Source organism: Tripterygium wilfordii, chromosome 2 (assembly GCF_013401445.1).
Source record: "Tripterygium wilfordii isolate XIE 37 chromosome 2, ASM1340144v1, whole genome shotgun sequence".
Lineage (NCBI taxonomy): Eukaryota > Viridiplantae > Streptophyta > Magnoliopsida > Celastrales > Celastraceae > Tripterygium > Tripterygium wilfordii.
In genome coordinates, this window is record NC_052233.1 from 2,973,311 (window position 1) to 3,045,399 (window position 72,089).

The 72,089-nt window shown below is 37.2% G+C and overlaps 4 protein-coding genes, 1 long non-coding RNA gene and 1 other non-coding gene across 11 annotated transcripts; 4 read left to right on the forward strand and 2 right to left on the reverse strand.

Annotated features, from left to right (window-relative positions):
- Positions 1-603: 603 nt before the first annotated feature.
- On the reverse strand, positions 604-7,132 carry LOC119980501 (pentatricopeptide repeat-containing protein At4g19191, mitochondrial). Of its 5 annotated transcripts, none has more exons than XM_038823218.1 (9): positions 6,963-7,132; positions 6,296-6,349; positions 3,231-5,336; positions 2,921-3,070; positions 2,424-2,462; positions 1,960-2,022; positions 1,819-1,866; positions 1,599-1,727; positions 604-899 (listed from the first exon to the last, which is right to left on the reverse strand). In XM_038823218.1, exons 1-3 carry the CDS (start codon positions 7,103-7,105, stop codon positions 3,329-3,331), a joined length of 2,205 nt encoding a protein of 734 aa, XP_038679146.1. In that variant the 5' UTR covers positions 7,106-7,132; the 3' UTR covers positions 604-899; positions 1,599-1,727; positions 1,819-1,866; positions 1,960-2,022; positions 2,424-2,462; positions 2,921-3,070; positions 3,231-3,328. The 5 variants fall into 5 exon arrangements, 4 of the variants coding, with proteins under 4 accessions (XP_038679146.1, XP_038679162.1, XP_038679171.1 ...); XM_038823234.1 differs by having other exon boundaries at positions 6,296-6,379; positions 6,963-7,095; XM_038823243.1 differs by having other exon boundaries at positions 6,296-6,429; positions 6,963-7,095.
- A 1,227-nt stretch (positions 7,133-8,359) lies between these two features.
- LOC120009530 lies at positions 8,360-20,071 on the forward strand. The gene is made up of 8 exons (XM_038860154.1): positions 8,360-8,507; positions 8,616-8,774; positions 9,174-9,373; positions 16,233-16,349; positions 16,990-17,620; positions 18,231-18,425; positions 18,627-18,987; positions 19,234-20,071. Exons 1-8 carry the CDS (start codon positions 8,360-8,362, stop codon positions 20,069-20,071), a joined length of 2,649 nt encoding a protein of 882 aa, XP_038716082.1.
- LOC119983979 lies at positions 15,333-15,439 on the reverse strand. Its single transcript, XR_005464816.1, has one exon. It is a non-coding gene; the product is annotated as a small nucleolar RNA R71 (small nucleolar RNA).
- An 18,559-nt stretch (positions 20,072-38,630) lies between the features above and the next one.
- Positions 38,631-40,943, forward strand: LOC120012600 (protein indeterminate-domain 7-like). Its single transcript, XM_038864041.1, has 3 exons — positions 38,631-39,220; positions 39,306-39,705; positions 40,043-40,943. The coding sequence occupies exons 1-3, from the start codon at positions 39,049-39,051 to the stop codon at positions 40,821-40,823; spliced, it is 1,353 nt and encodes a 450-aa protein (XP_038719969.1). The 5' UTR covers positions 38,631-39,048; the 3' UTR covers positions 40,824-40,943.
- A 12,310-nt stretch (positions 40,944-53,253) lies between these two features.
- On the forward strand, positions 53,254-56,488 carry LOC120012577 (putative pentatricopeptide repeat-containing protein At1g17630). 2 transcript variants are annotated; one of them, XM_038864022.1, is made up of 3 exons: positions 53,254-55,651; positions 56,085-56,156; positions 56,269-56,488. In XM_038864022.1, the coding sequence occupies exon 1, from the start codon at positions 53,398-53,400 to the stop codon at positions 55,576-55,578; it is 2,181 nt and encodes a 726-aa protein (XP_038719950.1). In that variant the 5' UTR covers positions 53,254-53,397; the 3' UTR covers positions 55,579-55,651; positions 56,085-56,156; positions 56,269-56,488. The 2 variants fall into 2 exon arrangements, with proteins under 2 accessions (XP_038719950.1, XP_038719955.1); XM_038864027.1 differs by lacking the exons at positions 56,085-56,156; positions 56,269-56,488 and adding an exon at positions 56,157-56,242.
- A 209-nt stretch (positions 56,489-56,697) lies between these two features.
- On the forward strand, positions 56,698-59,046 carry LOC120012662. The gene is made up of 2 exons (XR_005471267.1): positions 56,698-58,560; positions 58,751-59,046. It is a non-coding gene; the product is annotated as an uncharacterized LOC120012662 (long non-coding RNA).
- Positions 59,047-72,089: the final 13,043 nt, after the last annotated feature.

Genomic DNA, 72,089 nt, shown 5'->3' on the forward strand with positions numbered 1-72,089 from the left:
CGATCCTAAGTATTTACTAGTCATATGTTAATTTATAGTCATTACTGGAGATTGAATAAAAGAAAGACTTTAGTGGATATTGATAAAAAAAAAAAAAACATTTCTATGCAAGTTTCTTACTTGATCGCATTGAGTTACTTCCGCAATTCGCAATGAGGAGTGGCTTGATCTGCCCTCGATTTATCCTTACGGGTTTTTGGCCTGGAAATCGAAGTAGGAGTTTGCCAGATTCTTAAGATATTTGGAGCAAATGTCTATCGTGTGGAGCTACCAAGTGAATTATCAAAGTCCAACTTTTAATGTTAGAGATTTCTATATGATGATGTCGTAAATAAGACCGACCCTACCAAATGAATCAGTTAGTCTGATCGAGCTGCAATTGCTGATATCCTTCTTGATTGGTAAGTGTTTTCCTTAAGCTATGGTAGGACCTCGAGGGTGTGTTCGGGAAAGCTCTCTTATGCTCAAATATTGCTATTCATTTGCCCTAACTTGAACTGGTCATACAAAAATTCGGGTTCTTTGATAAGAACACAAGTTTCTCAAGTGAATGATGAGATGAAGGGAACAGAGAGTCAGAGACCAATTCAAGCTACAAGAAAATTTGAGCACCTGAAGCTCGAAGGGATCACAGGCATAAATTTATTTAAGAGAAGGAATAATTAGACAAGCAATGAGTTCATCTAAATCTCATGAAACTGCATGTTTGCATCTTTCTCACCTTGACTGATCAAGGAAACATAAGTAGGGGGCAGCAGCAGCATGCCTTCTGAACAATTTTGTCATGTTTGATATACAAAGATGCCTAAAACCCTAAATCTATCCTATATCAACACAGTTCAATGAGCCCATCACAGGACCTCATGAGCCTTCCCATATTACCTGTTTATAAAGGGAGACTGCAAAACAAAAACAAAAAATAGCGAAAAGGGTTAACAAATTCCTTTTTTAAACAAGGGAAATGGACAAGGTAAATGCAATCCAAAATAGGTAATGGAATTACTATTACTTTGTCTCATGAGAGAGAAACAGCACAACTTTGCTAAAGTATTTTTAAGGTAAGTTCTTTTAATGAATGGGCTTTCAGCTAAATTACGAACGACTACCAAAAGCTAAGACAAATCAATTAGTTCAATAGAAATACTTAAATTAAATTAACCATTTTAAATCATTTATCATTCAGATCCTAAGAGTCAAAATAAGGACCAACAACTTTTAACCCATACTATGAAGCATCAAGTATCAAAACTATTTACCTCATAACAACCAATACAAGCCAACTAAGTTCATTGGAGGCTTTGACATCAAATCTAATTGATTTTTAAGTCTATTTTACTATCCATAAAAAAAAGTTCAAAACACCAACAAATTCGAAATCTGAAATGCTCTAACAGCATGAATACAAGACAGCACACAGAAACATTCAAAATTTAAATGCTAAACAACACAAGCTGAACTTCTGTCCGGAAAGTTTGCGCTACAGGTCAAAGTTAGCACTTTGCACAAAAACTATATGTATCCAACCAAAGATTAATTAGAAAATGATTTCCACGTAAGAGGTACAGAGATGGTCAATATTAATGCATCCAAGACAATACCTTAACCTTTGACACATTAGGTGAATCTGGAGTAGATACAGGATAGAACTTATTAAAACTCCTATTTTCAAATGCGGCCTTAGTTTCCTGACTCATTTTTTGAAGGGCTTTCTTCCTGGCCTCTCTTGCCTACAAAAACTGTATATTAGTAAAACTGCCCAAAATATCCAAGTTTGTGCATTCAAACCTAACATATATGTAAGTGTAACCACTAAAATACCTCTCGATTTGCTTTCTTTGCTTCACGAACTTTCTCTTTAACAAAATTCTGACAAAAGGAAAATAGCAAGTTCATTTAACAATTTGAAAAATGGCAAAACCAAATTCCCAAAATTACATACAGGTTTCCATTAAACATCACCTTAAAAGCATCTTTCTGATCTTCAGACAATTCCTCCTCCTTGATAAGATTATCAGTGAACTCCTACAAATTAACAGGGATATTTTACTATCAAATAGTCAAATTTGACAAAGTACAAGATAGGAAACTGAACCTATTCCACAACACTGAGTAGAAGCAACAACAATAAATTGAGACAATGATTACAAAATAATATTATGAGTCATGTCAGCAAACAAAAGGATGTTCAGGTGACAGCCTTTTTGAGTAGAAAAGACCATCTAATGATTGATAGAGTTCCAACAATAATAGTAACAACAATACCAAGTTATGACACACTAACGTTAACAGAAGGCTGTATTTTATAAAACTTATGAACAGCATGCAGAAAGATCAAACAACTGATTCGCATCGCTTAACCATTGCAGGAGATTTCTTCCACAGGTCATACAATCATATGAACTTAGAAAACGACATCTCTGTACCTCAAGTTCATCCAACTCCCAATCAAATTCACAGAAAACCTGCAAGGACCCAAAAGACAGCCAATTTAAATATCCGCAGTCTGCCTCAGTTACACTTGCGATAATTTGACCAGAGCATAACAGCCAAATTTGAATTTCTGAAGCCAGGCACAAAATTTAACTTTCTGAACCCAGCGCAAGTTTAGCACAAAATTTGAATTTCTGAAGTCACCGCTAGTTTAGCGGTCGTTAAAATACATTGTTATCCATATTTTTTTTTTCTCTCATCACAAAACAACTCTTACCGGTTCCGGCTCAGCTGGAAAAATGATTTAAAAACAGGACAGAGAGCACAAGTAATTGATAGATATACAAGTTTTGAGGCTCAACATAGAACACTGAGTAGAGGAATCTCTCATCCACCTTCCAGCATGTACCCATACAACAGGGAAAGAGAATTTCTGTGGCAAGCCTTCAAAAACCAAAAGCTTTTAAGTCTTCATGGATCAGAGATTTACCTTCTGAACAACAAGAGATTCAAGGATAGGTGAATTTTGAAGAAAGTCCTTCAGTACATCACTTGTCTCTCGTCACCATTGCATTCACTTCCAAAGAGGTCAGATAACCAAATTTAGGATCATCATCTCCTCCTCAATATCAAAGAGACACTTGGAACATGTAAACAAAATGAACTGTTAGTACTTCTGCAATCATGTTGCTTGCTAGTAGGTACTAAGAAAATTTTCCCAGCAACGAACATAAAAGAAAGAAGCAGGAGACGAATTGCATGTCAGAATGTTTATTAACAGCATTATAAAGAGGTTATACCTCTATGGTGTCATTATCAATTTTATTCGATTTGGCAAAATGAATTCCATTGTAGAAATTTCAAGTCCTGTAACTTTCACAAGCAAAACTCCATGACTTTATTCCAAGTCCTTCTCCGGCATTCCATCCATATAGAGTGGGGACCTTTTTTCTGATTGCAACTTTAGACTATCCAAAGCTTCATATATTTGTACAACATCAGGATGACTTCTTTCCTCAACCATAAAAGCATGAGATACACCATTCACCTGGACAACGCTTTGTCCAGGAGACTTCCTCATCTTATGAGATTTCATCATCATTCTTGTTCTTGCTACTCTATCCCACATTCCTGCTGATGCATATATGTTGGCCAACTCCACATATGGAGCAGCCTCATCTGGCTCCAACTCAAAAAGGTGTTGAGCAGCACACTCTCCGATCTCTACGTTGTGGTGAATCTTACAAGCACCAAGTAATGCACTCCACATGGCAGCATCAGGTTTGACCGGCATTTTCCGAAGAAACTCCAATGTGTCGTTCAGCTTTCCTTTACGTCCAAGTAGATCTGCCATACAAGAGTAATGGTCTAATCCAGGATTTATCATATAAATGCTACTCATCATGTTGAAAAACTCCCATCCTTTTTCCAGGAAACCTGCATGATTGCATGCTTGAAGGACATGAAGGAACGTTATGTGGTTTGGTTCTAATCCTGAAACCAGCATCACGTTAAAAAGGTCCAAAGCTTCTTCAAATTCTCCATTCATAGCACAAGCAGCAATCATAGATGTCCAAGATACAACAGTTCTATAGGACATGCCATTAAAGAGGCGTTGAGCATCATAAACACTCCCACATTTTGCATACATGTCTATCAGAGCATTGCAAACTACTATATTATCTTTCAGTCCATTAAAATTAGCATAATTTTCAATCAATTTTCCAAGGTCAAGTGCCACTGTTTGGCCACAACCTGAAATAAGAGAAAGCACAGTAACCAAATCAGGATGCTCACCAGCTGCTTCCATGGCATTAAACAATGTCAATGCTTCAGCCATATTCCCTTTCCCAGCATACCCACTAATCATAATAGTCCACGTAACACATGTCCTGTTCGATGTGCATTCAAATAAATACCTAGCTGAATCAATATCTCCACACTTACAATACATGGATATAAGAGTGTTAATCACAGATCTATCAGAATTGCAACCAAACTGGATTCCATGAGAATGAATCAAACTACCTTGGAGGAGGGCCTCAGGTTGCACACATGATGACAACAGGCTAAGAATGGTGCTTATATCAGGCCTAAATCCACCACACAGCATTGATTTGTAAAGCTTTAAAGTATTAAGGAAGTTACCAATGTTTGCATGCCCTTCAATCATAGAATTCCATGATATAACAGACCTCGATTCCTCTTTAATTCCATGAAACACTAATTCTGACAAGCTCAAGTCACCACATTTAGCATATGCAGCAATCCAAGTGTTAGAAATTGAAAGATCACCACTTATCCCAATCCGAATGCCAAAAGAATGAATGCTCTTCACCAAATTCAAGTCATCAGCACATGATACAGCCCGACTTACTTCAATAACTGTGAGCAAATCTGGCTGAATCCCCGAAAACCTCATGTCACGGAAAAAACCCAACACTCTGTCAAGCAAACCCAAATGGGCAAAACCCCCTAGCATCACGTTCCAAGATGCAACATCTCTTCTAGGCATTCTCTCAAACAAGTTGTGTGCATAGTCTAATCGCTGGCATTTGACATACATATCAACCATAGCTGTTTGTACAAATACATCTGGCCAAAATGGGGATTTTACGACATGAGTGTGGACCATTTGAGAGCATTTGAGATTGGAAAGCTTGGCACAGGCTTTGGATATGATGGGAAAGGTCAAGTTGTTTGGCAGAAAACTGCTTTGTTTCATTTGGCGAAAGAGGTGAAGGACTTCGTGGGCATGATTTTGGTTTACAGCCTCTCGTAACTGGAAGTTCCATTGATTAACAGTCCAAAATTTTGAAGAACAGTTGAGACGCAGAGGAATTGAAGCTATGGCCATTTTCCAGTTATAGTTTACTGTTGGGGTACTGATGTTATAGTTGATGCAACTGAAATACAAACATTTACAGGACATAAACACAATAAACAAGTTCATTAAAGAATGCACCTTTTTGTTTACTAACTATTACAGCTTCTCTGAGATATACATCAGTAAGAGTTCCATTAAATTCCGATATCAACAATAATGTCACGACTCATATACAAATATATGACAGTGTGAACAGTATTAAGAATGAGATGAATTAATACTAAAAATATCTGCACATCCGAAAATACTGAATATATGTTCGAAAGTTATATATAGGATTTAAGGCTTCATCACACATACATACTTGAAAAAAAAAATGCTTCAGTATCTATTGGTTGCAAGTCTTGCAACCTTAGTTCGCTATGCTTCGGTTGGTTTTTTAGTCGAATCATGACCTTTTACAAGATACATAAAATATATTTGGGGGCAAAAACAAATTTAAGGAAGTGGTCGGTTGCTGTTACTGCACTATATGGGGATTGGATGCTTATGGTGATGTGCTAATTATTAAAACTAAAAGGGGAAATTTGGATCCAAAATCATCATTCAAAACCCAATTATGACTTGGCCATAAAAAATTGATCCCAGCGTGGATCTTTTTTGAATGGAAAAGACAATTTTGCTGTGCGACACCAAGAACATGCCAAAAGTACACTATTTACATATTAAATCAATGACTGATTCACAATATATTAGTTAGTACAAACAACTCATGGGACTCTGAAAAATATTTCAAGTATTTATCTTTTGTAGTTAATCATTTTGGAATAAGCAAACATGTTGTCCCCAGATTGACCCAGTATCACAGCATCAAAAGAATAAGGTAAAAAGAGCAATGCAACTCAAGCATGGCATATGCGTGGACCAAAACGTATGGACACTGATAAGGACCAGTTAGAGAAATACAAATATAAGAACTCATTGAGAACATGAATCTTCACTAATCAGAAATACTGAACATGAAACTAAAAGATTTACTTGCAAGTGCTTGGCGGTAAGCTTGAAAAAGAGCCCTCCCAAAAATAGCAGATCCTGCCACAATTATGTTGGCAAGAATTTTAGCTGCCCGTTGAATAAAATGGATCGTCAGAAAATCCAAGATAAGTTGTTATCTGAAATAATAATAAGAAGAGAAAAGAGGCTAATGGTCTATACTCTATATAATGTAACATAAACATTGTCAACTCGCCCAGTTTCAACAGTTAGGGCTAGGGTTATTGGAGTTTCCATGACAAAGAGTTCCCCTTCCATGTAGTGACAGCATAATGCCATTATCCCAAAAACAGAAGGAAAGAAAGAGACAAAATTTTCTGCAGATTTATCATGACAAGTATTATATCAATTTAGTCATCACAAATTCAATCTCAACAAACATTAAGAACTACAAACTTCAAACCAAAAATAAAAGGGGGGAAAACACTCTCTGGAATGTCAAGGCGTAACCTGACAGACATTTGTGGATACCGGTAGTATTACACTAAAAAGTCAGATGAAAACAATAATAATTTCTTCTTTGTCCATTTATCTCCTCACAAAGCAAATAAAGAATCAACAAAGATGAAAACACCGAGAATTCACGCACAAAAGAAGATGTCAAAATTAATTCCAATCTAGTAGAAAAGATGAATAAGAAATATTGCAGTACCTTGTCGACGAACCAAATTGGATTTTGGAGGAGCCGCTCCTCTGTCCTTTCTGCCGAGGCTGGGGTTTTAGATGGTCTGGTTTAAGACCACGATTTGTTCCGGGGTCTCGTTTTGCCGGCTCCAGGGCAGTGGCATCAGTCATCTATTTGAAGAGAGTCCCATATCAACTTTGCTTTTTCCCCCTTTTCAGTCTTTTCCATGGGTTAAATATAACTTTTTGTCTTTCAATTATAGGGTTCTATTTTTTCCTCATGTTATTCCTCAACTATGGGAAAATACCCCATTCCCATTCGTTCTTCAAAAAATTTCGACAACAATAAAATCTCATGTGACATCTCACTTGATATAATTTGTACGTAGTAGACTATAAGTGGAATACACATTGGACATATTCAAAAGTTTTCACCCTTCAACTATACACGTGATTTCATTTTCTTCCTTAAATTATATTATTTTTTTTCTCAATTTTGTCCCTCAAAGATTTTATTTTTTTTTTCATTTTGAACAACAAAGATTTGTTGACACAAAAATGTTTCAACACCCAAAAACATGTCCAAATACTTTTGAGACAAGAAGAGGGGTTGTAGTAAATCAAGTAAATGACAACAAAGAAAAATGTCATAAAAGGGACCTTTAATTACATAATTACCTCTGAATTAATTTTGATTGTTGCATTTTATCTCTTAAAGTGATTTTAAGGACAAAATAATTACCTTTTGCACAGTTGAGGGATTAAAAATGTCAGACTTTTATAGTTTAGGAACATAACAATCAAATTTGTCAAAGTTTGTCATATAAAATTTTTTGATATGCCACGTAGGATTTTTATGGCCACTTTTTCACTTTAAGGATAAAATAGGTACTTTCACATAGTTGAATGACAAAATTAAGAGTAAAAATAGTTTAAAGATGAAAATGAAATCACGTGTATAGTTGAGGGATGAAAAATTATATTTAACCCTTTTCTGTAGGTTTTTTTTTTTTTCTAATGCTTTGTGACTTGTCATGTGTGGGTCCCATGACAAAATTTTGTCCTTTTATTATACTTTACGTCTTTTGCATGTTTTTTTGTCAATTCTTTCGCTAATTAAATCTTAAAATTAGTATTTTTAAAAAAATTCTAATTCTTTTTATGGACCTTTTTATAACTAATTTCAAGATTACTATTATATTTTGAGATATATTATTATAATTTTTCTTCTCTTAAATTATTTAGTTATTTTTGTTCATCTATTTGTTATTTGGTATAAAAGTAACACAATATACGATTAATTCAAGATTTCTATTTATTATACTATTATTATTATTTATAAATAAATTATATAAAAATAAGCGATTCAACCCTTGACCCTTCGAGCCAACCGGTTGAACCTTCTAAACTTATTATAGTGGATCGATGCGCGGGTCGGTTCTGATAACACTGCTCCAGGGAATGCTTTGCTTTCCAAAGTTCCTTTGTTTTGATGGTTTGCTCAAAGATTATGAACCCTGTCCGGGGCAGTGTGTTGGGGGCTGTTTTGGGGTTTCTTGTGCTATCCTGTCTTGTTAGTTTGGTTTTGGTCTGCATGAGTTGCCTTATCTTAACTGAGGAGTTCGGTTTTGGGCCTCGAGGTTTTCATGACTGCTTGGGCCTTCAGACTTGGATTTTCCAGCATGTTTTGGCTGCTCTGGTGGAGATGGACTTCTGATAAGGGGCAATTTTAGTTTTGTTCCGTCCCGATTGATTGTTGGTGTTGGCCGCAAAGACCACCTGTCGAAGTGGGGTTGTCAGGAGTATGGTATTGGGCCTCTGGTATTGGATGGGAGTCATGGTAAAGTTATAAGCAGGGTCGGCCCTGCCCTTTTGGTGGCCCTGGGCATATAATTATTTGGAGGCCCTTTATTTGGAGCTCCTCTCTGCTGATGCAACAGTTAATAAAAAAACAAAAAACAAAAAAGTTCATCCTCAAGTGGGGAAAAGAACAATATATTTTTTAGTTAAAAAAAGTAGAAAAAAAGAAGGTGGCCAGCACAATTTTAGATAAAAAGTCGATCAATAAAGACAAAAGCTGGCAGTGGAGCGTGACAGTAAAGTAAGTACTGATATGACAGGCACCCCGAATTTCTTCATATATACAATACTTTTTCTTTATTTTCTCGATCCATCTTCATCTTTATCGCCATCTCAATCATTTCTGGCAAAAGTGTGTTTTCTCTCTAACGGAGATCAGAAACTATGCTGAGACGCCCATGCACCATAGCCTCAAGATCGCAGTCCAGGCTTGCTTTGTTCAATGAAGCTGAAATCATTCCTGACTGTAGAATCGACAAAACGATACAGCGAGAGGTCATCAACAAATGGGCGATGCGCTACTTGAGGGAGCATTCCTTGTTGTTTCTAGTAGATCCAGATCTAGAAAATAACTTACTGGTGTATCCTCAAATCATTCGCTCTTTCTATCACACTCTCATCGAGCTACCACGAAGCGAGCGAACAAGGGATCAACTGGTTTATCAGGTCATTATAGCTAGTGTGAAAGTTCAATTCACAACAGCAGATCTGTGTTGCTGCTTGGGGTATCCACCAGTAGATGATGAGCCCACTGGATCTCGACAACCGATCTGTGCATCAAAGTAGAAGATGATTGATGATATGTGTGGGGGAAAGAGGAATAAACACAACAACGCTACACGCCGCGCCTACTTGCCTTCAAAGATGTGGTTGTTGGATGATGCTGTTAGGGAAAATCTGTGTCCTATTGGCCATGAGCAAGAACGACGGGGGAAATTCTTGTCAGTTTTATACTCTATGTATAAAGGGCGTTGGTTTGACATTGGAAAGATCTATTTGGCCACGATCTTCAAAGCCAAATACTTTGTGGAGAAGAAGCCAACAAAGGCAGGAAAGTTATTTTTCCCACGGCTTATTACAAGGTTGCTTTTGTTCAAAAACATTCGACCTCCTCAGCCTCAAGCATTTTCAGGATATCAGGTCACCATGCTAGAAAGAAGGACATGGCGTCAGAGCATCAACCATTTGAAAACAACTTCTGCAAGAAAGAAGCAGACCTAAGAAGATCCCTCAGCATCACCACTTGGAGATTTCTCATCAGCAGTTGCAGCGTGTCCACAATCAGATCGCATGCGTGCAGCGATAGCCCGGCTAGAGATGGGGCTACAAACACTAGAGGATGGACAACAAAGGCTGGAGCACATGTTGGCCGCACTCATGGATATGATACGAAAGTGAAAACATAGCAATCCAACAGTCAGACATTTTGGGGAGTTATGTGAGCAGTTTGAGGAATTCCATGTTGATATTGTGGAAGATGATCAAAACTTTGCTGTTAAGCCTTGCCATGTCCTCTAGGTTTTAAGCTCAGTAATGAGCATGTCTTTATTTTACTTTGATAACTTTCTCTAATACAGCTTTTGCATGTTCAATATTTACAGTTCCCATGTTTTTGATGCCCTGTTACACTCATCATTCCCACATTTATTTGCCTTTATTTGTCCATCACTTGCAAATTCCAAATCTCACACATTCCATTTTGACAGGATTGAAATTGATGATAATGAAAAAGATGAGCCTGATGAAAAATTACAATAGAATGTTGCAATTAAACTTTGTTTAAGTAATTAAGTGAATAAGTGTGTACTTATATATATATATATATATAATATATTTATATTGGGCCCCCCAGATTGGGGGCCCTGGGCGGTTGCCCAGGCCGGCCCGTGCTCAGGGCCGGCGCTGGTTATAAGTTTGAGATGATTGTAGCAAAACCAGAACAACATAAGAATTCATAACTAAAACTCTAAAAAAGAAGAAAGGAACTATGTTTATCTTAGACCATTGGACTGTAATCTTAGAGACGTGTTAGACTTTAAAGTACTAGAAAAATCAAAAAAATCTAGATGTGATCGTTAAACTCGCACGAAAAATTGTACTGGAGAGATCGACTGGAGAGCTTATCAAAAAAAATGGGCAGGGCTTGACTAAAGATTTTGGACAAAATGTATTGGGCTAGATTGGATGATTGAGCTTTACCTTCCTATCCAAGCCCAACCCAAATACAAAAACATTTAGGTTAGGGTTTTTCATGAGAATGTGTTTAGATGGTTTTTAAGGAAGGATTGTGGGGAAAACCTTGCTCACCAATTCGTTGGAGATTTAAGTTCAAATATTCATAAACAATTAGGTGCAAACCAACGCTACGCGCGTTCAATTGATAGAAAACACCTCAATTTGATTAAAGAATATTCATAATAGGACTGCCCTTCTTGAAAGCTACATTAGAAAGTACTACATCTCTATTTGTTGGATCTACATCCATCTGTATACATTGCTTTCTGTTTTGAATGAAAAATAAAATGAACATTATCAGTGAGCAAAACTTCATTGCCACTAGACAATAAATTTATGATTAACTCGCTTTAGGCCAAAACAATAATACATGACATTGGTGGAAATCTAATCAGCATAATCAATATGTCATTATTATATCCTTTCATGAATTTGCTAATGAATCAAACTCCAAACTCACCAAGATGTGAAGACTACAAAATCGGCTATTGTCCAAATCTTCCGAACCAAGCATCAGCTAGTAAGGCGCTCCAATCAATGGTGTTAGTGATAGGAATAGTATGTTAAATGCCGTTATTTTATGTAATATTCAAACTCGATTTATTTATTTGAATAAAATATATTTAGCATTTAAAATGAGAAAAGACATATTGGCATCAGTGTCTTTTATTCTATATGGTATATGAATTGGTGTGTAGAGTCTAAGCTTGCACACGAAAGATCAATTCATAAGTTTCTATCGAATATAAGTAAGCGATCACAGCTAAGACGGAATTGGACAATCCGTCAGCTTGGCTGTGGTATAGTATTTAAGTATACCTATCTTGGTTACGGAGAGCGGCAAAGCTTGAACTTACTATACCGGTACACTTGGAGTGTATTGATTAGGACTACGTGTGAGTCAATTTTCTCAGTCTGACTATATGGAAAATTGTACACTCACACAAACGTTATAGAATTGTTCATATTCTTAATTTATTAAAGATTATTAGTACATGTGCATTTAATGTATGGGACTTTGATTTACTAGAGGGTGAGGTTTTTTTTGTACAGGCCAACAAACACCAAGTGAGTTGGGTCACCGCATTAATTGTACGATGGAAAATAATCTGTTAATAAAATTCACGTCCAATTATGGATTGATGATACCCTCTTGAGAATGCTTATAGGATTTGAGATTGTGTCAAAACCCTGCAGGTGAATTTTAATTAATCCGACACATTCAAATAAGTTAAGCAGTAAGATCAAGGAAATATTTAAAGATGTCAGTGGCATATTTAATTGACGGGTATCTGCAACTTAACATGAGGAATTATAATATTTTAGTGGAATATATTATAATTTATGAATTATAATTATGTCCATGGGTTTGGGCTGATAATTAAATTCATAGGAAGCCCATGTTTTATTTTTCCTAGTTGGTCCCCATTGTAGCCCAGAAGCCCAATACTAGAAGATACAGGAAAATCAAAACGGATCGGAATTAGGAGGGGGAGAGGCTTAGGGGCCGGCCCACCTAGGGAGAAAACCCTAGGTGTGGCCAAACCCTATAAATACACACATAGTGTGTGTTTTGTTAACACAAGTTTTGAGACACCAGTTGGCCTCTCTACTCTCTAATCGTTTCCACTAGTTTTGGTTTGTGTTCTTCAGGTTCTTGGAGAAAAGAGACCACCCTCTCAATCCAAGCGTGGGAATTGGTGCATACGGTGGAAGATCCACAGGTTTGAGCTTAGTATAAAACTCGCTGACTGCATCCTTCGTTCCTGATTATTAGAGATCAAATCAGAGAGATCTCAAGGTATATAATCTTCTTGTAATTAATTGATATATGGTTTGTGCTATGGTGATTAGTATTTGATAAGAAATTTTTGAAACCTGTCTAGCTATCGTTTATGTCTATGAGGTCCTTATACGCTTTCACTGCGTTGCACGTTTCCAACAGTTAGAGCTATCATCAGGTAAGTGGAATCCATATAGCCATGTGAACAATATCACTTTGCAGACTCCATAGCACTCACAGATGGGGCCTTTATAAAATCATCCTTATGTTAAGCTAGATCCAAGGTGTTAATTGATAGGTGTGATAATACCTATTGTTTTTGGTAGGAATCTCCCCCTCTTAAGCTTCATTTAAATAAATAATGAGTGTATTTATGTTTTGATTTGTATTTTTTGATAGGTTGATTGCGGTTTGGATGAAAAGTGATGAAAAAAGGGCTGAAGAAAATGTCCACCGACCTTCGTGTGTTCAAATACTTATAACTTTTTGTCACATTATCGGAATCAAGCGAAATAAAAGGCATTGGAAACTAGACATCTCAAGCTTTCCGTAGACGCTAAAATCGTGCAAATCGGACGTCGTATGGAGATTTTGGAAGCATTCCACGCCTAGGCGCAATATTTGTGCACGCCCAGTATCACTTGTGCACGCCCAGTCCAGCGAGTTGGGGCGTGAATTTGAAGTTGTGCACGCCTAGGATTGCGCCTAGGCGTGCGCCTAGGCGTGGTGCGCCTAGGCGTGAATACAACGCGCCTAGGCGCACAAGACAGTTTTTTGGGATGTTTTAATTCGCGAACTTGCCGAGCCGCAGGACACTTTTTAACCTAGAACTGATTTTCTGGGGAGCGAAACCAGAGGGGGAAGGCGATTCTTGGAGCTAGGAGGAGAGATTCTTCAGCTCAACTTGGATCTACTCAACTAATTGGGTTTATTCATGATTTTCTCATCTCTCCTTTTGTGTTTTTCTCTCATTATGTGTAACTAAATCTCTTGTGCCAAGGCTAGGATGAAGCCTTGGGTTTGATGACTTTGTTTATGACTTGATTTACATATATATGAGTTGATTTGGGTATAAATCTTGTGTTTCTATGTTTGATTGCAATTTCTTCATGCTTGTGGTGTTTGGCCAACACTTTAGGTTTTTGGATGAAATTGTTTGGAGAATTTGCTTAGACAATAATATGTCAAGTAGATTATGCTTCTTGAAACACTTGATTATGAATGTGTCTCCCTTTAATTAGGTGACAATTTTGTATGAATCCTAATCTCCATAGAACTCCATAAATTCCTATGCATGTTTAGACCAATAAGATGGCTAGAATGTATTTAGGAATATCCGACCTAGACCAATAAGATGGCTAGTAATCGATTTTAGGGAGATTTGGCTTAAGTGCGCTAAAACCGACTTAGGTACGGATTCGTTATGCCCGAATTAGCAAATATGTGTGTGAATTTATGTCATTCCAAGTCATTTCCCAAGGGGGATTCCGAAGCCTTGGTGTTCATCTCATATTTGTTAAATCATCTCATTTGCATTAGTTGCATCCTAATTCTAAGAAAATACCAAAAACACTTTGCTCTTTGCTTGTTTTAGTTTAATTACCAAACCAAACAATCTTGAGTTGAATTTTACTTTTGATTGCATTGTCCATATATACATACAAATAGACATTTGGATTAAACATAACACCGTCCCTGTGGATTCGACCCTTGCTTATCATTGTGCTGTAGTCGCCGACTAGTACACTTGCTAGTAAGGTTAATTTAGACCCAACAAGTTTATGGCGCCGTTGCCGGGGACGGTTGCTTATATTTGATCCATTCTTGTTTATATACATAGATACTTACATACTTAGTTTAGCTCTTTCTTACTTGATAATTAGTGATCCTTATACTTTTCTTTCTTGTTTGTAGTTCATGCAAGGAAGGCGTTCTCAAGATACAGAAATTCTTCCTGTCGATCTAGACTTGGAACGTGCATGAAGGAACAAGAGAGACAAGGATTTTCTTGAGGAGAAATCTTCCACTCGTTCTATCTCTCCTCCTATATCCAGCTCTAGTTCATCTAGTGACAACATTTTGGGAGAACATTCTGAACAGGAGAGCATGGCTGAGAATCGTGAGGAAGTTGGCAATAATGCCAACAATGCAAATGCTCCGGTCACAATCATGGACTACTCTATGCCACAATTCTCTACTAGACAATCTTGCATCATATTACCAACCATTCCGCCAAATCTATCTTATGAGCTTAAATGTCATGTGATTAACATGCTCCCATCATTCTCAGGAGCGGAAAATCAAGATGCTAGTGATCACATTGATAATTTTCTGGAAATTTGTGGCACTCAAAAAATTCAAGGCATATCTGAAGAATTCATACGGTTGAAGCTTTTTCCTTTTTCTCTTAAGGAAAGTGCTAAGATCTGGTTCAAGACTTTGCCACCAAATTCTATCACTTCTTGGGATCAACTTTCTGCTAAGTTTATTCAGAAGTTCTATACTCAGTCAAGGACACAGAGGCTTCGGGATCAGATTTTCCATTTCAGACAGAACAAGGGAGAACCACTTTTTAAGGCTTGGGAGCGATATAAAACTTTATTGATTGGTTGCCCACATCATCAATTCTTGCCATGGCAGATTATATCATACTTTTACCAACATCTGGCTGATGAATGCCGCCATAGGTTAGATGCAGCTGCTGGAGGAAATATTATGGCTAAGGAACCGACTGAAGCCAATGAAATTATTGAGACTGTGGTAGCAAATTCCTCACAATGGGATAATCGTGATCTTGATGCTCCTAGACATATGGTTTATGAGGCTAGTGCTTCAAATTCAGAGATGGCGTCTGTGGCTAGGAAATTGGATGCGGTAGTAACTTTGCTGAGCAGAAATTTGGAGCATTGTGGCATTTGTGGAGGCACCGATCATCCTACTCATGTATGTTCTAGAAGTGGGACATTTCCTGAAGCTGAAGTTAATGCAGTTCAACCTTTTCATAGGCAGCAGAATGATCCATTTTCTCACACATATAACCCAGGATGGAAGAATCACCCAAATTTCTCCTATGCTTCATCCCAGAATTTCAATCAAGGGCCCAGACCTTGGCAAGCTCCACGACAAGGACCACCTTCTCAAGATGCAAAGAAGTCTGCTATGGAGGACCTTATCACCCAACTTGCTCAATCACAAGTCACAATGCAGCATTCCCAAGCAGAGATGAGCAATTCAATGACTCAGTTGCAACAAACTGTTTCCAGCAATACTCAGTCCATCGCAAAGCTTGAAATGCAAGTAGGACAACTTGCTCAGGCTTTGAGTGAAAGACAACCGGGAAAGCTTCCAAGTCAACCTGAGGTAAATCCTAAACAGCATGAAGATGCTAATGCTATTACTGTCTTGCGAAGTGGGAAAAAGGTGGACAACAAGATTGAATATAAAGGGCTTGATGGTGAGAGTCATGATGAACCTACAGTGGTGGTACCGAGTGCTCCCACCACACCTCATGTTGAGAAGGAAAAGCCGGAAGAAGAGGTTATTCCAACAGTGCCTTTTCCATCTCGTCTTGCACCGGCTAAAAAACACAAGTATAATCGGGACATTTTTGAAGTTTTGAAGAAAGTAGAGATTAATATTCCACTTATTGAGGCAATTAAGTCTATTCCCGCATATGCAAAATTTTTGAAGGAGTTGTGCACTAACAAAAGAAAGATTGGTGATCATGAAGAAGTATTTCTCTCCGAAGAGACAAGTGCTATTTTACAAAAGAAGCTCCCACCCAAATTAAAAGATCCGGGTAGCTTTACCATTCCTTGTATTATTGGAGAGAAAGAAATTGAAAAAGCCTTGATGGATCTTGGTGCGAGTGTGAATATCATGCCTTATTCTGTTTACACTACATTGAAGATCGGTGAGTTGAAACCAACATCAGTCACTCTCCAATTAGCGGATCGCTCTTTAGTGCATCCTTTTGGGCTAGTTGAAGATGTTCTAGTGAAGGTGGGAGAGTTTGTTATTCCGGTGGATTTTCTAGTGCTTGATATGGAGGGTGAACCTAATCCGGGAAAAGATGTACCAATCATTCTAGGCCGCGGTTTTATGGCAACCACCAACACCATCATTGATGTCAAGATGGGAGTTCTCACTATGACAGTTTTTGAATAAAACTATTCAGTTTCGGCTCTTTGAGGCCATGAGACATTCTAATGATTCAAAGACTTGTTTTTGGGTGGATGTGGTGGATAGAAGAGTCGACATGGAGCTGCATAGAAATGATAAAACCATTGCTTTGGAAGCTTTTCTAGTGGGAGATATTGAGAGGACTCTGGACAATGATACTCAAGAAGTTGTAAACATGTTTGAGGCTTCTCCTAGTTATCAACACAAGTGGCGTCCGACCTTTGAAAATTTGAGGGACTCTCCAAATCTTGAGAAGCTAGTACCATCTATAGTGAGTCCGCCAGAGCTAGAGTTGAAGCCTTTGCCCGCACATTTGCGATATGCATTCTTAGGTAACTCTAAAACTCTTCCTGTTATTATTTCTTCTAATCTTTCTCTCTTGGAAGAAGAGAAATTGCTCCGTGTTCTCAGGGAATACAAGAGTGCAATTGGGTGGACCATTGCGGATATTCGTGGCATTAGCCCCTCTGTGTGCATGCATCGCATTTTGATGGAGGACGGAACTAAAGCCACTAGAGAGGGACAAAGAAGATTAAATCCAAACATGAAAGAAGTTGTCCGGAGTGAGATTTTGAAGCTCTTGGATGTTGGCGTTATTTATCCTATTTCTGATTCCAAATGGGTGAGTCCAGTCCATCTTGTGCCGAAGAGATCACTTCCCATTACCTTTTATTGATCAGATGCTTGAGAGACTGGCAGGGCATGAGTATTATTGCTTCCTGGATGGTTATTCTGGTTATAACCAAATTGCCATTGCTCCCGAAGATCAAGACAAGACTACTTTCACTTGTCCATTTGGAACATTTGCTTACAGTCGGATGCCTTTTGGCTTATGCAATGCTCCTGCAACATTTCAGCGTTGCATGATAAGCATCTTCTCTGACATGGTGGAGCGTTTTATTGAGATATTTATGGATGATTTTTCTGTCTTTGGGTCAAGTTTTGACAATTGCCTTCAAAATCTATCTATTGTGTTGAGGAGATGTGAAGAAACCAATTTGGTGCTAAATTGGGAAAAATGCCACTTTATGGTGCAACGAGGAAATGTGTTGGGGCATATTATCTCCAAAAATGGGATTGAAGTTGATCCGGCAAAGATAGAGCTTATATCGAAGCTTCCTCCTCCGATTAATGTGAAAGGAATTCGTTCTTTTCTGGGACATGCAGGGTTCTATAGGAGGTTCATTCAGGATTTTTCTAAAATTGCTAGGCCTTTATGCAACCTTTTGGCCAAAGATGCAGTTTTTCTATTCGATGAAGCTTGTATGAGGGCATTCGATTTGTTGAAAGAGAAACTTACTACCGCTCCAATTATGATGCCTCCGGATTTTTCTTTGCCATTTGAAATTATGTGCGATGCTTCTGACTTTGCCATTGGAGCAGTGCTTTGTCAACGAGTTGACAAGAAGTCTCATGTTATATATTATTCAAGCCAAACACTCAATGATGCTCAAGTCAATTATACCACCACCGAGAAAGAGTTGTTGGCTATTGTTTTTGCCTTGGACAAGTTTCGTCAATATTTAGCATGCTCTAAAGTGATTGTCTACTCTGACCATGCAGCATTGCGGTATTTATTGTCAAAGAAAGACTCCAAGCCACGGCTCATTCGTTGGGTACTGCTTCTCCAAGAGTTTGATTTGGAGATTCGGGATAAAAAGGGGTGTGAGAATGTAGTTGCTGATCATCTCTCTCGGCTCGCTATCAAGGAAAACGGTGAAAGAGATATGGATTTCAATGAGACCTTTCCAGATGAGCATTTATTTGAGGTCGAGGAAGTTCCTTGGTATGCAGATATCGTTAATTATCTGGTAAGCCGGAAGTTACCTCCGGGTATGACCACACATGAGAAAAACAAGTTTCTATCCTCCATCAAATATTACTATTGGGATGATCCTTATTTATTCAGATGTTGTCCTGATCAGATTATCAGACGATGTATTCCGGTTAATGAGCAAGAAAGTGTTCTTCACTTTTGCCACTCTCATGTGTGTGGAGGGCATTTTGGGGGGAAGAAAACTTCTGCCAAGGTACTTCAATGTGGATTTTATTGGCCCTCTCTGTTCAAAGATGCTCATTCTTTCTGTTTGACGTGTGATCGATGCCAACGAACCGGGAATATTTCAGCAAGAGATCAAATGCCATTGAACAACATATTGACTATTGAGCTATTTGATGTGTGGGGGATTGACTTCATGGGTCCATTCCCCAATTCCCATGGAAATCTATATATTTTGGTGGCGGTTGATTATGTGAGTAAATGGGTTGAAGCTCTACCGTGCAAAACCAATGATCATGGTGTGGTTTTGCATTTCTTGAAAAATATGATCTTTGCAAGGTTTGGAACTCCAAGAGCTATTATTAGTGATGGTGGATCGCATTTTTGCAACAAGTACTTTGAGAAGTTGATGAAAAAATGTGGGGTAACTCACAAGGTTGCTACACCTTACCACCCGCAAACGAGTGGCCAGGTGGAGATATCGAACCGGGAGATCAAACATATTCTTGAGAAGACGGTTTCTTCTAGTAGAAAGGACTGGAGTATTAAGCTTAATGATGCTCTTTGGGCTTATCGGACTGCTTTTAAGACTCCTATTGGCATGTCTCCTTACCGGTTAGTCTTTGGGAAGCCTTGTCATTTACCGGTAGAGCTGCAACATCGAGCATACTGGGCAATCAAGGTTTTGAACTTTGATCTCCAGGAAGCTGGCAATATGAGGAAGCTCCAACTTAATGAGCTTGATGAGCTGCGGAATGACTCCTATGATAATGCTAAAATCTACAAGGAAAAGACCAAACTCTTTCATGATAAACATATCTCAAGGAAGGTATTTGAACCAGGTCAAAAAGTCTTGCTGTATAATGCTCGCCTTCGATTTTTTCCGGGAAAGCTTCGATCAAGGTGGAGTGGTCCGTATGAGGTGATTAAAGTTCTTCCTTATGGCTCTGTATTTATCAAGGACCCTCGCACAAGTTTTGAGCAGCAAGTAAATGGTCACCGCCTCAAGCCCTATTTTGAGACCTCTTTTGATATGGAAAAGTACAAGTTACGCTTGGAAGATCCTCCATCCCTTTGAAGATCTTAGCACCGCCACGTCTGGCTGAAGACATTAAACTTAGCGCTATTTGGGAGGCAACCCAATGCAGTATATCCTTTTGTGTATCCTTTTCTTCTTTATCATTCTATTTTTATTGGCAAAAATTTTGTGTGGATGTTAGTTTGCATGTGCTGAAATCTGGCTGCAGGAAAATTGAAATTTCTGGGCAATATGTTACAGCCAGACCACGCCTAGGCGTGCATATCCACGCCTAGGCGCAACTTATCACCACGCCTAGGCGTGGACAATCCACGCCTGGGCGTGTCTATTTTAAAAAAAAAAAAAAAAAAAAAAAAACTCTTCATTATATACCACACAATCTGTACACAGTCACATACCCACGCCGAGCTTTCTCTCTACCGCGTGCCTAGGCGCACCTCTCCAATCCTCGCCTAAGCGACAATCTAAGCGCATCAGGTATGTAATAGTTTCTTCCACTTCTGTTTTTTTTTTGTGATCTTTGCGTTCTATGCTTGCTCTATTCCAAGCAAGAATTGAAGTGAGAGAATTGCAAAGTTTGGCAATGGCATCTCCTAATTTTTGGAAGTTTAGGGCTAAAGTATGGGATATCTTGGTTGATTCTCTCATTCTGAGTCATGTAGGACATATTGGTTGCCTGATCTGCTGTTTTTGTGTACAAAGTGTGGGATTTGGTGCTTGAAGCTCGGGTTGCCATGGCAACCCGTGCGTGTTGGGGAAGAAGGGACCACGCCTAGGCGTGGTTCCCTCACGCCTAGGCGTGAGTTCGCCTAGGCGTGGTTCACTCCAGCCTAGGCGTGAGTTCGCCTAGGCGTGGTTCACTCACGCCTAGGCGTGAGTTGGTCTTATCTCATACCATCTTTTGTCATCTTTCTGTGCAGTATTGCGTTAATGATTATCCCTGCTATTCTTAATTGTTTTACATTGCTTTTGCAGTAATTATGCCGCGTCAAAAGCTAGTGGCATCCATGCGCAAGAAGCGCACTTCTCGGTTCACAACACCTCAGCCACCTCCTGCAACAGAGGGGTCTACTTCTGGAGCTGCCATTGATTACTTTGACATTGCTACTCTTGTGCCGGAGGTATATTTATCTGCTGATCTGTTGAACAAGGTTGGGGTAAGAAGTGAGCCTTTCGGCCGGCTCCGCCACTTTTGTTCTTTCATTGCTACCCCGGATGTTTCTTCTGCTACTGATGTTCCGGTCTATCCAAGCCTGGTGCGTGCATTCTATCGCACCGTGGAAGCAACAGGGCCTGGCCTCTACCAAGCTATATTGCCTTCCAGGATGATTACTTTTTCTGCTGCTGATGTTAGTGCCAGTATTGGACATCCTACTTCCCAGCCTCCTGATAGTGGTTTCCAGCCACCTATTCCTTCTGCCCAGCTGGAGGATCATGAGTGGATGGTCCAACATTTTACTGGTCGGCGGGGAAAATTTGTTCGGAAATCTGCTCTTCCGCAGGTTATGTATCTTGTGGACCGGCTAGTGCATGGTAACTTATGGCCAACTGGGCACCAGAGTGAGAGGAGGGAGGAGGCCTTGGAGATTCTTTATTGTATCTGGACTGGTACTTGGTTTGATCTTGGCCACTATTATATTCAGTCCTTTTTGGCTATCCGTAGGAGCGTGGAGGACACCAAAGTCAAGGTGAAGAGGCTCTTTCTGCCGCGGATCATCACTCGCTTGCTGACATATCTCCAGGTGCTACCTCTGACTCTGCAGTCTGTCTCTCTTCCCATGGAGGCGTATGATTTGAGCAACTGGCGTATTAGTATAGCTCGTATTCGCTCTGCCCCTGCTGGGAGAGCTCGATATGCTCCGGGTGTGCAGCAGTTTGCGGAGGAGGACGAGGATGGCGAGGAGGAGGATACCGCTCCGAGTGATGCCGATGCTGCTGATCATGATACTCGGATCAAGGAGATGAGCGACCAGCTGACTCGTCTTGAGCACACTTTCCAGTCTCATGCTGAGTATGTCCAGCAGCAGTTCCAGACTCAGGGTCAGCAGATTACTGATGTCCTATCCATGCTCCAGGAGATGCGGCGCGACAAAAATCTCACTTATGTTCGCCGCAAGACCTCTGGTGGACCCACTCAGTAGTTTCCCCTGCAGGTTGTATTGTTCTACGCTTGTCATCCATTTTATTTTGTCCCGATTATTCCTCTCTTATGCTTTGAGGACAAAGCTTGTTCTAACAGTGGGGTGGTTGGGTAGTCTTATTTTATGCTGCTGTTATTAAGGTCAAGTACTATGGATGATGCCCTCTTATTTTCTGTTAATCTGTGCGTGGATGGACTCCCTTATGTTTCATATTTAAGTTGCGAACCCATCTTGTCCCCTTATATGCTTGAGGAATCATTGATGCCTACTTGATTATTTACGAAATTGATTCACTTGCATTGAAATGTAGTGGGGTATGACTTGGTTGGATATATGTGTTGAATGTGGATTTTCTCTTAGATGAGCTAGAACATCATTTCAGTAATATCATTGGCACTAGTTATTTGTATACAAGTAAAAAAAAAAAAAAAAAAAAAAAAAAAAAAGCTTGAAAATGATGAAAATCATGTTCCGCTCATGTGTTTTTGCTGAGTAACCGGGGCTCTTGTCTAACCAACTTGAGTTTCGCGTAAAAAGGTGAGGCAGTCATGATGAACATACTAGGCCTGCTTAACTTCGAAACCTTGTCAACTCGAGAAATTGATCCGAGGGGTGCTTTGTCACCTAATGCCCTAAACCTACTGGTTGGGAGTCATTGGTTGAGAACTCGCTACATGGGTTGACTAGAAAGTTTAATGGAGTGAGCATTGCACGGTTCTAGATAAAAAAAAAAAAAGAGAAAACCTTTAGACAGAGTAGTATGTATATAAATAAATGTGCCTTGGTATCATTGTTTGGTTGTTCTTGGGATTCTTGGAATGTGACTATGTTTAGCATGTATAAACTCTTGGAAGCCACATTTTTATGCATTTCCTCTTAGCACTGCATGCCATCTAAAAAAAAAAAAAAAAATATTTAATTGAGTAGGCTGAAAATTTTCCATGAGTATATCATGCGGATGAAGTGTGGGGTGTTTGATATCTTGAGACTGAAACGTTTGTGGGTGTCGTTCTTGTAAGCCCTCAGGAGACACAACTCCTCCACTAGGGACACCTAGGGGTTTAAAGGCTTGTTGCATATGCTAAATGCAACCGCGATTCCTGCGTTAGTGAGTTAAGATGTTAGTGGTACATGTACTTAATCTAGTTTTACTTGAGGACAAGTAAGGTTTAAGTGTGGGGTGTTTGATAGGTGTGATAATACCTATTGTTTTTGGTAGGAATCTCCCCCTCTTAAGCTTCATTTAAATAAATAATGAGTGTATTTATGTTTTGATTTGTATTTTTTGATAGGTTGATTGCGGTTTGGATGAAAAGTGATGAAAAAAGGGTTGAACTGAAGAAAATGTCCACCGACCTTCATGTGTTCAAATACTTATAACTTTTTGTCACGTTATCGGAATCAAGCGAAATAAAAGGCATTGGAAACTAGACATCTCAAGCTTTCCGTAGACGCTAAAATCGTGCAAATCGGACGTCGTATGGAGATTTTGGAAGCATTCCACGCCTAGGCGCAATATTTGTGCACGCCCAGTATCACTTGTGCACGCCCAGTCCAGCGAGTTGGGGCGTGAATTTGAAGTTGTGCACGCCTAGGATTGCGCCTAGGCGTGCGCCTAGGCGTGGTGCGCCTAGGCGTGAATACAACGCGCCTAGGCGCACAAGACAGTTTTTTGGGATGTTTTAATTCGCGAACTTGCCGAGCCGCAGGACACTTTTTAACCTAGAACTGATTTTCTGGGGAGCGAAACCAGAGGGGGAAGGCGATTCTTGGAGCTAGGAGGAGAGATTCTTCAGCTCAACTTGGATCTACTCAACTAATTGGGTTTATTCATGATTTTCTCATCTCTCCTTTTGTGTTTTTCTCTCATTATGTGTAACTAAATCTCTTGTGCCAAGGCTAGGATGAAGCCTTGGGTTTGATGACTTTGTTTATGACTTGATTTACATATATATGAGTTGATTTGGGTATAAATCTTGTGTTTCTATGTTTGATTGCAATTTCTTCATGCTTGTGGTGTTTGGCCAACACTTTAGGTTTTTGGATGAAATTGTTTGGAGAATTTGCTTAGACAATAATATGTCAAGTAGATTATGCTTCTTGAAACACTTGATTATGAATGTGTCTCCCTTTAATTAGGTGACAATTTTGTATGAATCCTAATCTCCATAGAACTCCATAAATTCCTATGCATGTTTAGACCAATAAGATGGCTAGAATGTATTTAGGAATATCCGACCTAGACCAATAAGATGGCTAGTAATCGATTTTAGGGAGATTTGGCTTAAGTGCGCTAAAACCGACTTAGGTACGGATTCGTTATGCCCGAATTAGCAAATATGTGTGTGAATTTATGTCATTCCAAGTCATTTCCCAAGGGGGATTCCGAAGCCTTGGTGTTCATCTCATATTTGTTAAATCATCTCATTTGCATTAGTTGCATCCTAATTCTAAGAAAATACCAAAAACACTTTGCTCTTTGCTTGTTTTAGTTTAATTACCAAACCAAACAATCTTGAGTTGAATTTTACTTTTGATTGCATTGTCCATATATACATACAAATAGACATTTGGATTAAACATAACACCGTCCCTGTGGATTCGACCCTTGCTTATCATTGTGCTGTAGTCGCCGACTAGTACACTTGCTAGTAAGGTTAATTTAGACCCAACATTAATCTCCATATAACCCAATACAGAAAAGGCAAGAAACACATGAACATTTTTTGTTGCTAAAGATGGTTCACTATGTTAAATCCAGAGACAACCGAGAACTCACAAGTTACAAACCTATAAGTCGAAGTTGAAATGGAGAACTGACAGAGTGTAACTTTGTGAGAGCTCTGAGCATTCTGTGCTTAGCCATTACCAAATAATTGAAAGTTTTGACCCAAACTCAATAGTGAAAATTAGAAGAAGATGAACCCCAAGTCGGCGTTGAAGCCAAATTTGAAATCATAATTTGTCTTACTCCAGAAGCCCCAAACCGTATGTGAGATTAAAATCACCTGTACCCATAAACACCAAGGGACAACTACCAGCTCAAGCAGACCCACATGCCACAGAGTAGGGCACAGGTAATGGATAGTGCATAACAATATCGATAAAACCATACATACGCTTATAACAGAGAGAAGCATGAGCACATACCAAGTTACATAAGTAATCATAATAAAAGAATAATCACCCATCCAAGGTTTCGGAGCTGCATATTTAAGAGGGGTTTTATAACGTTATAGATTTCTCTAACACAATCGAAGAGGCATTTCTCTATTTGAATCGAAGAGGAGTTTTTTTTGTGTGAGGCGCTCATCCATGTAGACTACTTTGATTCTCTTCTCACAACGGAAGATATATAGTTGTGAAGATTTTTTTTTACGAATTCATCCCTCCCGACCCTGATGCATAGTATTTAAGTATCGTTTGGTAATCGATATCTTAGGTTTTGTAATTTAAGATGGAGGAGCAGTGGTTCGTTTGGAAAGAGCAAAAGGTGAATAGGTTAAATTGGGACTGAATCCATCTAATTTTTTTATATGTCTAGATACACCAAAAAGAATGAAAGACGAATCTTGTTTGATATATAAACAATCGTGTATGATGGGATGACAAATTATAATTATTTATCACATTCAATGTTTAAAATCAATGCAGTGTATGACTTTGAGAGCACACATTAAATTGAATTTAGCCCATTTAAGATTTTTTTTTAAAAGTATTTTCCACATGCAGTTATGGATGATTACTTAAAATGATGTGACCTCACAAAAAATGAGCAAAACTTTCTCTGAGCTATAACTCTATAGTATTGTATAGATATTTATAATATTATTGTATAGATATCTATAGGACGGAAGCTTAGAGAAAGTATGCCCACATTTATGTCAAGCCACGTAGACGGTATGTTGTATCTATACCTGTCACGAGGAAAATCTTTAAAAAAAACATATCATGAATGGACTCAAGTAATGTGTGCTCTCAAAGTCATACACTACATTGATTGTCGATATTAGATGCGATGAATAATTAATTTGGTTAGTATTTAAGATGCGGCTTAATCCATTGAATGTAACTGAATAATCAAGAATTTAATGTGATAAATGATTGTAATTTGATTGGTATCTAAGATCTGGTCTAATCCTTTGAATATAACTGAATAACCATTCTTTAGGGATGTATTAGACATGCAAGTTCGCTCATTGGGCCCAAAAAAAAAAACAAAATTCAATCCATCAGATAAAATAAATTGCGTGTGCAATGAATGACCTTAGTCATTTTATGGTGATATTTTACATGCATATTCATTTATTAGGAATGAAAAGAAAAAAAATCATCAATATTCAATCCACCAAATCAAATAGAAATATGTATACATTTAATGGCCTTGCATGCTCTCTCACTATAAAAGAAAAAGTATTATTTACATTACCTTTAGTCACGCATCACTAACACATTTCTTAACAATTTGAGGTACGCCAATGCATGCAGTATAAGAACCAAAACTCATTTGGCTAACCATTTGAGGTATGCAGTGTACAACTTCCTCTCTTTTGTTTCCTCTCTTGGAATACACATGATTTAACATTTTAAATTCTTTCTTTGTCATATTTACTTATTTATAATAAATATATATGCCTATAGTGTTCTTATGAAATTTGCCCAAGTTGTTGTAGACAATGTGTATGCCATATTCGTCATTCGCCCTTCAGCATGCTGACAAAAAAAATAAACTACAAACAAGTCAGACTTAGCAAAAAAATGTAAATATTGAGAAAACGTAAAAGATAACAAATAAATCAATTCTTATTATTAGTCCTTTCGACGTATCTTATTCTTTATGGAGAAGGTAATGCAACACTTCGTTCAATGCCAAGGTCTTTTCAGATGTCAACTTGAGTAGAACTTTGCTTTTACCCAGAACTTTTGTAGTTCTTGAGTCTCCAAGGTAGACTACCTCCTCTTCATCCCCTACTAGAGTGTAGGAGGAAAATGTTGGACCTATGGTCCTATATGTCTAATTTTGATGATATTAAATCAATTATAAATGATAATGAAACATTAAAGCAATATTTGATTTATATGAATTGAATTTAAATGACTATATTTTTGAGATAGTGCTGGAAATTAAGTTTTGAAAACAAACATACATGTACTAAGTTAGAGCATCAATTTTCCAATTATCATATCTTAACCAACTTAGGTCCAAATGACTTGAAACTTGAACCACATGCACATGAAGGTTTAATATATGTTCTAGGACTATAATCATGAGAAATTAAGTGCATCACATATATATTTGGTCATATGCTTAAATTCCGCCAAAACTAGGTTTTACCTAATTTTGTGCATATGTGTTATTTGTGAACGTGGTGAACCAAATGAACTCCGATTTAAATGAAATTTCGTGTGCATCTTAGTTTCATCACTATGAACATATTTGATTTAGTAAATTTCAAGAGAAAAGGTCATTTACACTGAGTTTGCAAAATGACTTTGAATTTACACTTAAAATTTATCGGTTTTACTATTAGTGATCTAATTGCTTGGTTGAGTGACCAAACGATTTCCGATTGTTATGAAATTTTACATGGACATTCTAATACATATAAAATGATTTATCATGCAGTAATATGAATTTTCTGGGTTGTTTTTCTAATGTAATTAACCTATGCGCTCTATATGAAGCTCTTTGAGCTTACATGCAATTGGGGAGTTCTACCTCCTATTTCCTTGTAGGTTAATCATTATTGTGGTCTCATATGGCTCAGAATTCAGTATGTTCAAGTGTGGTCGAAGTCCTGTTTCTAAGAATGAGCTTGGAGCTCTAGGAAACTATGAAAAATCCTATATTTGCCAACTTTCCACTAAGGCATTTAATCAAGTTGAATGAATCAAACATTGAGGCTATTGGTTGTGGTCTTCATGGAGATACAACTGTTTTCAAACATGTGGGACAAACCTTTTCCTCTCTATCATTAGTGATATATTCTTGTTTGACATTTTCACTCAATACATGTGCTACCAAGAAAGTTAGGATTGGTGCAATCAAACAAGATCCTTGACATTTTCACTCAAGACATGTGCTACCAAGAAAGTTAGGTTGGTGCAATCAAACAAGATCCTTGACTAAGGGATCACTTTTGAAGTCCTTGATTCAAAATGAAGGGACAAGATGGCATAGTACAATTTACATCCATGGTTGAGAATTAAAGAGAGTTTGAATGGTCAAGATTTGAAGACATACATTGATCAAAGGGTTGTGCTTGTGACAACACTTATGGAAGAAAGGTACAACTTGACTTCTCTCAAGCTTCCAACGTCTATATGCTCTATGGAGGAGATTTGTTTGCTCAAATCATCAATGACCAAGATTAGGAGCTGCAATGGATGGTAGAGATCAACTCTTGAAGTTTGATCCAATGGTTGCAAGCATAGGAGAGAATTGCCTTTAAAAGAGAATCTTCCCTTTCATACAACTTGGAGAAACAAATTGAAAATTATCCTTGAGAGAAACCTCTTGCGATCAAGTTCATCAATCATCAAGCTTTCTTGCTATTTGCTACAACAATCTTCTCCAATACAAGCCTCTACAATCAAGGACTTCTCACTACTCTTGCTTTTGCAAAAGGGAAGTTCCTATATCCTTTAGGCTTTGTTTGCTTACAATCCAAACCTCTTTTGTTCTTAAAATCCTATCTTTGAGAGTGTTGCTGTAATCTTGAGAGTTCCACACCAAATACCTTTGAGGTAACCTGTGAGAACCTTGGCTGAAAATCCCATTGAGAAATTCCCTTTGTTAGGGCATATTGCAAACATTGAAGTTTGAGGGAGTTCTTAGAAACCCTTGGTTGTAAAGTTTGAAGATTATCTTGAAATCTTCAGTTTTAAGGGTGACCTAAAAACCCTTGTGAGTTTTGTGGAGCTCTTGAGAAAACCACATCCTTAGTGGAGGTTGAAAATCCTAGGTTGGTGAACCTAGGTAGTAGACGTAGGAGAAGGGTCTCCGAACTACTATAAATCGTTGTGTTAATTTTTTTTTTGATTGCATTGTTTGCTTGTTGATTGAGTAAGTGTTTAATTGTTTCCTAAACTATTTTGGTCATTGCAAGACCTTGCATTAAAACTGATTTTCTGCCCTTGAGTGTTGATCATTTGCTTGAGGTTGTTAATTGCATTAGTGGAGGTTTCTCTAAATCATTAGGACAAGTGTTTTGAATTGCAGAATTTTCTGAAACCTAATCTGTCCGTGAATAGCAGACTGCCTTACACTTTGAATTTTGTTCTGAAATTTTGATATAGTGTTTATTAAGGTGTTGTGACATTGCATATAAAATTTCGTTGCATTTCAACATAATTTGATAGGTGAAATTTGAGTTGAAAAAAATCTGTGTGCTACTTGTTAATTGTCATTAATTTGTTTAAATTGAAAAAGGGATTCCAATTGGAATTTGGGGACACAATTCACCCCCCCTCTTGTATTAAACTCGATCCGTCAGAAAACACATCTTTACCCGCACAAATGTGTCGAGTCGCACCAAAATCTACCACTCAATCTTTGACATTGGTTTCCATGTTAACTTGAGAAATGACTGCAGCTATTATGTCTTTGCTTCGACCAAGTTTATACTTAGCTTAGGGAAATTGTCATTTCTCACTCTTTTTCGACATTGAGCTGCATGATGTCGTGGTTTGCCACAAACAAAACAATTTCCTTTCCTTTTCTTATAGTTAGGATTATTGGCTTTAGGCTTATAATCATGGAATTTATTTTCATACCTCTTTTGATGAGATTTTCCTTACACCAAATTGGCATTGGATACCATCTCCTTGGTTTTGACAGCTTGCAACTCCTTCCTATTTGCTTTTTGTATGAGTGTGAGTAATTAAATCTTCTAGCGACAATTGCTTGTGCTTGTGCTTCAATTGTTGCTTGTAATTGCTTCAAGAACCAGACAGCTTCTCTATCCACACTCCAGCTATGAATCCCTCTCGAAGATCAATCTTCTCCCCCTTCAAGCCCTCTAAAAGCTTATGATATTCATTGATTTGTTCCTTCATGTCCTTATCGTCGATCATCTCCCAACAATAAAAATTGCCTACGATGAACTGTTGCTTGCTAACATCCTCGACAGTATACTTTACGATCATTGACTTTCAAATATCCTTAGCCTCTTTGTAGCTACAATACATATCGAATAGGTCATTAGAAAGAGTGCTTAAAATGGAATGTCTACAAACCTTATTTTCATGAGTCCACGCTTCAGTGAATGGTTCTGGCTTAGGATCGGAGGGAACCCAAGCAACACCATGCATGTCGAGAATGCTAAAAATCCTCTCTTGCCATCTTTTGAAATTGATTCCATTGAAAACCTCGATCTTTGAGATGTTAGGAAATGGCTTGGCATATTCATGGCAAGAACTATTGGTACAGTAGCACCAACAGTTTGAGTAGTGACGTCGGAGACCACGGTGGAAGGGACTTCTCTGGTAGTAACAACGATAGGATCGACACCAGTAGGATTTGTAGAAGCCATTATTCTTGAGATTGTTGGAAAAACAATGAAGAATTGATGATTAGCTCGAGGCGTGCAAGCACTATCCTCAAGAATAATTTCAGCACAACCGACTATTCCCCAGGATTCAACGAGCTCTTCCTACTTTTGCAGGGCAACAGGAATCATCTAAAATTATTATATTTGCTTGAGACCAAACTAAAAAAAGATGTGGATGAATAATCCTTTTGAGGAAAAACATGTCGAGAAAAATAAGTGCTTAAGAGAGAATGTTTTGAGCCATTTCTTCTCTTCTCCCATTCAAAATATATATCATACGTATATATCATATTTGGTCTTAAAGTGAGACCTTTTAAAAAATTTAAAATTGTCTTTAAAACCATTTAATAAGAAAATCAATATTACTTTTTCTCAAAGTTGGAAGAGTGGAATAATCTTATTACCTTTTCAATATGTCGTGATAGACTAATTATATACAGAGAATAATGAAATATTTTACAGAGTGATTTTAGGAACTAATCATTGACTTCTTTCTACAATTAAACTCCTATAATCTTGCTGAATCTTTGAATTGACTTCTTGCTTGATATTATACAGCTGTGATCTTCTTGCTTGATATTATTGACTTCTTGCTTGATATTATACAGCTGTGATTTGACACTCCCCCTCAAGTTGGTGCATATATGTCTTTAATGCCCAACTTGCTAAGTGAGCTGTGAAAGATTCTGCCTGTAACTGCTTTGGTGAGAATATCTGCAAGTTGATCTTCAGATTTAACAAATGGTACCTCAATGATCTTGGCCTCGAGTTTCTCCTTAATGAAATGTCTGTCAATCTCAACATGCTTGGTCCTATCATGTTGCACTGGATTACGTGAGATGTCTATTGCAGCCTTGTTATCACAATACAATTGCATTGCTCCTTTTTGTTTGAACCCCAATTCTCTCATCAAATTTCTTATCCAGAGTAGTTCACATATTCCATGTGCCATACTCCTATATTCTGCTTCAGCACTTGACCTAGCCACCACGTTCTGTTTCTTACTACACCATGAGACTAAATTGCCTCCCACGAAAGTAAAGTAACCAGATGTTGATCTTCTATCAGTAACTGAACCGGCCCAATCTGCATCTGCATACCCTTTAACATCAAGATGAACATGTTTTGAGAACATCAATCCTTTCCCCGGGGCAGATTTAAGATATCTCAGAATTCGAATCACAACATCCATGTGAGCCTCTCTCGGTGCATGCATAAATTGACTTACGACGCTAACAGGATATGCTATGTCAGGTCTTGTATGTGATAAGTAAATCAACTTACCAACAAGACGTTGATATCGTTTTTTATTGGTAGGTACTTGTTCAGCATCTTCATGAAGTTTAAGATTCACCTCCATTGGAGTCTCTATTGGTTGGCAGGCTAACATTCCAGTTTCGGTTAGAAGGTCAAGGACATATTTTCGTTGTGATAGAAATATTCCTTGCTTTGAACGTGCCACTTCAATGCCCAAGAAATACTTTAGTTCGCCGAGATCTTTCATCTCAAACTCAGCTGCTAAATAATGTTGCAACGCTTCCTTCTCTTCTGGGTCATTCCCTGTAACTACCATGTCATCAACATACACAATGAGTGCAGTTATCTTACCTTTCTTATGTTTCAAGAAGAGAGTGTGGTCAGAATTGCATTGTTTGTAGCCAAAATTCTTCATTGATTTGCTGAACCTTCCAAACCATGCTCAGGGTGATTGCTTCAATCCATAAAGAGACTTTTTGAGTTTGCATACCATGTTGCTCTGACTTGGCTTCATCTTGCATCCGGGAGGAGGATCCATATAGACTTCTTCTTCTAGGTCTCCATGTAAAAAAGCATTTTTTACATCAAATTGATGTAAAGGCCAATCTAGGTTGGCTGCCAATGAGATAAGTACCCGAATTGTGCTGATTTTAGCTACAGGTGCAAACGTCTCCCAATAGTCAATTCCATATGTCTGAGTATACCCCTTCGCCACCAGTCTTGCTTTGTATCGTTCAATTGCTCCATCTGCTCTAAATTTGATTGTATAGATCCATCTGCAGCCTACTGTTTGCTTCCCTTCTGGCAAAGGAGTCATCTCCCAAGTAGAATTCTTTTGGAGAGACTCCATTTCGTCATTCATGGCTTGAGTCCACTTGGGATCCTTAAGAGCTTCCTGCACATTACTTGGAATAGATACAGTGGATAATTGACACACAAATGATGCATATGACGGGGATAACCTATGAAGAGACACATGATTAGCAATAGGATATTTAACACTTGAAGTTGGATCAGGTTCATATTGCTGTTTAGGAATTCCTCGGTTTGAACGAGGAGGCAATTTATAACTTGAATGACTTGACTCAGGTAGGGAATCAGAGTTAGATTGTTCAAGTACATGTGTAGGGTTTTCAGGACTGGACTGATTGACTGGCAATGGTACTGTAGGAGAAGTTGTATTTGGGACACTATCTGGATTCGTAGGTGGTTGTTCTGGCATTGTTGTAGGATTGGCATGGTCTGGGTCAATCTCCTCTTGAATTTGATTTTCTGGTCCTTGCTCTTCATCCCTCATGGTTTGACCTACTTGAAGTTGTTCTTCCATAGGATTAGTTGACCCATCAATATTACCATCGGGACACTGGGAAACATGGACAACTTGGTTTTGAGTATCTTCTGCAAAGATAGAGTTCTCCCCCTGCAGAGGATGCTCAGAAGTGTTCCTTGAGTAATAAAATTCACTTTCATTGAAAGTAACATCAGATGTAACATATAAGGTTTGTGTAGGTGGATGGAAACACTTGTAGCCTTTTTGAGTGGTAGCATAGCCTACAAAGACACAACGTAATGCACATGGGTCCAGCTTGCTACGTTGGTGAGTATGTAACTGAATGTAAGCAACACACCCAAAAATCCGTGGTTCAAGGTTTGGTGTAGGTGGCACTGTGAGAAGGTTGGTCAATGTTTGAAATGGAGTTTGATATTGGAGAGTACTGGATGGTGTCCGATTGATGAGGTAAGCTGCAGAACAAAGAGCCTCCCCCCAAAATTTGTGGGGCATATAAGCCTCGAATAAAGATGCACGAGTAACTTCTAGGAGATGGCGGTTCTTTCGTTCTGCTACACCATTCTGCTGTGGCGTATAAGCACATGTGGTTTGGTGAACAATCCCTTGTTGGTTAAAAAAAATAAGAAAGATCATTGTTGACATACTCTCTGCCATTATCTGACCGTAGTGTTATGATCTTCCTGTCAAACTGTGTAGCAACATACTGATGAAATTGTTTGAATTTTACAGTAACTTCGCTTTTCTGTTTCATGGGAAATACCCATGTCATCCTGGTGCAGTCATCTATAAAAGTCACAAACCACTTAAAGCCACTAATAGTGAGAACTCTTGATGGTCCCCAAACATCCGAATGGACAACCATGAAAGGTATAGAACTTTTATTTAATCTCAATGGGTAAGAAACACGATGACTTTTGGCGAAAATGCAAGTTTCACAATGAAAGTCTGATAAATCAAATTGAGAAAATAAATCTGGAAATAAAAGTTTTAGGTAACCAAAGGAAGCATGTCCAAGTCGCTTGTGCCATAACCAAATCTGCTTTATTCTGTCTGACTCTGTACCTCTTACATGATGCACACGACTCAATCTGCTACTGCAATCATCTGATAGGTCCAAATAATACAACTTTCCCTTCCTAGTACCACATCCAATCACGGCCCTGGTGAGTAGATCCTGAAAAAGACAATAAGATGGCCAAAAACACACAGTGCAATTAAGGGAATCAATAATCTGAGGAACAGATAACAAATTATAGTCTAGGGAAGGGACAACCAAGATGTGATCTAGGTTTAATGAAGGTGTAAGAGAGAGGGGCCCTTCTTCCAAAACCTGGGAAGTGGTTCCATTTGCACTAGTAACATGAGTTTGAGATGATGATTTTGTGGAGTGTAATCCAATTGAGCTAGATGTCATATGGTCAGTAGCACCAGTGTCAATAATCCATGATCTATTATAAGTAAGTGAAGAAGTACCTGAGGTCGCCAAAGCCTTGGATTCAGATGTACCTGATGGAAGTTCAGAGTCTTTCTCCTGGGATGGTCCAGCAGAGACGAATGAAGCCCGACTTGGTTCCTTCTTTCGGCCTTTATGAACCCATCCTTCTGGATAACCAATAATCTCGTAACATCCTTTAATTGTGTGATTTTCAAGACCACATTTTGCACACTTCATTGGAGTTCTGTTACGAGTAGCACCTGAATTCTGAGAGCGAGATTGCTTATACCTTGTGGTAGCCAAGGCTACGGTTTCAGATGTGGAATCTGCTTCAGACATAGTGCCTTGACGATTACTCTCTCTTTTAATATGTGCATATACTGCACCGAGTTCAGGTTTAGGCTCCATCCTTAAAATTTCTCCTCGGATTTGATCAAAATTATTGTCCAAACCTGCAAGAAAAATATAAACTCGAAGACGGTCAATCTCCTTGCGTCTTGTTTCCATATCTTCTGGGTGTTGCATGTTGCTGGGGCTTAACTGATCAAGTTCCTGAAATATCTCTGTGAGATCACTATAGTATGTTGCAACTGATCTACCATTCTGTTTCATCATAAATGATTGTCGATGTAGATCATAAATCTTTGCCTCATCAGAACCATCAGAGTATGTTTTCTTGATGGCATCCCATACTTGCTTGGCTGTATCATAACGAATGAATCGTTTCATCTGACTGGGGTGCATGGCATCAACTAGCCAACTCTTAATTTGACAATCTGATGCACGCCACTTGTTGTATGCTGGATCTGTAGCTGCAGGTTGGATAGTATCACCGGTTAGGTGACCATGTTTTTCTCGTCCAGCAATTTTCATCTCCATGACTTGGTGCCATAGAGAATAGTTATTTTCATCTAACTTTATGCCAGTTGAGAAGTTGGAATTGTCTCCTTGTATGGTGACAATCTGAGGGATTGAATTTGATTTGGGAGAGACATCTTCACTTGTCATGATGATGACTCAAGAATGAGAAGATAATGAGTTTCAACAGACTGTGTTTGGTGATGAATGAATGGGTAGGGTTTGATTAAGAGACGACCAGTATCGACTCCTCTGATACCATCTCAAAGTTGGAAGAGTGGAATAATCTTATTACCTTTTCAATATGTCGTGATAGACTAATTATATACAGAGAATAATGAAATATTTTACAGAGTGATTTTAGGAACTAATCATTGACTTCTTTCTACAATTAGACTCCTATAATCTTGCTGAATCTTTGAATTGACTTCTTGCTTGATATTATACAGCTGTGATCTTCTTGCTTGATATTATTGACTTCTTGCTTGATATTATACAGCTGTGATCTTCTTGCTTGATATTATTGACTTCTTGCTTGATATTATACAGCTGTGATTTGACACTTTTAAAACATATGTAACCATTGAGAGATTAAATGACTACAAAGAAATAATTTGAATGTTACCCATAAAATCTCAACTTAATGATTGTAACCTCTCCCAATTTAATAGAGAAAATAATATCTCAAATATCAATGACCATAAAATCTCTTAACTCTCTTTTTGAAATACAAATTATAACAGGGTGATCTTACCATTTGAGTTGTTATCAAAGCAGCCAAGAAAATCAGTGACAAGAAGAAAATTAATATTATCATATGAGTTGATACCATATCAAGCACGAAAATCAACAAGAGAGTAAGTAATATAAAAAAAAAAACATATTAGTGTAAAAAACAACCTAATATATTCAGGTTAGATATGAAACGGAACCACCACTCATACCCACTCTTGCCCAAATAAAGATTTAATCCTTATTGATATATTTATTTATTTACTTAGATATGTATAACAATCAAAGAGAAGAAGAGATATATTTAATTTTATCTTTTAGTTTTATTTTTAAATTTTTTGTTGAGTTTAAATAACATACAAATCCGTCTAATATTAGTTATATAAATCCCACGTAATAAATTTTAAATTTATGTTTTTTTAATACTTTTGCAACATTAAAGATTTTATGCAACATGAATGCCGCCTTATAGTATTTGAGAAGAGAGTTTCCTAGGAAAACCATAGAATAACATGATGTAATACCAGATATAAAAGTATCGATAATCGACATAATTTTTGAACACTCAAACAAATTCAACAAAGTCACTTTTTGGGAGTCTCAAACATTATTCATTGAACAAATTGGATACTTTGCAGACGTCCTCAGGTGTGATTTATCTTTGTTTTGAGTGAGTTAAAAAAAGAGAAAAATATTCAATTTTTCAAAAGTTGGATTGACAACAAAATACATTTCAACTTTCTAACCTTTGAGGGTATCATTATGTTAGATTAAATTAACTTTTTTCAAAGAAGAAGAATATGATTTTATAAAACAAAAATATTTTTGTTGCAGAAACTTAGACATCCTAATCAAGTTTATCGCTAAGCATCATTTGAAATATATATGAAATATTGTTGATTTTTTTTATTCTCGATGAGAATAATATGAGAGTTCAACGCTTTATATCTAATTGTTGGTATGTAAATTTAACATACCTTCTTATCAGCATTTTTATCATTAATTCTAATGCAATGAAGCGAATAGTTCACCCAACAAATCATCTATATTAATTTTCTATATAGTTAATGAAAATTCTAAAAGTATGGGAGAGTTGGAGAGAGTATCACATAATACAAAAACTAAAAAGAAGAAAATGTTATTATGCAATTCAAATTATTTTATTTCTATGTTTTATGAAAGAGTAATAATTTCTTATACACTTGCTTACTTGAGTTAATCTAGGAAAGTAAACTTATAATCAACAAGACGTGGATCGATTGATAATTGACTGAGTTAAACATATATGTTCTCACAGTTCGATTTCAATTGAAGTATATTTCTTTGTTGTATTTAAAAAATAAAAGTAGAACTTATTACAAGCAGTCGTAAAAGTGGCATAATAGGGGGTCAAAATTTAATTGAAGGACCAAATAAAACAAGTTTCTCTAACTTCATTGACAAATGAAGTCAACTATATAGACGACGACGACTACTACTACTACCTTTACCACAATTGCTTTGATAAAGCTCTCATGCTCATGCACTACTTGAATCTTCCGGTATATGCTGTCCGTGCATAGTTGTATACTTATATACGTATAATATACTATCAACATTAACATGACAATGACGCACTAACTAGAAGTTGATATATATATATATTGTGGAGGCTAAGTTAGGCAGCCTTTGGAGAATATTATTTTATGGTCTATGTGGTTTGTCAAAATTGTCTTTACTATGTATTTTGTATTTTAAGTTTAGTGAACCATGCAACATTGTCAGAAATGTCTGCTCTTAAAGAAAGAACGGGAAGGTGATCACAATGATATGTGAAGCCAAATTATAAGCAATTATTAATTTAGAAGATTAAGGAAAAAAAGAAGTTAACATGCATGTAACATCTTAACCAATGGAGTGATATTCTACTGATAAATCTCTGGATCAAATCTTATGTTTCCGAAGATCATCAGTTTGATTCCCACTCGAAATAATATTCGATCCTTGTGATAACACGTTGGCTTGACATTAAACTACTGTGGTGTACACAAGATGGTATGTCTCACATTGTTTAATCCTTATGATATTATCAACTGTATGTGTGTTTACTCCCCCTCCCTCTCACAGACACCCGCACTCAATTTGGAAATTATGTTCACCTTTTGAACATGATTATGTATTACCTTTTGTGTTGTATTATAGAGAAGGGAAAGTTGAGAGTGATTAAACAAAACCAAGTCATAATTAAAATAAAAAGCAAACAATAATAGACCCATAAAGAAAAGATTTTTTTTTTTGGGTCTTGAAGAAGACAACAAAGGAAAAGACAGAAAGTGTAACGTCATGAGTAGAGTTCTTTTTGGGGTTGTGGTTTTGGACTCTCCCTTCAAGATCACAGAGTATCATCTGCTTCTCATCCACATCTCTCTCTCTCTCTCTCTGTGCAGCCTAATTATTGAACTGTGTTTTTTTTTTCTTTTCCTTTTTTGGGTTGATATAATTTATTTTGTGTGGTTTATGTTGGATTTTGTTGGTTCTTAGCAAGATAGAAGATCTGGGTTCAGTTTTTGCTATTACTATTTGTCTCTCTTTTGCTGTTTATCTTCTTTAAACTCTCCAAAAAAACCCAAAATTAATTGTCTGTTTTGTTGAATCCAAACAGAGAAGAAACCATCATATATATCTATATGAGAACTCAAAATTCTATCTTTTAGTAGTGCTCTCTCTTTCAACTTCAGCCTTTTTCTAGCTAGTTTTGGCTTTGGTTTTTTATGTCTAAAGAGGAAATAATGATGAAAGATTGGATATTCTATCAACAACAACAAACAGTTTTGGAGGAAAACATGTCCAATATTTTGACTTCTGCTGCATCTGGTGAAGCAAGTGTTCTTTCTGAAACTCAACCTGTATTGAAGAGAAAGAGAAACCTACCAGGAAACCCAGGTTTGCAATTTTGATTTGATTTGATTTTTTTATTCTAACTAATCTTAATTTTTGTGGGTTTTTGATTGATTAATTAATTACTTAGACCCAGAGGCAGAAGTGATAGCTTTGTCTCCCAACTCACTAATGGCAACAAACAGATTTGTTTGTGAGATCTGCAACAAAGGGTTTCAGAGAGATCAGAATCTTCAACTTCACAGAAGAGGACACAACGTGCCATGGAAGTTAAAGAAGAGAATAAACAAAGATGTTATAAGGAAGAAAGTGTATGTCTGTCCAGAACCAAGCTGTGTACACCATGAGCCATCAAGGGCTCTTGGGGACTTGAGTGGAATCAAGAAACACTTCTGCAGAAAACATGGTGAGAAGAAGTGGAAATGCGATAAATGCTCAAAGAAGTATGCAGTTCAATCAGATTGGACTGCTCATTCCAAGACCTGTGGCACTAGAGAGTACAGATGTGACTGTGGCACTCTCTTCTCTAGGTATATCATAAATTAATTAATTTTTCATATATGGTGAAGGAGAATATTTGTTTTGAATTAATTTTCCATATTTTTTGCATGCTAAAGTGTTTCATTAAATTCGACCCATTAGCTGATTTCCCCTACTTTTAACAGCCTAGACAGAGAAAGATTAAAGATTCTCTCTGTGCATGTCAGAGAGAGAGAATTCAAAACTTAAGTGGAAAACCAGCCATATATGGACAATCTGTCCTATGTTCATCATAACAATTAGCACCTTTTTTTGTGACAGTTTTGGGTTTTGTTCCTTGTGGATGTGTGATTTTTTGTTTGTTTTTGACTTGTTTAATTGATTCAGGAGAGATAGTTTCATCACTCACAGAGCCTTCTGTGATGCATTAGCTGAAAAGAGTACAAAAGCACCAAACCCACTTCAACCATTCCCCATGAAAATGGAGCAACCGTGGCTAGGTTGTCCACAACCAGCTTCTTCACTTGGGCCTGACCCACTACCAACACAGGCCCATCTTGATTTCTCCACGTCATCATCCGCAAGATTACTACTAGGGCATCAAGAAAACTTAACTTCAAACCCTAGGATGGGCCCCACAGAACTCTCTCCATACCATCAAAGTCTATCCTCCTCCTCCCCCTCCTCACTTATGTCAGCTACTGCATTGCTGCAGAAAGCAGCTCAGATGGGTGCAACAATGAGCAGCAAAAGTCACGTGCAGCAAGCAATTAGTCACGTGTCTGCCGAATCTGGGAACAATAATACAGCTGGGTTTGGTCTGAATTTGTCCTCATCTGATGATCACGAGCAGCAGCAGACAAGTTGGTTTGTTCAGGGACTGATCAGTAATGATAAAGCTGCTGCCACTACTATGAATATCCCATTTTCTTCTGGAACTGGCTTTCAAGGGACTACCACCACCACTACTACTAATAGTACTGCATTTGATGAAGCATTTGGTGGAATCTTTAATGGTAAGAGTGGCAGTAGTACTGATAAGGATAGTGATGAGAGTCCAAGTACAAGAGATTTCTTGGGTCTTAGACCACTATCACATACTGATATCCTCAGTATTACTGATTTTGGTAATTGCTTCAACACCACTCATCAGCAGCAGAAATATTAATCCCAAAAGCCATGGCAAGGTTAGCTACTATTTTTTTTCGTTTTTCTTTGAAGCTTCCAAAGGAAGAACATGTCAAAAACTTATATTAATTATATATTCTTTAGCTTTTTTTCCCCCTTATGTTTGGAACAATAATCTCTTATTTCAATTCAAGTCGGTTAGTCTTCTAGTATGTTTTTATATAATAAAAGACGAAACAAAAATTAAGTTAACCTAGGTTTGCTATATAGATAAATATTCTTGAGAGTTGAGACTTTTTTTTTCCTAGTTTTCTTGTATTTTTTTTGAAAACATTAGAGCATTATATATATATATATATATATATGAAAAACACTTGCAATGTCCCACGTGTAGTGTAAGTTCTCGAGTTTTCAAGAGCAATGCTAATTGGGATATGTAAAAACAAATATTTAATGTGGGTTTGATATGCTTAATTATATTGCTAATTAATGGTGAATGTTGTGATGCAAAAATAATTAGTTACTTATCAACATACTATTGATTCATGCAATAAGGTAAAAAATATGGATAATTTAGGGGAATTTTGGAGTTGAATAATTTTAGAGTAATTTAGGTCATACTTGCAAGGATAAAGGATTGTTCTTGTCATAGGGATGGAGGCTTCATAGGGACATTCTAACAGAAATTTAATCTTAGTTTTACCTTCTGGTTTATTAATTTCCTAGTGGAATTATATATATATGTATGAAAGTGCACGTGTTATCATGTAAAAGCATTGTTGTTTGTCCGCTTCAAATTGACACTATAAATGATCCTTCTTTTACTACATAAATAAGACAAAGTTCACTGTCTTTATTATGTAAAGCTCACTAAGGCAATTATTATTACAGTGGTTCGTACCCAATTAATCAGGGCCTTTTCTTTTTCAATAATCACATTACATATATAAAAGTTACCTTTTCTCCCCCATAGTTTCAATTATTTGATCTCTTTTTTTTTCCATGTCAAACTTACACTTTTTTAAAGCGATAACTTCCCAACATATCCATTGAATAGTTGAGTCACTTTAAACTTAGCATGTTCTACGCCAATGACAGATAGGATCGGGTTAAAATTCATGTTGAAAGAACAAGGTCGAAGTTCACAAATGAGAGCTTGAACCAACTTTAAACTCGAGCTATCAACCTAGTTTGCTCCACGCTGACAACAAATAAGACCGAGTACAAAAACATATGGACGATAGCACAATTCAAAATACCCTACCAAAACCAATTTGTTTAATTGGTTGGGGACCAAAAACTGGTTGACCCCCAACTCTATCAAATTGGAACAACTAGCCATATAAGTCTGGGGTTTCAACAGGGGTAAATCAAATTTTAATCTACAATAAAAGGAATTTATATGCAACCAACTCTACCACCCTCTAATGGAACGTGGTCTAATATTTTTACTTAATTAAATCAAAAGCACTATAAGTAATTAGCATACAAAAATAATACCTAATGTGGCATTCTTGGATGCTAATGTAACTACCATGTTCATTTGCAGTTTGCACGAGGTTGCATGTGGTTGTCTGTGCCTCAAGTTGATGCACTTCTTGTTGGAACATAGGTCCTACATGTATGATTTTGATGATTGTATATCATATGTTATTTGATTATGTGATGAATATGACTACGTGTTAAAAGACTGTGAGATGACTAAAATGATCATGACAATTAATTTGAACATCATCATATTTATTTTCAATCATGTTTTAGATGAATTAATTGATTTTGGACTTATTTATTTTCGGGTAACTAAAACTATCTATAAATTAGTTTGTGTACACCTTGTTCCAAATGACATATCTTACTCATATGAATTCCCATTGATGTGATTATTAAACTGAAATTTAGTTAAGACATTAAGGAACATTTCATATTCAGAGTGTTTAAACTAATTATAATTTATTCCTGATCAACTATGCGCATGAAGTTGCTCTGCTACATCAAACACCTCTGCGTGATCAGCGGATCTGTTAGCACTTCAGAATCTCTGAAAGGCGTTTATATTATTCTTTAACACCTTTTTACTTAACTTTTTTTATTAATTTATTTTATTATTCTACTTAGCATTTATTTTCTTAACTTTTTTTTTGTTAATTTAATATATCTTATTATTCTACTTAACATTTTTAAATAATTTTACTTTAAAAATAATTTATATTTTATTAATATTTTAAGATAATCATTTTAATTTTGATATCAAAATATTTACTCCCTCCGTCCCATTTTCTTAGTCCTTCTTTCTATTTTGGGATATCCCAAAACTAGTGTCACATTTCTTCATTAATTAACAATTTTATTGTTGTATTTCAAAATTACCCTTGTTACTTAAATTATCCTAGTTCCAAGGGAAAAAAGTTTAAGATAATACTTAATTTAACAGCTTTTTCTTTAGCGTCAACTTTTAGTTCGCCAAACATCTCACAAACATATTACATAGCTTTAAGCTCAACTTTTTTTTTGCCACTGCTTTTCCGCTAACATTGAAAATCAATCTTTTCACTCTACCAAATGAACCCGTGATCTTTCCTTACTAAATTGGGTGATCATATGTGCGAATTTTGATTTGAAAATTGACATGGATATTATACATGACCTGAGTTGATTTATCGTGCAAGATTTATAATGTACTGAATTATTTTTGACCAAGATTAACCTAAGTACATCTCAATGAAGTTTTTTTTGAGCTTCTCGGAATACAATCATCACCATGTGGGGGGACCTTCTATTATAAGATGATGTCGTTTGGTCTGAAAGGCATTGTTTCATGACATGGTGCACAGAGAAATTGAGATCTATGTAGATGATATGATTGTCAACCATCGTGAAGGTGAATGCCATGTTGCAAACTTGAGGAAATTGTTTATCTGACTACTGAAGCATCAACTGAAGCTTAATCCATCAAATGTCACAATTGGGGTACACAATCGGGCAAACGAGTTGGCATTGTTGTAAGCTAAAAGGGAATAGAAGTGGATCCAAGCAAATTTGTGGCTATTCTCGAGATGCTTTTTCCAAGATTGAGAAAAAAGTTAAAGGTTTCACAGATTAAATTGCATCACCAGGTTCATCTCAAGGCTCATCATAGTTTGCAAACCAATATTTAGGCTCCTACGCAGGGACATTATAGTGAATGGAATGTGTTACACCTCAAACGTTAACTTTTTTCTCAAACGATAGTGAATGGAATGTGTTAGCGATTAGCGATTAGCTTCTTCTCGGCTCTAGCGATTAGCTTCATGTATGGAAAACATGTAAGAGGGTTAGCCATGCTAAATACGTTACAATTATAAACAAGTACCTAAAACTTTAAAGTACGAAATAGTAGGAATTTCTTAAAATTCAATAGTATTTATTGAAAGTATCGAAGATTTCATATAATCGGAAGCAGCGGAAATCAAATATTCAAATAAAGAAAAGTAGATTCATTCAAATAGCACAGTATTTCAATAATGTTGTAGAAACTTCCTTGACTGACAATTCCAATCATAATCTGTGTATCGAATTTTAAAATCCCAAACATATGGTTTTCCCTTGATTTGTCAACTCGGTTAGTAGGAAGGGAAAAACTACCTGTATGCCTTCTCGTCAGAAGGATTGTAGTATCATAGAAACTAGTGTGTGGGAGTATAATCACTCCAACCACACATAATCTAGTCACATTCTAGGACTAGTTTACAAAACCCACAACCAGGCCAAGGTTAGGGTAGCCATGTGCATAGGCATACATAATATATCCATCAATGTCCACGTAATTCAGGAACTCAACACAGTGACTTTGAAAAAAAAAATTCATAAATAACAAGGATTTAATTGCATACATAAATTTGTACCACTTTGAAGTATAAAAATCCCTTGTCCGGAAAATAATGGATAATTTTCATTTGTCATTTACCTTGACAGATCAAGTCACATAGTTATAATTTGTTATAATCAAACCTTCAATTTTGCCTCAACAAGGCCAAACATGCATTTTGGCATCTTCCAAAAACGATGAATCTTTTAGCCGAAACTCGGAATACAGTCAAGTATGAATTCTTTTACTCGAAACAATCTAATTTCATAAGAATATTTTCCTTTATCAAAAACAAAATTTTCTTTCCAAATAAACGTATCACAAAGATAACACTGTTCATAAAAACATTTATAATAATAAAAATATTTATAATATGTTAGCGGTGACAACCCACATCTTTGTTGATATTCTTAACTTTGTGCGGATTCCTTCCCTTTCCTCTTATTGTATACGAGACTTGGGCTAACATCTTCCGTTCCTATTCAATTTATTTACTTCAATTCCAAATATGTACATAAAACTTACCGAATATATATATATATATATATATATATATATATAGAGAGAGAGAGAGAGAGAGAGAGGAATTCTCCTATGCGCATCTAAATTGTGCACTTAAAATACGCACATGTATTTTCACCATTGATTTGAAATATGTGGGACCCAAATCAATGGACCCCATTTATTATTTCACTCATCCACGCTCTTAAAAAGTGGTGCGTATTTTAAGTGCGCATATGAGAATTTCTATATATATATATATGGATGGATAAAAATAGCATGCCTAGTCAGCAAGATAGCTGGCAGAGAGAGGAGGGAAGACCTCATAGAAAACTACATCGCGTCAGCTCAGGAAGACTCAAATTCAAAAGAAGAGATCAAGAAGAATCGTCATATCACAATTCGAATTTCCAAAGCTAGATGGGATAAGAAAATCCTAGCATCCACACTCCACACTAACTATAAAAAGAGTATTAGAGCAGTGAATGGGGTACGCACAAAAGACTCTTACTTGACCTCCTTGATTTCTCTCTGTGAAAAGATTTCTGACTTGAGCATTGGAAGGCCCCGGCTACAAAGGGCCACTAGTTCTCATTCTTGTAGGTTAGAGATTCACCATTCAAGTCGCATCTGACATCAGGTGCTGACGTCTAAAGTCGTGCATAAATTTGCATCGACAATTTGGCATCATCTGTGGGAATCGAGTATTGATCCAGTGAACTTCTACACTGCATCATGATGGGGACTCCAGAAAGAGCCAAGGCGCGAGGAAGCGCCCCATCCCAAAGCTAGAGAGAGGCAAGGAACTCAAGTGGAGAACCCCATACCTTTAGATAGAATAGAAAGCACTCTACCAGTGCCATTGGATCGCCACACCCGAGTAGGAATCAAAGAGCAGAGTATCAAGACTCAAAGCAATCCCAAAGACTATGGAAGAATGAGTAGTAGTAGGCTTTGCAAGAAGGCCACACCTGAGTAAGAATCAAAGATCAGAGTACCAAGACTCAAAGCAGCCCCAAAGACTATGGAAGAATGAGTACTAGTAGGCTTTGCAAGAATATGAGTATCACTAGCCCAAGCGACACACAGAACAATAGAAGTCATTTCAGCAGGCTCCGCAGGAAGAAGATTCTTACGTCAAGAAATCCAGGGCACGTGCATAAAATTCGTTTCGATAGGAAAAAGGGTTAATCTCCAAGAAGCACAAAAGAATCCTATACAAGGAGGAGTCTCACACTGAAGAGAAGGCGATGACGTTCTCCTATGACCAGGAAGGTGGGATGTCGGCATTCTGAGGGAAGTAGGACAGAAGCTAGCGACGGAAGGCCATGAGATGGAGAGGGCTTGGATGGTCTAGGAGAGCCAAAGCAGTCGTGAAGAGAAGCAGAAAAATTCACTAGAGAAAGAAGAGAATATGATTTCTCTAAAAAAAAGGGGAAGTACCTCCTCCCGGAGAAGCCATTAGGAGAGACAAAATGAGAAATAGAGGAAGTGCCTCCTTCTGAAGAAGTTATCAAGAGAGACATAGAAGTTGTTAGAGGATACATAGGAGTCATCAGGAGAGAAAGAGAGATGGAGACATGATTTCTCTTGAAAGAGAAATAGAAGAGGCAGTACGCCACAAGCAAGAAGAGCTTAAGGAGAGTGGAGCATCAAGGCCTAGAGTGGCTCCAGGATCATGAGGGTAAGAGCATAACACGAGGAGATCTTGTAGAGAGAAGCCTCACCAGAAAAAGATGTGGAGGCATGGATATTCTCCACAATCAGGAAGGTGCAACTCCGCACCATATCCCCTTTGAAGGCGGGACATAGCTCACGGATGCAAACATCTTGGAGCCTAGAGAAGTCACAAAAGTCAAAGACCGCTAATAACATAAGGTGGGGGCAAGAATGTTCCCCTGTGGAAGCTGTCCATTCCCAGAGTTCGGAGAGACCACTGGATTAAAGGTCATGGATACAACATCTTGGATTCCAGAGAGATCAAGCCAAAGCAGCCAACGAAAACTAGGTGGGGGCAACTATATTCTCTTGCTTCAATGAGTTTGGAGAGACCAAAAGGTATCATCTCTTGGAGCAGCCTCAATCCACATCTTAGAGTATGTTTAGAAAGGTGCAAGAAAGACTAGAGAGAATATGGAGCAATAAGAGACTCCAAAGAAAGATGGACCATCATCCAGCTTCATCAGATAAAGAGTTTATTTCTAAACCCTTTCAATTAGCTAAAATTCGTTGCATGAGATTTGTCAATAAATGAGATAATGCTTTCTTGATTTCATTAAATAATTTATCTATCAATTGTTAAATTCAATAACTGATGAACTGAGCAAGTGTTTAATAGAAAAAACCAACGTCAATATCGAAAAGACATCATGAATGCCAAGGTCCATCCTCACATATGATTTGCCAAAGAGGCATCACGACGAGATCTTACCTCGCATAGGAAATATGCCAAGGAGGCACACCACCACGACGAGGTCTTACCTCGCATGAGAAATATGACAAGGTGGCAGACCACGACAAGGTCTTACCTCGCATGAGAAATATGCCACGGAGACACACCACGATGGGGTCTTACCTCGTATGAGAATGATCTGCCATAGAGGCATCACCACGATAGATTTTTACCTCGTAAGAAATCGCCAAGATGCATCCCTCCAAGTTGAGGTTCAACCTCGAGTAAGCTTGTCAAAGAGGAATGAGAAAGGAATCTCGGGAAAAATTGCCCAAATAATCATTAGAAAAGTTGAGGTCTAACCTTGCGTCAAACTACCAAGCAAGGAAAGCCTAGCCAATGAGGGAATGCCTAATCACGAAGAAAGATATAACCTAAGAGCCAAAGCCCAAGAGATATGAAGCTTGAGACAAATACTTGAAGAGGTATAGCCAAGAATACCACGCCATAGAAAAGAGGCAAAAGACTACGCGAGTAGAACACATGTGATAGAAAGACTACGCTAGTAAAACACATGCGAAAGACTACACCAATAGAACAGAGGAGAAAGATTATGCCAGTAGAACACAAGCGAAAGACCACACCGGTAAACCACCGTTGGAAGACCAAGTTATGAGAGCAATGAGAAGAGACCACCTATGATGCCGAAGAGGCATCATTGAATACCTACCTACCTTGTCGAAGAGGCATAACAAAGTTGGGGACTACTTCGCATGATCTAGAGGCGTCACTGAAACCAAGGACGCCAAATATTGGAACAAGAGAATAGAGGAAAATTCTTTAACGCTTAGAAAACACGTCAAAGAAGGTTTCTTGGAAGAATATCTAAGCCGGGGGCAACGAGATATGCCGAATTTTATTTTTGACGAAGATATAAAGTTAAAGATCCAACATTAAAGAGGTAACAATACAAACGTACAATATAAGAAAGTATATATATTTGTATTTAAAAAAAATTGATGTCCCTGCTCTAGTGTGGTCAGCTGTTGACCACGCTGGACAGCACTCAACGTGGTGTCAGCTGTTGACCAGCGGGATAGCAAAACGTGATTAAAAAATATATAAAAAATAAAATAACGATGATAAATAAATAAATAAGATAGAAGAAAAAGAAGAGAATATCATTTTTGTACAAGAAAAAATTAAAGAAGAAAGAAGAGAATATTGAGGAATGATAAATTTAATTCAAGAAGCAAGAATCTAAAGAAGACAGAGTTTCAACTAAGCTTGGTAGATCCAAAACCAGAATAACTTCAAGCCTTCACCCACCTTTTCTAAGAAAGGAAAAGATTGAGTAAAGGCTGGCTGCATTTGTGGATGGATAAAAAGAACTAGTCAACAAGACAGCTGGTAGAGAGAGGAGGGAAGACCTCATAGAAAACTATCTCGTGTCAGCTTAGGAAGACTCAAATTCAAAAGAGGAGATCCAGATGAATTGTCATATCACAATTCGAATTTTAAAAGCTAGATGGGATAAGAAAATCCTAACAGTCACTCTCCACACCAACTATAAAAGGAGTATTAGAGCAATGAATAAAGTACGCACAAAAGACTCTTGCTAGGATGTTCCTGAGTTGTTCTTTTTAGATCACGTGTTTAGTCTCACGTGACTTGCTTTGTAGGAGTTGTCTTAGTGGTGGGAGTATATTATCCCTCTTATGTCTTTTGTGTAAGTTAACCAAGAAACTTATTGTACTATTTTACTTTCACTGGCTTGTATTTGAGAGAATATCTTGAATCCAAAGAGCAATTTCGTATCAACTCTCTACTTGACCTCCTTGATTTCTCTTTGTGAAAATATTTCTAACTTGACCATCAGAGTGCCTTTGGGTCACGAAGGGCCGCCGGTTCATGTTTTGCAGGTGCGGAAGTTCACCATCCATTTCATTCTTCAGGACTGGGAGTTAACGTGTTAGTCGTGCAAAAAATCACATCGACTATATATATATATATATATATATTTCAAGTTGAATATATATAAATTTTCAGCTCTTTTCTATGCACATAAAGACCTACTTTTGCAGATTTCTTAAGATGTCCTACCCAATTATTCGTGTAACGCTTTACCCGGTTCCATTATACCATCTTCATCACCTCAATTATTATCTCTTGATAAAGTATATAAGTTATAATTTCTTATTATCAATATTATTAAACCAAACCTTCATTATTAAAGTAGCAAATATATATATATATTCTCTTATGATGTCCTAAAATATTCTAATTTTTAGGGTTCAAAACTTTTTTAAAAAAATTTAGAAAAAATATATTTGTATTTTGACCCAACAATATATTTTTTATTTAAAATAAATATCAAATTTAACATGAAAAATGCATGATAATTCTGAATCGTTGGCTTAAATTATGATCATTTTATAATTCCAACACAATTTATAGTAGCTTACTTTATAAAAGGCTAGACAATATCACAATTCAGAAACATGTATAACATTGCTGCATCATATTCTCTATTTGTCACGCCCCTCTCTCCTAAGGTATACCGAAATGTACCTGCACCCACAAGAACGTGACCGGTAGGGGACCCCATCCCCCGAACCAACCTTTATCCAATATATAAATCTAATAAAAAATATAAAGTGATACAACTCCTGAAACATGATGTGGAAACAGTCCCTTCAAAATACCATATATACATCCACTGAAACCATCGGAGTATCTATATAACGGTGGAAATAAGAAAACATATCTACCCGAGATCAGACTGAGTAAATATGTAACATATACACATACAATACCCACAATCCTCACACTCGCTAAAGAAACAGCTCGAGACTACACACCAGCTCATGCGTCCCGTCGCTGACCATCGTCACCCATATCCAACTCACTTGAAAGGGAAACAAGAAGAGGGGTGAGCCAAGAAGCTCAGTAGGGCATAGAAAGGGAACATCGATATCCATAAATAAGAAATCAAGGAATATGACGCAGAATATGAAGTACAGTAAATATACAACCATCAATAATCCAACCAAGTAACACGACAACCGATAATGCTATACATCACCATAGCCACAAACACTGGTCTCCGATAATCCATAATCTACAATCCACCCCTGGACCCACCCTAATCCCCGTAGGGTGTCTCCCAGTCCAGGTCCACACCGAAATTGGATGAGGATCGGATATCCCGATAGCATAGCCTATACCAGAGAGCGTCCCCTTTGATTCACCTCACCTCAGACAGTCTACAGGTACGTACTTGGTCTATTGTATAATCCATCATAATCCAATATATTGGGTTCCTATATGGGCCCCACAATCTACATCAACCACCTCCAATCACCTCACTCCTAAAAACATACTAACAATGATAATCAACAGAGAATACGTATAAAACATACAAACAGGTCGCATTTTCACCCCCGGAAACTGGCAAAATCACAATATAATAAGAGTTCGTGAAACCGGAACTATAAAATCACACGCGAGAGACATGGAAACCCCTACCTGGAAATCATAATGCAAATACCCAGCACGCGTCTCCAACTAACCCCTAACTCCGAAAGTCAACCCGCTCCGAACCTCAACTGGGATCCCCGTCTACATCAAAAAACATGATATACGAAAATACAGTTAAAATACGTTCGGTCAACTATGGTCAATGGTCAACAGTGATAAACCGGGTCAACCAGGGTCAAACCGGGTCAAATCAAGCCAAATGTTCAAACCGGGTTAAACCAGGTCAAACCGAGTCAATGGGTTAAACCGGGTCAGCTCGGCCAGACTCGACCCAAACCCAGCCAACACCACCACCGGCTATCTGGCCACTCAAACCTGTCAAATCTTACATCAAATTGAAGAGCTCGATGAGATGAACTCATAGGTACCTGAATCAAGCCAAACCGTCTTCGTAATCGGCCGGATCAACCAAAGAAAGTTCACGGTGGCCGGAACTTCAGTCCACGATTTCTCCCAAACCGAAGCTCTGTTCAACCTGATTCAAGTTGGGTTATGCTCGTCTCGTCCATACGCTCCTTTTGGTACTAAGCTCGACCGTCACCGTGGCTGAAAACGAGAGATCACCGTTGAATCCATGTAAGAGAGAGAAATAGGAGAGAGATAAATCCCGTGTGAGAAAAGGGTATTTTTGCAAATTTTTTTTCCCTTTTATACAATCTTTTACTTTCAAAAACATTCATCTTTCAAAAACACCCCATAATAAAATGCTCAATTAACTTCAAAAATTCATAATAAATCCAATTTAAATCCGATTGGAGTGATTCTCGCGTCAAATATTTTCTTTTTAAATCCCCCATTTACTAAAATATTTTCATATTTTTATCTTAATTTAATTTTTATTCTCCCCAAATCCCGATTCATGATCATCGAGGTTCACTTCACCTCGATCAACGCGTCAAAGTACTATGAACAGTGTATAATCGGGTCAGGATATTACACTATTAGTGAGGTAGTGCCTCCTAACCTTACCAACAAGACGATCAGATTGATTGAAGATTGAAATTCTAGGGAATTTCAGGTTGAAAGTACCACCATCATCATTTCGAGGCATTCTGATTTGTCGAGAGCTCGCATGTGGTTCAAAGTAATATGAAGCAAACATCGATGTCTCTTTGACTATATATGCTTCACAAATAGAACATTCACTGGTGAGCTTTATTTTTAACATTCTTCTTTAGGAAGTGAAGGAACCTATTATAAAAATCAACAAACATAATATTAATTCAATTGAAAAATCATAATAATATGAATAAAAATACATTTCAACAGGATACATCCATTTGTATTGTACAGGCCCACCCATCCTCACTTACCTCAATCACAAGCAACTTCAATTCTTATTCTCCTTCAAATTGTCGTTGCTCACGTACCAGCGGAAATTTTATGCACCCCTCATTTGTTTCTCTCTCTCTCTATGACTATTTGGTTCCCCTCTAGTTTTTGTAGTTGATGAGAGAGACAGAAGAAAATTAAAAATAGAAAAATAAAAACAATAATAGTAACAAATATTTCTATATAATTTGGTAGCTTTGAGTAAATAGTACTTTATTTGGGGTTTTTTTCCTTCAATTTTATCAACTTAAAATGACACCGTTTTACCATCACCGTTGGTCAAATGACGGTCAAAGGATGGAGGGACTTGCGATGACACGAAGACAAAGCAAAGGTGGTCCAATTCTTACAAATTCAAAACGAGGGGTGCATGTAGAAATGCCCCAATTACAGGGGTGTGACATTTGACCTTATTATTATTAGTATCAAATATTAATATTCTTTTTTCTTTTGATAAAATCAATATTAATATTGTTATTATCATCATCATCATCATCATCAAGGTTTTAAAAGCCGGACCGGTCATCAAACAAAAAAAATCTTCGGTTCATAGTTCAAAGATTTAATCGGGGTTCAAACTGGGTTCGAATCGGATTCAATGTAATAAATTATATGCATATAATATATAAGAAAACTTTTATAAAATACCTTATATTTAAATAAAGTGTCATTTTAAAAAAAGAAAGTTATATAACCTAATAGTTAGAGCTTTTTTTTTAATGAATAATAGATCATGAGTTTAAATCCTACCAAGAACAAAATTTAAAAATAATTTTTTAACTTTAACAAATTAAATGAATTGGTTCAACCGATGAACCATCCGGTTCAATTAAAAAAAATCTCAATTGATAAATTATCTGCTCTGACATATCAAACGGACAAGACAAGTCGCCGGCTCGGCCAGTTTTCAAAAGCTATTCATCATCATCCAGTGAACTTGTCAATTAACTTTTTGATGTTGCTTGCTTCGTTTTTTATTCTGTGCAGGAAAAAAACATCAAGACCATGCCTCCTCCTCTCCATGGTCAGTGCGGTCGTCGCTCACCCCCACCAATAAATCTTGGACATTCAAATTCAATAGCCCGTCACCATCACCATCAAACAAGATTCATCTCACATCAACCCTCCAACACCAACCATGAAATTCTCGATTTCTTTGACCAACTTCTTCCACAATGCTCTTCTGCTCACCATTGCAAACAAATACACTCCCAAATTGTTGTCACTGGCGCTCACCGATTTGGGTTCTTGTTGGCCCGAATTTTACCAGTCTATTCTCGTTTCGGGCTTATTGGTTATGCCCAGAGAGTATTCAACACATCCCCAATTGAGTGTCTTTCAAACATTCTATTATGGAATTCGATATTGAGAGCTAACCTATCCAATGGGTACTATGTCGAGGCCATTAATATTTATGTTAGAATGCGGGAACAAGGAGTTTTGGGTGATGGTTTTACTCTTCCTATGGTTATAAAGGCTTTCGGATTTATGGGTAGGTCAGATTTGTGTAAAATAGTTCATTGTCAAGCCTTTGGGATGGGTTTTAAGGATCAGGTCCATGTTGCAAATGAATTGATTGGAATGTATGCAAAAATTGAAGAAACAAGAGATGCACGCAATGTGTTTGAGAGAATGAGTGTTAAGAGCCATATTTCATGGAATATGATGGTCTCGTGCTATGCACAGAATAACGACCGTGATGGTGCTTATGAGATTTTTAAACGGATGGAGCATGAAGGGTTGAGACCAAATACAGTGACATGGACATCACTGTTGTCAAGTCACTCTCGCTGTAGGCGTCATGAAGAGACTATGGAGTTGTTTAATTCAATGATGAGGAGTGGAGTCAATGCTAGTGGCGAAGTACTTGCCGTGGTATTATCTGTTTGTGCTGGTTTGGGAGTTTTTGACAAGGGTAGAATGATTCATGGGTATGTTGTAAAGGGCGGATTTGAGAATTACTTGTTTGTGAAAAATGCTTTGATTTCTATGTATGGGAATCATAGTGACGTGCAAGGGGCACGGAACTTGTTTATGGAAATGGAAACCAAGAACGTCGAGAGTTGGAATTCTTTAATAACCTCATATGCTAAATCTGGTTTCTGTGACGAGGCCTTTCAATTATTTTCACAGATTGAGCAGTCAGATCATTGTCCAAAATTGAGACCCAATGTAGTAAGTTGGAGTGCTATAATTAAAGGATTTGCTTTGAAAGGCCAAGCAAATGAGTCTCTTGAAATTTTTCGGCAAATGCAGCTTGCAAACATAAAAGCCAATTCAGTGACAATTGCTATTGTTCTATCAGCTTCTGCAGAGTCAGCAGTTCTCAAGCTTGGTAGGGAAATTCATGGCTATGTAATTAGAGCCTTGATGGATGATAACATTCTTGTAGAAAATGGCTTAATCAATATGTATACGAAGTGCGGATTTTTGAGGGAAGGACATTTGATATTTCAAAATATTGACAAGAAAGATATATTGTCCTGGAATTCAATGATAACAGGGTATGGAACGCATGGGCTTGGTGAAAGAGCTTTAACAATTTTTGATCAAATGATAAAATGTGGATTAAAGCCCGATGGGGTGACCTTTATTGCTGTTCTTTCTGCTTGTAGTCATGCTGGGCTTGTTGTTGAGGGCCGTCAGCTTTTTGATGATATGAATAGCCAATATAAGATTGAACCCCAGATGGAGCATTATTCTTGCATGGTTGATTTACTTGGCCGGGCAGGATTATTGCAAGAAGCAAACGAAATGGTCAGGAACATGCCAATGGAACCCAATGCCTATGTCTTGGGAGCTCTTTTGAACTCTTATAGAATGCATGAAAATCCTGAAATTGTTGAAGAAACTGCATCACACATCCTTGGCATTGATTCAGAGTCAACTGGGAGTTACATGCTTCTTTCAAACATATATGCTGAAAGTGGGAGATGGGATGAATCAGCTAAGGTTAGGATTTCTGCGAGGACAAAGGGTCTAAAGAAAAACCCTGGGCAGAGTTGGATTGAGGTTAAGAATAAGGTTTACATATTCTCAGCAGGAATGAATATGTTGTCTGGCTTGGAGGGAGTTTATGGAGTTCTTGAGGAATTGGCTCTGCAAATGGAATCCGAAGGTTATATTCATAAAAACAGCAACATTTTGCAAAATGATGTCGGGGAAGATACTGAACTAGAACAATGACTCCTTTCTTGGGCATCCAGATATAAGATATCCCTTGCTCTCGGCAGAATTCTTGTTAAATTTTCTTGCAAAGGTATGTCGATTTGTAGATGTACCCTGTTTTCATATCTATACATAACTTAAAAAACGAAGAGTGAGAGAAGGTAATACTTTGTTTAGCGTGCCACATCAGATTTCTGTGAACGACATAAAATAGCCACATGGAATTTCTTAAATGTAATTGACTTTAAATTACATAAAGTTCAATTAAAACTCGACTATTACTTGAGTTTTTGAAGAGTCTGTGAGATGTTGAAGAGTCGCCCCCTTCAGATAAGTGTATGCACCAGAGAGATTCATGTACTTTCTTGGGCTATTACTAGAGTTTTTGAAGAAACTGTGAATTTTTAAAGAGTCGCTTGCTTGGAGAGATTCATGTATTTGCTTTGTTTAGGCTCATTTGTAATCTTTGAGAAATGAGACATTTAAATTTTTGTGTTGATGGATCTGGTACTCTTGGTGTTCAGGTGCAAAGATCTACATGCTAAGCTTTGGGGTTTTTGGAATTCCAATAGCATTGATTTATATCTCCATCGCAGGTAGCTTCACGTGGGATCTCTTTGTTCTGAACCATATTCTTCTGGGGCTTGTGTTTGGGCAACTAACTGATCAAAATTTCTAATTTCACGAAAAAAATAAACTTGATGACAGAATGCTGCAGAACGGAAAATCGATGCCAAATCTGGACCAACAGAGCACAAAGCTGCTAAATCTCACAGTTCTCCAGCGAATCGATCCTTTCATAGAGGAGATTATCATTACCGCCTCTCATGTTACCTTCTATAAGTTCAATAGTGAGCTCAGCCAATGGTTTGGTCCCTCCTCTCTCTCTCTCTCTCTCTCTCTCTCACTCACTCATTTGCTCTCTCCGATTGGTTTTGGCTCATCTGCAAAGTCACAAGGATGTCGAAGGATACCTTTTCATCGTTCAGAGGTAAGATTGTAGATGTTTATGTGCTTCTGTTAGTGTATTTCTATTTGTTTATTTTTAGTTGATTGATTTTGATTGGATGACGCGTAATGGATTGCATATATATTTTGGCATGTTGCTGATGAATTCTTGGTGCAATCTCGGGCATGCACAACCTCGATTTCAGTTTATTGTGATGAACCGGGGTAATTCAGGTTCCTCCTTTACTCAACTGATGTGTTCGTTTTGAATTGTGTTATATAATTTCAGTTCCAGTATTACCTTTAATTTTCAGTTGTTGTATTCATTGAATTTTTAATGCTAATTGAGAAAAAAAGGCAGTGCACTGGCTTTAGGAGGACTCTGGCATTAATTGAATTTGTTGGACTAAGGAACTTTCTTATGTTTGTGAAATCGGATGATTTGGCGGAAAATATGCTGGAAGATTTTGAGGATGATATCCAGGTTCCATATCTTTTATACCGTAATGTATCTCAAGAAGTTAATGGCATTTGGTTCTACAATGCACAAGAATGTGAAGAGGTTGCAAATCATTTCAGCAGGTACCACTTTCTCATTATGCTAAACAACAAATAAATGTCTGTGACCAATATCCTTGAAGTTTAGAGAATGAACCATATACTGGTAAATTTTATAAATACATATAATTTTGGTAAAGGTAACTATGGGGGATTATCCCTTTAAATAAGGAGTTTAATGTTCTATTTTTTGCGTGTTTGGTGGTTTTTTTTTTTTTTGCTTATCACCTTATGCGAAGAACATAGGCAGACCAAGAGATTGCAAGAAAAAAAAATTCACAAAAATCGCGAAGTGACATTCAGGTCCAAGAAATTTAGACTCCATGTGTTCATCATCGACGAAACCAAAGTTGTTACCACCTGTTCTGTATATGAATTAATCTGCCAAGTCCACCGATGTGGAGGATCGCCAGAGACTGAAGTAGGAGAGGAGGCCTTGGTGTCTCCACGCTCCATAGGTGGAGTCGGCAATCATATCAGCATTCAGTTAGTTGGTAACACTATTAGATTATTAGATTTGAAATTTAGAAATGAATTGTTACTTGAATTTGGTGTAGATTTTTACTGGAAGAATGAGCACCGCCTGATGTGCACCTCGGAGGTCTGTACTGATATGAGAAAACTTAAAGTATTTAGACAGCGATTGGGGATTCAATCGTCTGGTAAAATTATTTAAAAAAAAACTGGATTCACTTCATTTGACCTTATGTTTTGTTCGGATCTTCAAACACCGTCTTTTCTAATTGTTTTGTATATGTTTTATAAGCAATGAGTTCCTAACTTGACTAGATTATGTCCCAGGAATAAGTTTTATGCCGTTGAGCCTTCCGAGGTATCGAAATTTTGTTAATTTCATATTGTCTTTTACAATGCAGGCTTGCTCTTGATTTAGCCAATCATCTAGAAAGTTTCAAGAATTAGGGTCAAGCTTTAAATCCTCAATATATTAGCTTCAATTTAAGGAGATTGAGGGCTCTGAGGAAATTATTTGAAGCTGAGGTTGTCCTACTTGCAATGGGCTTCCTTGGCCCCAAGTCGGTTAGTTCCCAGAGTTTCCTTGTTTGTAATTTCAACAAAGATGTTGAATTCTTGAAGTTATCCTGAATAACACAAACATTTATTAGCTCTTGATTAATGTGAAAGTGATGGCCTGATAGGTTACTAAATTTGTCAATTGAATTCAAATTTTCGCTATGTTTCTGTAATTTAACTTTTGAATCTGGTCAATTTTCTTTTAGAAATATGGTTAGCTATCTATTGTTTCAAGACATGAAATGAAGACCTTTGGTGATGATTATCTGACTTCTTGCTGTGTTTTTGGTGAATTAGCTCCTATTGCTGAATTCTGCTGCAAAACACCTTGCTGGAGGATTTTGTCTTACCTTTTGAATTTAGCCTTTCCATCAATGGAGCATCAATATTATGACAGTATTTTAACTATTTCTTCCTACTTTTGCTCACTTGATTAGAGTGACACTGGATAAAGGAGAAGAGGTTAGTTGGGTATTATGATGAAATAAACCTCTAAGTACAGATTCATGGTTTACTGTCTCATGCGATTCTTCTCTTCTTTCAATGCAAATTCGTCAAATTAAGTTTTTGGATGTAATCCTTTTGTACATTAACTCCAAAATGAAAATTGTTTGTGTTATTAACATTTTTTAAATATTATTTCGCTATGCAGATATCGTATTGAACAAAAGCTTCCCAGAAGAATGTTGCAGCTTCAAAATGGGGTTGATATTAATCGATCTGAAAGGGCAATTAGCAAAGACGAGGGCAGCAATACAGATGAAGACTGTGAAACTTGAGGGGGTTTAGACTTGAGAGAACATCAACGCTCCTTACTTCTCCACATATAATTGGGGTTTTGCAAATTATTAATCTTAGTAATTTATGTGATGTTAAGATTGCGTCTCCGTTTCTATAGCATGGGATTCTATAGAATAATGTGTTAATATGAAGAAGTTGCAGCTGACACCCCCCTCTTACCATGACTAAAGAGAATTGGCATCGGTAGATAGCAATACTAACAATAGGCTTATGAAATTACTTTATGGGCAAGATTGTCAAGAATTCAAATTTTTTTTCAGGATAATGAATTCATCTGACCATAAGGATATACTGCTTTGAGGGAGTTCACTTCAATATCAGGTGGTATAGGAGTTTTGTATATTGCATATTCTGCAAAACTTCTCTTTAAATTTTGATAGAGTATAAACAGCAATACTCAAGCACTCACACAGGAAATGGACAGATTGAGAAAATATAAGAGAGTTTATATTGAAGATTAAGGAAACAAGAAGGTAAAACAGGATAATCTAGTCTTCGAGGGACTAGAGCCTCCTTACAAAACAATACCTAGCCAAGTGTTACCCTCCAGTACATAAAAGACAACCATAACGCAGACAGAAACATAGATCCTACAAAAATAAAACAAGTGCACTAATCAAACTTTGCCATCTGTCCCAATTGGTGCTCCTATCAAGCTTTGCCATGCAGCCATCTCTTTCCATATTTCTATCATTATTTCTTGGTGATCATGGGTCTATCATTACCCTCTAAAACAGAAACCTTGTCCTCAAGGTTGAAAGAAGGAAAATGAGCCTTAATCACTTAAGATAATTCCCATGTACTGTCATACTTTGGACAGTCCTGCCATTTAACTAACACTTCTTGTTGGCCATTGATCATCATTCGAACCTGCTTAACATACTCAAGATTAAGAGGTAGCTCCAGTTCACTAGTGAGTGTGTTAGGCAGAGGCTAGCTGACTACACCCTGTGGTAAAACCTGTCTCAACTGGGATACTTGAAAAACAGGATGAATGGTAGAGTGAGAGGGTAACTCCAAGTGATAAGCAACCTACAATTTTCTCTAACACAGTGAATGGTCCATAATACCGTAGGCTAAGTTTATGATAGGCATGCCTTGTCAAAAATAAAAACTTATATGGCTACAGCTTGAGAAAGATTTGATCCCTTGGATTAAAAGACACATCTCGTCGTTTGACATCTGCATACTGCTTCATTCGATTTTGGGCTGTTGTTAAATTGGTGTGGAGTTGTAAGCAAAGTGTCTCTGTCCTGCAAAAGTACATTGACTTCCTCCACCAGACAAGGGCCACCAAAGAACTTGAGGAGGGCTAGAGTGCCATGTAAAGCTTGCAATGGAGTCATTTCGGCTAAGCGATGGAATGTGGTGTTATACCAATATGCAACCCAAGGTATCCACTTAGCCCATTATTTAGGATGGTCACTAGCAAAACAACGTAAATACTCTTCCATACATCGTTTTACTACCTCCAATTGTCCATCTGGCTCCGGATGATGGGCAGTACTCATTTTTAGAGTGGTACTCGACAACTTGAAGAGTGCTGCCCAAAACTAGCTTACAAAAACTTGATCTCTGTCAGACACAACTGAGACAGGGAAGCAATGTAAATGAACCATTTCTCTCATAAACAAATTAACAACCTCTTTTGTTGAATATAGATGTCCCAACAACAAGAAATGAGCATACTTCATTAGTCGGTCTATTACCACCAAAACTATGTCAATACCATTAAGTCTTGGCAGTCCACCCACAAAATCTATGGTCAAATCTTCCCAAGAAGCTATAGGGATAGGCAAAGGCTGGAGGAGTCCTTGGGGACTAAGAGTAGAGTATTTGTGCCTCTGATAGATCTTGCATTGAGCCATAAATTGTTTCACATCCGATTGCATACCCGACCAATACAATACATGGGAAACCCTTTTTAAGGTGCATAGGTAACCTGAAGGCCCTCCCTATGGAGTCGAGTGGAACTCCCTCAAAATTGCTGGAATGCGAGGAGAGTCCTTTAGCAGCACCATCCTACCATGGTGTAATAAGCAACCACCCTTTCAGGTATAAGGATAACGACTATTGGGATCAACAATGAGGGATTGAATTATTTCTTTCAATGTTTGATCCCTCATGACCTCCTATTATAGGTCTAGCAACGCAACATAAGAAGCAATCAACAAAGCAACTAGGTGAACACACTCATCTGCCAAAAGAGACTTGCTCGAGTTAGAATATACATTTAGTGCATGGAATTCCTCTTTGTGTGAGAGGGCATCAGCTACCTTATTGCCACTACCCGTGCAATATTGGATCTCAAAATCAAACCTAAGCAACTTTGTGATCCATTTTTGTTGACCTTCATGGACTAGACGTTAATCCAACAGGAATTTCAAGCTGCATTGACCTGTCCTTATAATGAATCGCCAACCCAAAAGGTAGTGTCGCCACTTAAGGGTGGTAAAAACAATGGCCATCAACTTTCTCTTATAAACCGATTTAGCTTGGGCTTTTGCAGAAAGGGATTGGCTAAAGTAAGCTATAGTTCGCCCATCTTGCATAAGGATCGCACCCACTCCAATACCTGAGGCATTTGTCCCAACTACAAACAATTTTGAGAAATCAAGAAGTGTTAATACAGGGACATTCACCATGGCTGTTTTGAGTACTTCAAATGCCAACTGCGTAGACTCATTCCGGTGGAAGGAATTCTTTTTCAGTAGGGCTGTGAGAGGTGTAGCCAGCTTTCCATAATCAAGGATAAATTGGCGATAATAACTCGTGAGACCCAAGAAACCCCTTAGAGATTTAAGAGTGGTTGGGGGAGGTCAAGAAACCATACTATGCACCTTGGAAGGATTAGCCTCAACACCTTCGGTTGATATAATATGTCTCAGATATTCAACTCGAGGTTGCGCTAAGGCACACTTCTTTTGATTGAAAACCAAGGCGTGTTGATGAAGGATTTCAAAGATGCTTCATAGATACTTCAAGTGAGAGTCAAAACATTTGCTAAAAATTAGTATATCATAAAAAAATAAGAATGAACTTACCAAAATACGGCTTGAAAAGTGGAAGGTGCATTAGTCAAGCCGAAAGGCATAAAAAGGAATTCAAAGTGTCCCTCATGTGTGTAGAAAATAATTTTCTCAGTATCCTCTTTCCAGACATGAATTTGGTGGTAGCCCAATTTCAAATCCAGCTTTGAGAATATAGTAGCTCCGTTGAGTTCATCCAAGAGCTCATCAATGATGGGAATAGAAAATTTATCTAGAATTATAAGTTTGTTCAAAGCATGATAATCGACGCACATGCGCCAATCTCCATCTTTTTTCTTCACCAATAACACGGGGCTGGAATATGGACTAACGCTAGGCTTAATGATCCCTACAACAAACTTTTTTTACCGACTTCTCAATCTCCTTTTTCTGGAAATGTGGGTACTGGTAAGGACGAAGATTGGGAGGGTTAGCTCTTTCCTACAACCTGATAACATGATCATAGGACCTTTCAATGGGGAGACTTGGACATAGTGTAAAGACTTTAGTGAACTCTATCAAAAGCTCTTGCAACTCATGGTGTAGCTCCATGGAATCCTTGCCACTTAAACACCCAGATTATAGTTACTCATGGACTTGGTAGGCTCCAAACTCAACCCAGAAACATATCTTCATGCTTTAGAAGTTTGAGCATAGAATTTAGGATACGAGAGTCTTTGATAGTGTCGGGTCCCCTTGCCAAATTACCTTTCACCTAGCAAAATTGAACCTCATAGTGAGAGTTTGATAGTTCGTCGAAAGCTCATCCAAAGATTGTAACCAAGCAAAGCCCAAGACCAAATATGCACTCCCCAAGTCTAACACATGGAAGGTCTCCTGCACTTGAACCCCATGAATAATCACTGTCAATGCACGACACACATCAACCCCTTTTACACAAACGCCATTGCCCACCTGCACCACAAACTTCCTCCGATTGCCTATTGGAATCTGTAATAGTTTCACCACATCTATAGAAATAAAATTATGTGAAGCACCACTGTCGATGAGTACGATAACATCCTTGTCCTTTAGAGATCCTCTGACCTTAATCGTGCTATTGTTAGGAGAAACCCCAATGATAGAATTCATCGAAATTTCGGGGCTACTTTATCCTCTTCTTGTAGTCCTTGTACCTCATCTTTTATGTCCTTCGTATGTTCCTCGATCGACGATTAAAGCTCATTTGCTAATAATAGGAACTGTAGAGACTTGTTCTTGCATTTTATGGCCAGGGTGATACTTCTTGTCGCAATGTAAGTAGAGCCCCTTCTCGTGCCTTTGATGGACCTCCTTCTTTGAAAGGCGATAGATAGAGTTGCGCTTGGAAACCAGGGAAGAGACCATGGACTTGGTTTTGCATGATGTAGATTTGAACTTCGTTGGAGAGCGATTCACCTCAAGTGGATGTCCCTACTGGTTGTGGAAAACACGGTGCGATTGGTTAGATATGGTGTTCGAGAAGAGGAGTGAAGAAGTTGGGCCCGATAGAGGGCTTCATTTCGTTATTCCACTATTTGGGCTAATTCCATCAAGCTCGAAAGTGTATGAGAAGGATTCAATCTGATTTCAACCCTAATTTCTTCTTTAAGCCCATTCATAAAAGTCTCATACAATATCTCTTCCTCAATGTCATGGAGAGGAGCTGAAATCTGCTCAAATCTCTCACGAAACTCATTGACAGTGGTAATCTATCTCAATGCCACAAGGTTCTTATGATCACTGCCCAATTGAGACTTTTGGAAACGTCATTGCAAAGCATTGCGAAATCTCAGCCAAGTGGAGATGGAAGAATACGCATCTATCCATTGAAACCAACTGAGAGTCTTACTTTCCAAACAAACAACTGTCGCGATGATTTTTTTCGTCATCAATCATTTGGTTGACAGTAAAATAACACTCAGCATAGAAAAACCAATCTGAAGGATCCTCACCCGAGAAAATAGGCATCTCCAGATGACATCTATTGGGCTTAACGTCATAGGAAGAATGACATTCTTGTTGTTGAACCTCCTCAGGAGCGCGAGATGACGCCCCTTCCATCTGGGCTTTCCCCTTGTCCATTGCGAAAACCTACAACATATCTCGCATCTCCACCATGTACAGCTTCATGGTTTCAAAGTCATATTTGAGGCTGCCTACTGTCACCTTCAACTCACCAACATCCTTCTTGAAGTCGTCAGCTCTTCCTTCCATCCTCGATTTGACCATAGTCAGGAAATATTGGTTCGATATCAATGATAGAGTATAAACATCAATACTCAAGTACTCACAGGAAATGGACAAATTCAAAAAATAGAGAAAATTTATATTGAAAAAACAAGGAAACAGCAAGGTAAAAACAAGATAATCTAGTTTTTGAGGGACTAGAGCCTCCTTACAACATAATATCCAGCAAAAACAGAATACCCTCTACTAGTGCTACCCTCCAGTACATAAAAATTGACCCAACAAAAATAAGACAAGTGCACTAATCAAAGTTTGCCATTTGTCTCAACTAGTGCTCGCAACAAGTTTTGTCATGTGTTCCTCTCTTTCATACTGCTTAATGATCACAGGTGTATCAAATTTCTACTCATTAATCTAATTTGTATAGCATGACTAATTCATTTTTCGTCTACTTTCAATTTTAGGGGATATTTGTACCTTATACAAGATGGGCGTAGTTATGACCGGATATTTTTGGTTGTCTATTAAACTAATAGTTTATCGTGCCAACCATTTTGAAAAAATAATTCAATTGATGTGGTCTCATGGTCATGGTCATACAAGATAGGTAATAAACATACAATTACATACCACGCAAAGCATGGGTAAGTGACTAGTTTGTTTTAATAATGAAAGGTCCATTATCAAGGTTGAGTATCCAATTCAGATTCACCTTCTGAGCAAAGGTAATTTAGAGAAGAGAAAATGATATTTTTTTGCTCCGATACCAAGATAAAATGAGAGAATTAAATAAGTGAAATGAGTTAACTTTTTGTATATGCTTCATTGATGTTCCACTTACACGATAGACTAGTATATATGCAAATACTAGTAACATACTTTTTAACAATGAGATACTAACTTCATCCTTTAGAGTGTTAACAAAATAAATCAAGAAATGATAATTGAGAGAATTTTTTTTGATATTGACGATTGTTGAACCATATAGGTGGAGTCTGTTGGTAAGCTTGATCTTATCTTAAGAGGTTAGGTTCTCTTGTTGCTGAACCATATATGTTGACAAGCTTTATCATTGTGCTGTTCTTGATAAAGACTTGAGTGTACTGTGTTGACATCAACCATAGTTGGTGGTTATTGATCCAAGTTTGACACATCTGGAGTATTTTCCTTGCATTGATCCACCACTTGACATGGGAGAGTAGCATTTGTATCGGACCTTTCAATAAGAATGTTTGACTTGACCACGTGTGTGATAGTTTCCTTATCACTCCTAATCACCTTATCACTCTCATTATTATCTTCACATGTTGGTAGTAGCTTAGTACAACTTGACATGGGCTTATCTTGATTAATACTCCACAACCATTTGTTTTTTCAAATTTGTTATCTATTTGCTATCGCCTACCAGTTTGAGGTATGTTGTATGGTTTAATTGGTTTTCATTTTTGTTTTTCATGTATTTTTTATTTTGGGTTTCGATTATGAGTTTTTTATTTGAGCTTCCGTTATAGGTTTCAGTTTGGTAGTAGTTTTAGGGTTTTGAATTTATTTGGGATTTGGATTTCGGTAAAGGTTTTTTATTTTAGTTTGGGAATAGGGTTTCGAATTAAGGCTTCAAGTTGGGGTTTTGACTTAGAGCTATTTAGAATTGCAAGTTGGGGTTTCAATTTGTGGCTTCAAATTGGGTTTCAATATGGGTTTGAACTCGAGTCTCTGTTTGGTTTAATTTTGTGATCTATACCTGGTGTTTAATTTGTTCAGGCTTTTCCTCTGAAGTTCCCTCCCAATTACAAGAAATTGAAATTGCACTTCTCGGAGAGGTTCTATTTATCTCCATATGTTGATACCCAATGGCTCCATGTTGGGTCCAAAGAATTTGATAAACGAGTAATTGCTATTATGCATGAGCTGCATAACTTTACTATTAAAGAAAATTGAAACTTTCAATGAACTATCTGGAGCATATTTGCTACTTGTTGAAGCTATGATGTAGCTTATTTGTTATGTTTCTATGACATTGATATGTTGGAGCTATTTATCCTTGAATTGAACTTAAAACTATTTTGGATCTATTTTGCTTTGATATGTTTCTAAAACTCCTTTTGATCTATTTTTGGGTTGTTTGTGAATTTATTTTGGATTGTGTTGTGGATCTATTTTCTTGCAATTCTAGGTATTTGTGCAGCTCATTTGGACTGTTTCAAAATAAAGGGCTCAATTGACTCATTTAGGTAAAGTTCAGGGGGTTTAATTTACCCATGATCTATAGTAAAAGGACATCTATGCTATTAGAATGACGTGTTTCAAGTAGATATAAGGATATTCTTTTATCAGAATTGATAAAAGAATAAAATAATGTGTTTGTATTTGTATCCATGTGTGTATTACACATCACTCAAAAATGAAATAGTTCGAGTCTATTCAGGGGTGGTTTGGAAATTGAGAATGCGCTTATACTCGGAGTTATCCCTTTCTAATAATTGAAAGTTATTAGTTCAAAAACGTAGAATTACTTATTGCGAAGATCCCCTTTATGATGATCTGAATTGTCTGAAAGGTTTCTTCTTTCCTGATTCTTAACAAAATTTTCGGGAGTGGATCTCCCTTCTTCCTTTCCTAGTAGAAATTTGATTTTCTTACCAGTTCCCTTAGGTATTAGTCGTTCGGTAGCACTACATATCTCAGCAAATATTATCCCAAAAGCTTCCCGGTCTATGTGGCATTGACACATCCCTATGTGACATGGAAAGTTAGATGACTTAGTTTTTTTGGACAAAAATATCCTTCTTTCTTGGTCTAATTTTATTTTCTACAAATGTTGACATCATCTGATAACATCACTGATTTTTATTTTATTTTTTTAAACGACAATTCAAAACTATTTATTTCTCAAAATACATGTTAGATTTTGAAAAAATTATATATTCAGAATCGACATGTAATCTTCTGTAAAACAAGATCCATTGTCGATATGTTTTACAAAAATGTAATAATAATTTGGAATGTTGAAAAACAATGTAATAATAATATGGAGAACTAAAAATGATGCAATAACTCTAAAAAAATGAGATTATATTGAAATTTATTAAAATATTGTAATTGAAATTTAGACGAAATTGACGTTAAAAACATAAATATTTTTTTTCAACATTCTTCATGAAATTACATTGTTTTTTCAAAATAATGTAATTACATGAAATCTCATTGTTTATTTTAAAAACATTAAAAAAAAAGGTAACTTCATAACAATGGAATCAATGGACTTATTATCTGGAACTTCAAAAAATACTGGATTAAAATTAAATACAAAACATATAGAATTATTGTTGATATAATCACATTATTTTTAAAAACATTGTAATAACGACATAATAAAGCATAGATCAACATAAAAAACGACCATTAAATGCTAACCTCTTCATCAATAAGATCAAATTTATACCAAGCAGAGTAAATTGAGTCCACCCAACAAGTTCAGATCTATTAAAATCATAAATCAACATTAAAAAAAGCTACAACTTTAGGTTATTTCATGGAGTAAGTGGTCTACATTGGCGATGGGATGGTATAGAATCTTCCACCTAGTCAGTGGAGCCCACCACCACTTTGTCCTCGACCTGTTAAGATTCTGGAGACTTAGGGCTCAGTTCTTCTTCAATGGTGTCTAGGAGTTATGGTCTTCAATGGTGTCCATGAGTTCTGGTCTTCGTTTGATTGAAAGAGTTCTCTCCTTGTTTTCATCGACTCCAACCCTAACCCTGATGGGCTTACTTTCGGGCCTCAGCCCTCTACATTGCTGGACTAGTCTTGCTTCTCATTAGGCCTTAACTGGTTCTTGAAAGAGCTGGCCCACTTTGGTTGTATTAGAGTTTTACAACCCTTTACACTAGATAATATTCAAATTGTACTTTTATTACTTTATGTCTTTTCATTTAAGTAACCGTTGGTTACTTTACAAGTTTTATAACTTGTATATATTCAAACAATTTGTAGCCGTTATTGGCCAAGTTGAATACAATGAACTATTCAGCTTTCTTCTCCTCCTTCTTCACTCTCTGATCTCAATCTTCTCTGATCTATCTTCTTCTCTTCTTATACTTCCACAATATATTGAAAATCGTCATGGTATCGGAGCATGGATCTCCACTTTCAACTGGGGGAATACCACCAGTGAATACTTCATCATTGAATTCTGCATTACCAGATATATCGAGCCTGCAAAACATACCAACGACAATTAGTGAAGTAGAAGCTCTGATGAGAAGTATTCAAATGCTATCTTCAAGAATAGCAAATTCAGCAGTCAACCAACCTGGAACTTTAGAAATCTCTCACATGAGGCAAACAACCTCAGCTGCATCAGATCAAAGAGTGCATCAACAAATACACCTAAACACTAACCAACCACCTTTATTGCCAAACCCTATTCTTCCTAATCCCATCTTTTGACAACCACCAACATATCCTACCACTTCTTTGAACCATATGCATCACACTCCAATGAATCAAAATAGTTTTCTTAACCCATATAAACTAGTACCCAGTGATTTGTCTATTGCAAAATTGATTTCATTGGAGTTAACTGATTGCAACTACCATATGTGGAGTAGTCACTTTCCTAATGCATTGGAAGCAAGGAGCAAAGTAGGATTTGTTGATGGAACTCTAAAGATACCAGATGTTACAGATCGAAATTTTTAGATGTGGAGGAAGCAAGCAAATGGTATGATCAAAACCTGGATCACTAATTCAGTTTCATATGGAATTCTGAAGAGTGTATCAAACTGGAAGACAACTAGGGAATTATGGGTGGATCTAAAAACTAGATATTCAGTGATGAATGAAACAAGAGTCTGTGAAATTATCAGAGAAATTTCAAACATGAAACAGGGTACAAACATAATAACAGACTATTATGCAAAAATGAAGAGCCTATGGGATGAATTAGAGGAGGATGATCAACTGCCAACATGCACATGTGAAGGCTTGGATCAAATCAGAGCAAAGAAACAAAAGCAAAAGGTTATGCAGTTCTTAATGAGACTAAATGATTGTTTCAGTGCAGTGAGCAGTCAAATTCTTATCAAAGAACCTTTTCTAGATCTAAACAAAGCCTACAACATTGTGAATCAAGAAGAAAGGAAACAGAAGATGGGGGAAAATGCAACAAATAACAGCCAAGAGGTGGTTGTAATGGCAATTAACAACTCATCAAAGTCGTACTACAAAGGTAATCAAGCAAAGAGAGCAGTTGACACTTCAACAAAATCCCAACAAGGTAGCAAGGAAAATTTGTTCTATATTCATTGCAAACTAACAAACCACACAGTGGATAAATGTTTTAGGATACATGGATATCCTAAACAACCCTTTAAAAAGCAGAGGCAAAACAATCATGGATATGCAAACAATAAACCACATGTAGTCAGGCAAGTGAATGGAAATACTGATGATCAAGCAGAAGTAGGAATAACCAATGCTCAATATCAACAAATCATGGTTATTCTACAAAACAAAGGCCAACAAGAGGGCAACACTTCACATAAACAGTTTCAACTAGGAAACATTGCTTTAGTGGCCTTTGTGGCAGTTAACAATTTACATAAAGCATAAACTATTTACACAAATGGCTCATTGATAGTGGAGCAACAGACCATGTTATATGTCATCCATCTTTGTTTGCATCATGCCAAAAAGTGCCTAATTCATATGTCACTTTGCCTAATGGTGAAAGACATACGATATCTCATATAGGAGAGGTTAGATTACTTGAAGGAATAATCCTTAAAAGTGTCTTGTGTGTGCCCAATTTTACTTTCAATCTAATATCAATGAGTAAATTAACTAAACAAGGAAAATGTGCCATGTAGGACATGGTAACTATGAGAAAGATTGGCTTGGGGATGGAGCATAAAGATCTTTACCAACTACACAAAGAAGAGAAAACATACTTGACGAGTCAATCTTTTGTTAATTCTGTAATTAGCCCTGAAATATGACATAGGAGACTTGGACATCCTTCTAAGAATGTTTTTAGGCTTATCCAAAGTAATTTTAGTAGCACTTTTGAAAATTGTAAGGAATGCTCAATGGGAAAAATGAATAGAAAACCTCTTGGTATTAGTGAGTCTTTTACAAATTACTGTTTTGAATTGGTTCACATCGATATATAAGGACCAAACTCCACTACATCTATGGATGGTTACAAATACTTCTTAACTATAGTGGATGACTACACTAGGATGGCTTGGGTTTACCTCACGCATTCAAAATCACAAACTAGAGATTATATACAGATATTTGTAAAGTATGCAAAAAATCAATTTGACAGGTGAGTTAAAATTATTAGAATAGATAATGGCCTAGAATTCAAAAGTGCAAGAATTCTTCTCAAATGAATGAATTCAACACCAAACATTCTGCCCATACACTCCACAACAAAATGGAGTGGTGAAAAGGAAGCATCAACACATTTTAAATGTTGTAAGAACTTTGAAAATTGAAAGTGGTTTGCAAGAAATCTATTGGCCTCTATGCATTCAAACTGCTGTTATTCTTATAAACAGGTTACCTAACAGAACATTAGAGAAAAGATCACCATATCAGATTCTCTATGGAAAAACAGTGGACTACACAAAGTTTAAAGCTTTTGGATGTTACTATTTAGCCAAAATTAAACAAAAAACAGGGTTCTAAATTTGAACCTAAGGCTAAACGATGTGTCTTTGTAGGATATCCTCTTGGCACAAAATGATATAAACTATTAGACATTCAGTCACATGAAATCTTCATCTCTAGAGATGTAGTTTTTCATGAGAATGAATTTCCTCTTAAGGCACATAATATTGGGGCAGAGGAAAACACAAATACACCACCAAATGAGACACAAATAGTTGTTCACACTGATGACACTACAACAAATTAAAATAAAAGAGCTAGAAATACACTAGGATACTTACAAGATTACATTTGTGATGCTGCATATATTCTCATAAGCATGCATCTCATCATATCATTGATCCTTCTTATTAGCATTTTCTAGCTAATATATCTATTCACAGAGAACCTAGGAATTACACAGAAGCTTTGCAAGATAATAATTGAAAAAATGCTATGAATTTAGAAATGCAAGCTTTGGAAAATAATGAAACCTGGGAGTTAACTAACTTGCCAAAAGGGAGGAAAGATATTGGATCAAAATGGATATTCAAAATAAAGTATAGTTCTGATGGTTTTGTGGAAAGATATAAAACTAGACTAGTAGCTAAGGGTTTTAATCAAACTGAAGGTTTTGATTACACAGAAACATTTGTACCGATGGTTAAAATAACCACTATAAGGGTTTTCTTAGCATTAGCTAGCATGCACAATTGGCATATACACCATTTGGATGTACACAATGCCTTCCTAAATGGAGACTTGGAAGAAGAAGTCTATATGAGAGTTCCTCCAGGTTATGACACTAAAAACAACAAATTAGTGTGTAAGTTAACTAAATTCATTTATGGATTAAAACAAGCATCAAGACAATGAAATGAAAAATGCAAGAAAGCCTTGTTAAACTTTGGATTCACCCAAAGCAAGGCTGATTATTCATTATTTTACTATCACTCAGATTCTAAGATAATGATTTTACTCCTTTATGTTGATGACATGGCATTAGGCAGCAATGATATAAATTTATTAGAAACAGTTAAGAAATATATATCTAGATGTTTTAAAATAAAAGATTTAGGGGAGTTGAAATACTTCCTAGGGCTTGAAATTCATAGAAATGAAAATGGTTTGACATTATGTCAAAAGAAATACACCATGGACTTATTAAAAGATTCTGGTTTGGCTGATGCTAAAATTAGCACTTCACCAACAGACACAACAGTCAAGTTATCCAACAATTCAGGAGAAGCTATCGAAGAACCTTTAGAATATAGAAGCATAATAGGAAAACTTATGTATTTGAACATAACAAGACCAGACATCACTTATGCTGTT

What these genes read in the sequence shown, in the direction of transcription:
- LOC120012577 (XM_038864022.1), top strand. Translation starts at nt 53,398, where the DNA reads ATGCCTCCTCCTCTCCATGGTCAGTGCGGTCGTCGCTCACCCCCACCA.
- LOC119980501 (XM_038823218.1), bottom strand. Translation starts at nt 7,105, where the DNA reads ATGACTGATGCCACTGCCCTGGAGCCGGCAAAACGAGACCCCGGAACA. An exon ending in CAATTTGGTTCGTCGACAAG is followed by an intron (nt 6,350 to 6,962) that starts GTACTGCAATAT and finishes TAATTGTGGCAG; the next exon opens with GATCTGCTATTTTTGGGAGG. An exon ending in TTACCGCCAAGCACTTGCAA is followed by an intron (nt 5,337 to 6,295) that starts GTAAATCTTTTA and finishes TTTGTATTTCAG; the next exon opens with TTGCATCAACTATAACATCA.
- LOC120012600 (XM_038864041.1), top strand. Translation starts at nt 39,049, where the DNA reads ATGTCTAAAGAGGAAATAATGATGAAAGATTGGATATTCTATCAACAA. An exon ending in AAACCTACCAGGAAACCCAG is followed by an intron (nt 39,221 to 39,305) that starts GTTTGCAATTTT and finishes TTAATTACTTAG; the next exon opens with ACCCAGAGGCAGAAGTGATA. An exon ending in TGTGGCACTCTCTTCTCTAG is followed by an intron (nt 39,706 to 40,042) that starts GTATATCATAAA and finishes TAATTGATTCAG; the next exon opens with GAGAGATAGTTTCATCACTC.
- LOC120009530 (XM_038860154.1), top strand. Translation starts at nt 8,360, where the DNA reads ATGCGCGGGTCGGTTCTGATAACACTGCTCCAGGGAATGCTTTGCTTT. An exon ending in ATCTAGAAAATAACTTACTG is followed by an intron (nt 9,374 to 16,232) that starts GTGTATCCTCAA and finishes AGTGGGAAAAAG; the next exon opens with GTGGACAACAAGATTGAATA. An exon ending in TTTTGCCACTCTCATGTGTG is followed by an intron (nt 18,988 to 19,233) that starts TGGAGGGCATTT and finishes ATATATTTTGGT; the next exon opens with GGCGGTTGATTATGTGAGTA.